At 50.6% G+C, this 68,622-nt stretch overlaps 3 protein-coding genes and 1 long non-coding RNA gene across 8 annotated transcripts in view; 3 read left to right on the top strand and 1 right to left on the bottom strand.

The window, feature by feature from the left end:
• The window catches only part of LOC133101048 (uncharacterized), a 5,760-nt gene extending 5,294 nt beyond the window's left edge, over positions 1-466 (top strand). The window contains exon 3 of the long non-coding RNA XR_009702581.1: positions 300-466. This is a non-coding gene — a long non-coding RNA (uncharacterized LOC133101048). The remainder of the gene's footprint in view (positions 1-299) is intronic.
• Positions 467-10,745: 10,279 nt separating this feature from the next.
• RBP5 (retinol binding protein 5) lies at positions 10,746-14,106 on the bottom strand. Its single transcript, XM_061205979.1, is given in 5 exon segments — positions 10,746-10,799; positions 11,257-11,358; positions 13,602-13,752; positions 13,754-13,778; positions 14,034-14,106. Coding segments are annotated over 5 exon segments (405 nt in total).
• Positions 14,107-15,822: 1,716 nt separating this feature from the next.
• On the top strand, positions 15,823-43,549 carry CLSTN3 (calsyntenin 3). The gene is made up of 18 exons (XM_061204220.1): positions 15,823-16,144; positions 18,544-18,666; positions 19,108-19,303; positions 20,912-21,120; positions 21,383-21,532; positions 21,790-21,975; positions 22,551-22,832; positions 23,658-23,770; positions 26,982-27,144; positions 27,878-27,934; positions 28,653-28,810; positions 28,942-29,090; positions 34,616-34,842; positions 35,144-35,314; positions 36,505-36,650; positions 36,889-37,024; positions 42,418-42,620; positions 42,723-43,549. Exons 1-18 carry the CDS (start codon positions 16,081-16,083, stop codon positions 42,861-42,863), a joined length of 2,874 nt encoding a protein of 957 aa, XP_061060203.1. The 5' UTR covers positions 15,823-16,080; the 3' UTR covers positions 42,864-43,549.
• A 22,713-nt stretch (positions 43,550-66,262) lies between these two features.
• The window catches only part of PEX5 (peroxisomal biogenesis factor 5), a 17,432-nt gene continuing 15,072 nt past the window's right edge, over positions 66,263-68,622 (top strand). For all 5 annotated transcript variants that reach the window (XM_061205599.1, XM_061205598.1, XM_061205596.1 and 2 more), the window contains exons 1-5: positions 66,263-66,366; positions 66,982-67,144; positions 67,468-67,503; positions 67,773-67,905; positions 68,126-68,257. In XM_061205599.1, coding sequence (XP_061061582.1) covers positions 66,998-67,144; positions 67,468-67,503; positions 67,773-67,905; positions 68,126-68,257 — 448 coding nt within the window. In that variant the 5' untranslated portion in view covers positions 66,263-66,366; positions 66,982-66,997. The remainder of the gene's footprint in view (positions 66,367-66,981; positions 67,145-67,467; positions 67,504-67,772; positions 67,906-68,125; positions 68,258-68,622) is intronic.

The raw sequence follows: 68,622 nt of genomic DNA, 5'->3' as shown, positions 1-68,622 counted from the left end.
ATGGATCAAGGGAAATGGTACATTTGTAGGTAAATGTAAGACATATTTTTCTTTTTAATGTCTTTAAAATACATATACGTGTTTAAAGCAAGACATAACGTTGTATAGTGAGGTTGATAACATATGTAGATGTGACATACATGAAAACTATAGCATAAACCCTGGGGGCTGGTTTCTTCATACAGTATTAACTCCAACTGCAAGATGCTGTTCTCTCTAGAGCCGTGGTTTTCTGCCTGTGGTCTGGGAAGCCCCGGGGGTGTCCTTGACATCTTTTTTCTCTCTCTTCCTCTCATGAGGGCACCGTGGGCTTGGTCACCAGAGGCTACATGAGCTGTGACGACATCACCCCAGACAACTAACGGGACGTGTGCTGTGTATCCTGGTGTTTTAAATTCGTCTTGGTTTTAATTTCTAATACAGTGAATATGAATAGATATAACCTACATACACAAAAGCTCTGTGGGGTCCACAATACTTTAAAAAGATTTATTTTATTGAAGTATAGTTGATTTACAATGTTGTGCCACTCTCTGAGGCGTTAAGAAAGGCTATGGACAGAAGAGCGGATTATTGTAAAAAGGATCAAGAAACTATAAGGAGGAGTCAAGAAAAATTAGAAAATTCATTTGCAGAGACGAAAGCTGAGCTAAAGGCACTGAATAGCAGAATGAATAACGCAGGAGAAAGAATAAGTGATCTCAATACTTTCTAAGGGTATAAAGTTTGAGAACAGTTGCCTAGAGCAACCACTAAAAATAAATTAACATAATAAGAAAAGAAAGGCAAAGAGGTAGAGCTAAAAGGCCACTATATGCGTGAAAATGGAATTCTGAACTCTAACCCGGTTTAATTTGGGGGGACTTGCTTCTAGTAGGGTGACCTATTAGAAATCGTCCTGGTTTGTCTGGGACATGGAGCTTTCAATCTTAAAACTGGTTCAGTCCCAGGCAAACTGGGTCAGTTGGTAATTTCTAGCCTTTCAATCATCTATTTTGTCCCCCTTCCCTTAGCCGAATGTGAGCCCCTAAAGAACAAAAGCACATCTGATCTGTGTGCAGGCCCCCAAGATAGGTAAGAGGACTGAATAAAGAAAATAAAGGAAGCAAAATTCTAAGTACACTACGTCCACAAAAACAGAAAACACAGGACCAGTCTAAGATAACTGTCTATTAGAGTATATCACTACGGATGGTTTAAAAAATGTTTCTCTGTTTAGTGAAATTTTTGTAATGTTATTAAATCCTTTTGATAATTGCAAAATAAATGTATTTAAAATGATCACTGTGACCAGACAGCCCTTTCTAAGCCAGACGAGATTAGAAGGATGAGGCCATGGATCCTGAAGATGATGCTAGACCTTGGCTCTGGGGGCATCTTTTTTTTTTTTTTTTTTTAAATTAATAGACTTTTTACTTTTTTTTTTTTTTTTAAGTATTTGTTTATTTATTTATTTATGGCTGTGTTGGGTCTTCGTTTCTGTGCGAGGGCTTTCTCCAGTTGCGGCAAGCGGGGGCCACTCTTCATCGCGGTGCGCGGGCCTCTCACTATCGCGGCCTCTCTTGTTGCAGAGCACAGGCTCCAGACGCGCAGGCTCAGTAGCTGTGGCTCACGGGCCCAGCTGCTCCGCGGCACGTGGGATCCTCCCAGACCAGGGCTCGAACCCGTGTCCCCCTGCATTGGCAGGCAGACCCTCAACCACTGCGCCACCAGGGAAGCCCACTGGGGGCATCTTTAATCCATGTGATTAATGGAGAAGAACTCTTGGTCCTTGGATACGAGCTCAGGCCACACACGGATCCTTTCAACCCTGGGAGCTCATGTCTCAAGACAAATCTGTATCCCTCTGTCTTTACTCTGCCTCTCATCCCCAATCCTCACTCACACCTTCTGAGCTTGCTTCTGGGTTCATTGAGTTGTGTTTGTCATTAACTGAAGAGGGCAAAGGGCAGAGGCGGGGAGGGGGACAGTCTTCAAAGCTGTGATGGGGGAAGGGAGACAAAGCAGGGGGAGAACATGGCCGTGAGCGCACCTAGTACACAGACTCATTTTCAGAGTTTGGATTTTTATTTTTGCTTTTATTTTTGAAATTCCCCTTGGTGCTGCCACCTGCTGTCCTGCATGAGGAAGGACCCAACCGGGCAGGGATGGCGGGGGAGGGGTGTGTGTGTGTGTGGAGGTGTGGGGGAGGGGCGGTGCTGGGTTTTCCAGATCAGGGAGGTTTTTCTGCAGCCTTCATTAGACCCCAGCATTTAGAGAGGAGTTTGCTCTCTCTTGGAATCCAAACAACCTCAGAAGACCCTGGGCTGAGGGGGCAGAGCAGTTTCCCGTCTGGACCAGGTGAGGAGAGATACGGGAGCCAGGTGGAGAGCAGAGGGGGCAGAGCAGTTTCCTGTCTGGACCAGGTGAGGAGAGATACGGGAGCCAGGTGGAGAGCAGAGGGGGCAGAGGAGGCCTGAGTCGGCTGGGCTTCTGTCCTTAGTGGCCAGTAGAGACGTGGGCAGACCAGGGATTTAGGGGTAAGAGTGACTCTGCTGGAGTTAGGTCTGTCCTGCTCACTCCCCTATTCCCAAGTCATCTCTGGTTTCAGGTTGTCTTCCATAGGTTAAGGAGAGTTGGGAGGGGTTGAGTCAACCCCAAAGGCGGGTCAGCCACTAGCCTTGCCTCTCTTGTCCACCTTCCCTACTCTGTCAGCTCTCTGTCTACAGTATCCACCAATCATGCCCCTCCCCAGCTTCAAGCCCTTCAATGACTTTGCCTTCTGATCCTCAGGATGAAGCCCAAGCTCCTTGACTGTCAGGGCACATTCCTCATTCGTTATTGGGGCACAGGGAGGTACCCACCCACCTGTATCTGTGCATGAGCTCACGCTATGGGGCAGAGAGGGAGAGTGTGCACCAGGCAGGTACTGGAGTTTCCAAGGCAGGTGCCCGGGGAGGAAGAGAGCCCATGGTAGACAGGTGCGTCCAGGAGCTGGGGTTGGCCATGGAGCCATATGGTCCAGGAGAGGGTGCCTGAGCCTCCTTCCTGTTCTCCTGAGCCAGTGGGGGGAGGGAGTGAAGTTCACTCCCACCATAGCCCTGCCCCTTTTACTGTTCCCCAGTGAGAGTCCTGGCCACTGTCATGTGACCCTGCCCCTCACTGCTGGGTACCTTGCCTTTTTTCGGAGAGAGCAGCCTTATAAATGGACGGTGTCCTTGAGATAGCTTGGCTGGTCCTCACCTGGGGGCCTGGCTACTACCCCCTCTGGTCTTCATTTGGTGATAGGGCTTCTGGCAGTGGTAGTGGATCTGGCCTGGTGAGCAGTCTGCTTCTCTTGGGTGACAGCAGAAGTTACAGTGTGGCAGGATGGGGGGACGCCCATAGTCTCTGTTGGGGAGAGCACAGCGGAACAGAGAGTCATTAAAACACTTCTTTGTTGGCCTCCTCTTTCCAGTCATCAAATTTGGCTACACCTTCTGGCATCTACACCAAGTCTTCTTCCACCAATGATTCTCCATCTCACCCCCCTTCTTTTCAGCAAAGAAACCTCTGGCTCCGGTATTACTGTGCTGGCCCTGGAGAGTAGGGGAGGACCCCAGAGATTCCTTACTCTGCGAGGTAAAGCCACGTCCGGGTGTGGCTCTCCCCTGCCTTGTACGTCGGGACACCACCTTCCCCTCATTGCTGCTGGTCTTCAGGACCCTGCTGCTCTGTCCTCTGCAGAATTTGTCAATCAGCTTCCCACCAGCAAGGATCTGACTCTAGCTAAGATATCCTCCCTGCCTCTGGATGGACACTCTCTCTAACGACATGAGGCTTATTGAGTCAGACTCTGCTGCACTTGTCCTATTGAAGCCACAGAGTAAGGTCACACGCTGGTGAAAGGGGTGGGGTATCACCCGAAGATGCTGGATGTTCCTTTTAACAATTACCTTGGGAAGAGGTGGGTTCTCAGACAGTAGTCCAGCAGGTAGGCCTCAAAGAGGAGGGACAGGTGACACCTGTCTGTCTCTGAACTCCATTCTCTTTAGACTTCTAGAGGGGCTGACGCTGAGATGTGGGCCCCCGGTGCTGGGTGCTCAGAAGGTGTCTGAGCTTAGAGCTAGGATGGAAGGGCCTATGACACTGGGTGTAGAGCCATATCTTTTTGTGGATGGACAGGTTTTTATCACCCTAAGTCGCTTGCCCCCAACCCTTTTGCCAGTTATTGAGGCTATGGTGATAGGAGGAGGGTCATTTATGGTGAAACTCATATTTGAGCATATGTGTTATCTGTTATATAATAGATCACTTGTATGCTTAGCAGTTTAAAACAACAAACATGTATTATTTCACATAGTTTCTGAGGGTCAGGAATCCAGAAGCAGCTTAGATGTGTGGTTTTGGCTCAGGGTCTCTCACGGTCAAGGTCTTGGCCAGGACTGCAGTTACCTGAAGGTTTGACGGGGCTGGTGGTCCTGCTTCCAAGATGGTCCCCTCACACGGCTGAGGGCTGGGGGCCTCAGTTCCTTGCTGCATGACCCTCTTCCTAAGACACTTGAGTGTCCCCATGACATGGTAGCTGGCTTTCCCCAGAGTGATCTAAGATAGAAAGAGTAAAGTGGAGGCCAAAATGTCTTAAAATTAAAAAAAAATTTTTTATTGTGGTAAGAGCCCTTGACATGAGATCTACCCTCTTAACAAAATTTTAAGTGTACAAGTGTTAACTACAGGCACAATGTCGTACTGAAAATCTCAAATGTCTTTTATAATCTAGCCTTGGAGGTAACGTAGCATCCCCGCTGCCATATTCTATTGGTCACACAGACCAACCCTGATTCAATGTGGGAAGAGACAACACAAGGATGGGAATTCCAGGAAGCAGGGATCCTTGGGGGCTGTCTTGAAGGCTGGCTATCACAGAAGTAGTAGATAGATTATGTTAGTACAGTAAATGCAGAAGATCAGCTAGCAGGACGTTATTTTTGCCAAGTATGGTTGTATCTCAGATGCAGTAACCTGAAGCCAGGCTCTGATCCTCTCCTCCTCATCCCTAACATCTGAAATACTCCTTCACCCACCCCATCAAGTAGCAAGACTGCACAGATCAAAGTATGACCTACACGGGACCAAACACAAGAGAAGGTGGGGATTTAGGAGGACAGCAAAGGGTTAAAAAGGATCAAGAAGCTGTTGAAAAGGAGAGGGATGGGCAGGAAGAGAAGCCCCAGGTGGGATGCCCTTTCCAACCTTGAGAGGGTAGCCATAGCGTGAGTCCCGAGAATCTAGGACTGTGGTCCCCCACCAGCAGATTGTCCAAAGGGACAAGTTCAGAGGCTGGAGATCTCAGTTCCAAAGCTTCCACACCCCAGGGGCTTTGTGTGGACTCTCATGCCTGAAATAAAGTCTTTTAGTAAAGGACCCTTTAAACATACTGTGTATGTGCCTGGCTTGCTAATGGTGAGGCAGTTCTGCGGTGGCCAGCACCGTTCCTTCCTACCACAGTAAGGAGTTTATGGGTGAGGCTGCACTTGGACCTCAGCTGATCGACCTCTATAATACTCTCTTTTAGCTCCCTTTGTTTCCTCCAAGACTTTAACAAACCCTTATTTGAACAGTGTCCCCTTGCCCCATCTGTGATGCTCACAAAGAAAGGAGGGGAGGTGAGTGGCAGCAGAGGACAGGGGAGCCACACTGAGGAGAGGGAGGGCTTTGTGACCCAGCTGCCCCTTCCCGAGCTGGGGTTCTCTCTCCATTGGGTACCTCCCCCTTTAAGAATGACAACAGTTTCCTTACAGCTGGGTCAAGGACCGTGAGCAAGGTTTTTCTGCAAACAGTTGGGAAGGAGAGAGGAAGCCAAGGGGAGGGGTGGGTGTCGAAGGCAGGACAGTAGATCAGTTATAGAGCATTGAGGCCGAACAGACCGGTCCTGTGAAGAGACAAAGGCACAGAAGTGAAATGATTTGCCCAAGATCACACAGCGAGGCAGTGACAGTGACTTTGATAGCAGTGCTTTTAGCTCTGTCTTGCCTGCATGCCTGGGACAACCAATGCACTACAACAGCTCCCGTTCCATGCAGGGAGGAAAGGGAGAAGGGCCGGCTCTCAGCAACAGTCTAGAACGTGGATGAAAGGCCACATGGACAATGCAGGACGTAGAAGAGATGTGCAAGACAGACTCATGAGGGATACACATATTCATGCGGAAGGAAAACTGGGCAGGTGACGGTGAAGCAGCCCTTCGGCCTCCTGGCTCATCTGCAAGGCAGGGAGAGATGGGGAGGCCCAAACTGGGGCATGAATGGAGGGATGGCTGGAGGCTCATGAGGCCTTATCCTTAACTGTAGAAAACAAGGCTTTGTGTCCAGTTAAGAGAATTTCAATCAAGCGAAGAGGTAGGGATAATAAAAGTAATGACAGCTAACGTTCATTAGTGCTTCCTCTATTCCAGGTACTCTGCTGAGTGATTTTATGTAGAAACTTCACAAAATTCCTAGCAGGAAGCGAGTACTCTGGGTATTGCCTTGGGTGACCAGCAAACGTGGCTCATTTACCGAGGGTTAGTGGCTTGTATATATCCACACGGTGAATGAGAGGTAGCTGTTTGACACGGAGCCGGCTCACCTGCCCACTGTGTATTATTCCCTCCCGATTTTGGATGCCATTGTAGGCTCATCTAGAGCCTCTGAGGCAAGTGGTTTATGCGTGAACCCAGTGGCCTAGCTATGCCGGCAACCCTCTGCTTGGGCACTGCCCACGGGGGACAGAGCAGAGGCTCCTAAGGGTTGCACCCTCTCCTGGTGGCCAGAACAAGAGTGAGGGCAGAGGGCGGTGAGACTCGGGCCTGATTGGGTCGGGGGAGGCAGGAGGCTCACCCACAGACAGACGGTGGGCTGGCAAGTGCTCGAGAAGATAGAGGCCCCCTGTTGCTGCTGGAAGGGTGAGTGTGACAGGTCAGCTCCATCTCAGGCCCCTGGAACCTAAATGGCCTCTGGTGAGGGTGGGTGTGCAGCATGGAGCCCAGGTGTCTGCAGAGCTGACCCAGAGCCGTCCTGTTGGCTGAGATCTCGGGGAGGATGAGGAGGGCCTGATGGGTGCTGGTCTGGCCCCTGGTCAAGTCAGGCCACTGCTCACACCCCTGACCTCAGAGGCCTGGGCTACCATCTTTGTTTCTTTCTTTCTGCCCTCCTTGCAAACCCAGGTTGGTTATGTCAGAGTCCTTCACATAACCCTTTGATTTTCCCATCAAGTCTCCTCACCCACTACCCTTTCACCTCCTGCTGGACCTGCAAGGTCTCCCCCATCCTGGCCTGTCCACGATCATGGTCGCAGCTCTGGGACAGCTCCAGGTCAGTCCCTGGGGACCCTGATGGCACAGGTGCTGTTATGGTGGGGGAGGTTGGGGGAGACCTCCCAGAGAGCTGGCTGGGGGTACTGGAGGTGGTCCCCAGGCCGGGCAGGAGCATCCGTCTCCAGAGGAGGAAGAAGCGCCTGAGGAAGGGCAGGGAGAGGTGGGAAGGGAGGGGCAGACACAGTCAGGGGCCTTCACCCAGGTCTTCATCCTCAGCCACATCGGAGACTGCAGGCCTCTCACTGATTTTTGGGTAATTCAGCCTAGCCCAGATGTGGCTCTTGCTCCTTAGGGGATAAGATTTGGGTGTGGGGAGGGGGCCGGGACTCTGCTCTCTCTTGGGGTCCTAGGATTTGCAGTGGCCTCTAAGGGTCCCCTGCTGCAATAGGGGTCCCACTGTGTTACAGGATCAGCTCCTGCCTGGGATGCCTTTGTGCTCTGCAGGTGAGAAATTTCCTGCTCCCTTTTCAACCCGCAGGTCTGGGCACGTGGGGTGGGGGCATGCGGGAGACGGTGGCTGAGGTGAGGGGGCAGTTGCAGGGGGATACGCAGCTAGACTTTGTCACTCCTGCCTCCTCTGGGGCCCCTACCAGGACGTGGGGCCTGAGTCCTCGGGCAGCATGGGGTCCTCTGCCTCAGGGCACGCACCGATCCTGACCTCCGGTCCATGTTGGTCAGTTTCTTCTGCGCAGAGGGCTCTGGACCGACCTAAAGAATCAAGGCTAAGGGATCATTTGGAGTTCAGGCTGGAAGGTTGTTTGTGACCATTCGGTGCTCTCTGGGCCTGGCGGACAGGGAGGGGGCAGGGGCCTGGCATGGAGCTGCGTTAGAAGGGTGCAGTCACTCTATCTCACGTGGAAATAAACATATTTGATTCTTGATCATCTCCCTGGGGTCTAAGACTCTGGTCAGTGAGGTCAAAGACGGTCCTGGGATGCACAGCTTTGTGTGTCCCTACAAGGGCTGGGGTGGGACCACCCATCCGTGGCCGTAGCTCCCCCCTACCCCCCTCACCCCCGCCTTTTCATCACCCACACGTCGGTGCCCTTGGTGACCATCTCTTCCATCTGACAGTGAGTGGTGCAGCTAGATTTGAATGAGGGGTAGGGTCTTCGCAGGGTGAGCATGTGGGCTGGGATTGGTGTATGTGTGTGTGTGTGTCTGTCTAGTGGGGGCAGGGACGAAATATTCAACAGGGTTTTGGAGGAGGGAGGACGGAACTTGGTGGGTCTCTGGCTCCCACTGCAGCGAGCGTTGCCCCCTGCTGCCCACGGGGGAAACAGCAGCCCTGGCTTCCTGCATCTGGGTGGATCCCGCTCCCACCCGCTTGGAGATGCCCAGAAGCAGCTCAGCCCTCCTCTGGTTGCTTGTGTTCCTTTGGGGTCTCCAGGCCTCTTGTTGGATTTTGGCTCCTGGAGGCGAGTGGTCCAGTGGAGGATGTGGACCCGCAGGAGGGAGGGTGTGGGTGCTCATGTCACAGGAGTCTTGGGGGACTGAGGCTGCTTCCGCTTGGGTCCAACAGTCACCATGGAGGCCTATGTGCTCCCGGCAAGATCCCAGCGAGGGGCCGACATGCAGAGCACAGACGGCAGTCCTATGGGGAGAGGCCTGGATATGCACTGTGAACTCGGAGTGGCTGGGACCTGGTGAATACAAACGGAGCATCTTCCTGTGCCTTCGCCGCACCTGGGAATGGAAAAGGGAGGATTCCCCCAGTCCTCTGAGCTTCTGCCGCTCTGCCCTCCCCACTCTACTGGGGACCCTGCGGAGAGGCTGGGCAGGGAAGAAGTTGCTCAGGTCCACTCTGCATTCTTTCTTTCTTTCTTTTTTTTAATTTTTATTTATTTATTTTGGGTTGCATTGGGTCTTCGTTGTTGCAAGCGGGCTTTCTCTAGTTGCGGTGTGCAGGCTTTTCATTGCGGTGGCTTCTCTTGTTGCAGAGCACGGGCTCTAGGCGCACGAGCTTCAGTAGTTGTGGCTCACGAGCTCAGTAGTTGTGGCTCGCGGGCTCTAGAGCGCAGTCTCAGTAGTTGTGGCACATGGGCTTAGTGGCTCTGCGGCATGTGGGATCTTCCCGGCCCAGGGCTCGAACCCGTGTCCCCTGCATTGGCAGGCGGATTCTTAACCACTGCGCCACCAGGGAAGCCCCACTCTGCATTCTTGTCCAAATTCCTTTCCAAATTCATTCCAGGCTTGTGGTGGGTTGAGTGCTGCTATCCTGGTTCTTGGCCGGAGCCCCAGAGACCATCTCGGATGTGCAGGGGCCTGGCCATTGCAGGAAGAAGGGGCAGGGGTGTTCATCTAGTGAGCACAGGCCAGGGACTTTCCAGCATTCCCCTCCTCTCCCCCAGCCAGGCTCTGTCCCCACCCCACCTTGAGCCCTCTTCTCTCTTCTCTTGCCCTACAGGAAGGACTTTTATTCTGAAAGAGCCAAGGTCCCTGGAGGTGGGGAGGTGACCAGAGGCTGGAGCTGGCCCTGACTCTGAACAGGCCCTATCCGTCTGGGCTGTTTTCCAGGGCAGCGATTCTGGGACCCTAAGGGAGGGGCTGTGCTGTCTTCAGTTGTCCCCCTTACCTTCTGTCCCCAGCCTTGCTGGACTGTAGGCAGAGGGTCCTAGAGGCCTGTTGCCTTCACACTTATTGTCACCTTCATGCCCTCATGGCCCTCATCTTTCTAGCCCTTGGCCTTGTATCCTTCATCTGCTTCCCTTTTCAGTCTTTTCTGGTGCTCTTGCCGCCTGTCCTTCCCAAAGCAGACATGGAGGCCAGGTCACTATTTAGAAGCTTCCAGCCTCCCCCAGCACCGGACAGAGGTCTCGCCCTGACCCGTCCCTCTTCCCCAACATGTAGGATGCAAGCATACAATGGCCAGGGCTCATTAGATGTCGGTCAGTGGTCTGTTGAACTCTGTGTGGCTGGGGCCGTGCCGTGGGCCTGGTTCTGTTGAGCCCATGAGGTTTCTCAAGAAGAAGGACAAGGAAATGGACAAGAAACCTCTCCCAGTAGCTCCCGTTTAAATTCTTGAATCCAGTCACACTTTTCCAAAAGGTCCACCAGTATGGTTTCCACTAATGCTCAAATGCTCAAAGCTGAGTTCTTAGATGGAAAATAAGAGGCCAGATGAATGAAAGAAAGTGGGGATCTGCTATTCTCTGGGCTCCTTTCCCCTTTGCCTGTTTCTCTCATCCAGGAGGCCAGATCTTGAACTGGATATGAGGTCGCTATTGGGCAGTGGAGTGTGAGAAAGAAAGGGCTTTGGCCTGGGGGCTGCAAGTTATAGATTAACATGGGGTGCAGGGAGGGGGGATGCAGAGGGAGGGTAAGTGGCCTGAGAAAGGGACTGCTGACCTGGGACCATCTGGGCTTGAAGGGGACACAGGCAAGAGGAGACTGGGGACTGCCGTGGTCCGGGGGTCCCTCAGCTCCCCTCGGGCTACTTGACCTTCCTGAAGACCTGCTCGTGCACTGCATCCCTTGCAGTCATTTCCTGAGGATAGAGTAGGAATAATGAGGACAGAGAAGGTTCTTGCCAGTCGATCCCCTTTCTCAAGGTCCTTGACCTCCATTGAATCCTTCAGGATACATCAGCTAGAGCACTCGATGTATGGGGAGTTGTATCGTTGTTGCAAACCCTCAGCTTTCCACCCCAGAGGAAGGAAGGTAGCTGGGTCAGGGAACTGAAGTGGCTAAGTCTCCATGTCTCCGGTCATGATTTACGGACATGCGTCTGACTTACAACCAGGGCCCACCTTGGCCACTCCACTTCTTCCTCTCTCCACTCTTTCCAGGGCTTCTGTTTTCCCTCCTTAGTTGCCTTCCTTGAAGGGAGGCGAGGCTGGAGTAGGAGACTGACTCGATTTGGGTAAGGGAACGCATCCTAGCTGGAGGCCCCCCTCTCAGACACACCCATTTGCGCCTCCTCTCCCAGCCCTCACCCTGCTCACCAGATACAACGTCTCTCCCTCCAGCCAGTGTCTCCAGCCCCGGTTAGGGACCTCCCCTTTCTCTACACATACCAGCTGCTCCTCTTCCCAGGTGACGATGGTCTATGGGGGAAAGCGGGAATAAAGGAAGACTTGGGGGGCAGGACACCCAAATGCCTCCAGCTCACTCTGGCTGGGCTGCCTGCTTTGCATCCAGCAGACACTGTCTTGCTCCAGTCCCTTGCTTCTGAGTGATTCAGCAGGACTCCCGTCCCCCACTCCTAAAGGCCACTGTTTGTGACAGTGACCATTTGGGCAGAGCAGGGATGAAGCAGGATCATGGGGGGGGGGTGTGAAATTGGGGGTTAGGGGATGAAGAACGGAGAATTTGTCCTCTGCCACTTCTGGTTGACCTGGAGGAGATTTTGGGAAAGAAGGGAGGTTGTTTGGGAGCCAACCAGGGAATCTCTTTTCTCCTTTTTCTCAGTCTCAAGGGCAGCTGCAGTGTCCCTGAGCATGAAGGATCAACCCCCCAGATCACAGCTGGGTGGGCCTGGGCCTTCCAATCATCATTGTTAGGCCCCCCAATAGGACAGGCCCCCCCTAAACAAGGAGCTCAGAATCTTATGGATTTTTTTTTTTGGCTGTGCCATGCAGCTTATGGGATCTTAGTTCCCCCGCCAGGGATCGAACCCAGGCCCCTGGCAGTGAAAGTGTGGAGTCCTAACCACTGGACCACCAGGGAATTCCCAGGGAGCTCAGAATCTTGACCAGATAGAGGAACAGTTGGTAGGTATCTGTGATACCAGGCAAGACTGTTGCTGGTGGGAGTGGGGAGGGAAGAGCTGCGTCTTCAAGGCAGTGAATTAGATTGGAGATGATGGGAACTTTCTAGCAAGGATAGAAACAGTGTAGAGGTAAGAAAGAAGAGTAGGTAGTTGTGAGGGGCTCTAACCCAGTATGTTTGTGTGGAGGCCCTTGGATGCAATGTGGAGTGTATGGACCTTACCTGGAATGTAACAAAATGTCACTGAAAGGGTATAAGTCAGGGAGTGTCGTGGTCACTTTTACATTTTAGATAGATCCTTGTGGCTACAGTAGGCAAGAGTGGATTAGAGGAGGGTCAAGACTGGGCACCAGATGAGAAATGAGGGCCTGAAATAAGGTGGTGACAAAGAGAAAGGTTAGGAAGGAACAGATAAGAGCCATGTAAACAAGTGACGCTCAATAGAAATACAGTAGGTCTTAAATGCAAGCCACATATATCATTTAAAAAATTTCTAGTAACCACATTAGAAAAGCAAAAAGAAACAGGTGAAATTAATTTTAATAATATATATTATTCAACCTAAAATATCCAAAATATTATAATTTCAGCATGTAATCAATATAAAATTTCTGAGATGTTTTACACTCCTTTTTGGTATTGTCTTTAAAATTCAGCGTGTATTTCACACTGATAGCACATCTCAATTTGGACCGGTTACATTTCAAATGTTCAATATCTGTATATGGCTAGTAGTTACCATACTGGACAGCACAGAAAAGTTATACAGGCTTCTTGACCAATTACATGTGGTGCGCGTGTGCATGCGTGTGCGTGCACACGCGCGCACGTGCTGGGAGCATGGCGGTAAGGGAACGCAAGGTAATGACTGTGACTCCCAGGCTTTGGTCCTGCTGGTTGTTGACATTGATGGAGACAGTAAATATAAAAGCAGGAATAGGTTTGTGTAGGAAGATCATGACTTTGGGTTTGACCTTGGGGCATGCAGATGGAAACATTTTGCAGGCAGTTGAAACTTCGCCCTGGAGCTCAGGTGGTGCCTCTGGCGGGAGAATCTGTGTCCAAGGCAGTTTATAGATGGTAACCGAACACATGGGTGTAGATGATTTAGCCCATGGATAGTATACAGACAAGAGAGAGAAGGTCAAGAACAAAATACTGGGGGGAAATCCCAGTTTAAGGGATTAATAGGGGAACTAGGGTCTGCAAAGGAGGCCAAAAGGAACACGTAAGAAGCAGAAAGGACTGCACGAGAGTGGGGTTAAAGAGGCTGAGGGAAAAGAGACTGTGGTGTCCGCAGGGTCACAGGCTAGAGGGTGAGCACGTGTTTGCTCATTGGCCTGAGGGTGACCTGCCCCTTTTGCCCTTTTGGCTGGCGCTAAGAGGGGGCAGGGGAGAAGTTGGAGGGAGTGGGTGCTGGGTGGGTGACAACAGGAGCCTGTTATCCTAGGGACTCCATAGCCTGCTGTGGTCATCACTTCCCCGGCTCTGGATGGGAAAGGTCACTTTATTTTGCCCCACCCTGTTAAGTGCCCCCTGCTCATCCACACCCCCTCCCCGCCAGCCTGAGAAAAGGTACCTGGCACTTCCGTCCATCCGTGATCCTCAAGTCCTCCTTAAACTGCACTCCCACCTCGAATTCCAGAACTTAGTTTCGGAAGGTGCTGAAGGTCTTCACTGTCACGTGGTTGCCCTGATGGTCAATCTCCTTGTCTGGCTCGAGCAGCAGCGATCTTCCGCAGAGCCATGTTGATGTCTACGGGGGCTGTCCTCTTAGGACGAGGGTCCCCTTAGCCAGCTGGCCAGGGGCTCCTCCACCCGCAGCAGGGTCTGGGACTGTAGATTTACTCCTTCCTAGTAATGCCCCTGGCTAGAAAAGGAGCCCAGCCCCCTGACCCCCAGCCTTTCCACGATGTCGAACCCTCGCATCCCCCCTCCTCAGTGGGACTGGAGGCAGGAAGGGAGAGGGGAGAACGGGAGTGAAAGGGTTCGGGAGGGGTGAGGCCATTACATAGAGCTTGCAGGTAGTCCTCCAAGTTCTTCTGCGAGACAAAGCAGTAGTAGCCGGTGAGGCTGGGAGGCATGGTCCAGGCTGGCCAAGGTGGAGGTCAAGATTTCAGGAGAATAGAGGGGACAGAGCAAGGAGGGAGGGGGTGTCATCTGACAGGTGGGGCTGGGAGACTCCTGGCCAGCCTCTGCACACACAGAGGCAGCTTGTGTAAGGTCTGTGCTACCAGGGTTTTTATAGAGCTGAGGCCCTGTTGCAGTAAGAGCTCCTGCCAGACTTGCTCCCCCCCCCCCCCCCCCCCCCCGCAACGCCGTGATGAGTGTGAGGCTGGTGTCTGCAGCTCCAGAGAGGGGCAGGGACTTGGCAAGTTTTTGCCTGACCTCGGCTTCTCCTGAGGAAGGAACCTGGACCAGGATCTGGGGCTGTCAGTCAGGCAACACTTGAGCCGTCCCGAAGGTCAGTTTTGGCTTCCAACCCATTTCTGGCAGGTTTGGGAACCGTCCTGAGACTCCGGGGGCAGCCTCTCCTGGGAGGGAGCCAGTCTTGCTGGGTGGAGAGGGGCGTCCTCTCAGACTCACCCAAGGGTGAGTTCTAACAATATCCTGAGATCTTGGGGCTGAGTCGGGGATCCCGAAAGGTATGAGGGGGAGGAGGTGGGGAAAGAAGGGGGGACAGCCAGGTGGCCGGGAGCCCCAGTGAAGAAAATCCTCCAGCGCTGGTCCCTACAGCTCCCTCGGACAGCTTCGCTGAGCTGGGGCCCCGACACTGGCTTTCCAGACTCTGTCCTATAGGACCATTAGGAGGGGAGCAGAGAAACTGCAGGGGGGGCCATCAGCAGCCTGACAAAGTCTGGCTGGAGCAGGGGAGGGAGGAGTCGGCTGGCTGTTCGGGAGAATTCTACGCGCTTTGCCTTGGGACCCAGAGGTTCCCCTCTCCTTTTGGAGTCACTGATGGTCCCGTCAGGCACCCCCGTCCGCAGCCCTTGGCCAGCCCACGCTTACCAGATGTCCTCCCATTGCGGGGGGCGGTGCGCCTCGATGACTGTGTGCCCCGCCCCGCACTCCCTCCCCGCGACGCGCACTCTTCTTTGCCTCTCCAACCTACCAGCCTCCCTGGCTTCAGAACCAACTGGGCTGGTTCATCAGGGTTTAAGGTGGGAAATTTGGGGCGAGCGGGTGAGGGAGGGTGAGGGAGGGTGAGGGAGGGTGAGCTCTTCCTCCGGTCCCAGAACCGGGTCCACGGGGCCCGGCTGCCCACCCCGTGGCTTCCTCAGAGACCTGGGGCTGGGAAATGAAATGCTAGCGTAGGTCGGGGTCAGGTTGTGAGTTTGACTGCGCGGTTCCCAGGAGGCACCCAGCAGGGACTCGCTGATGGAATGGGCTGTGAAAAGAGGTTAATGCAGAGTTGGTGATGGTGGTGGTGGGGTGACGCGGATACTGTCCCTCCTCGCCTCCCTCAGGTCTCCGTTGACGTCTCCTCTCCCCACCCCCGGGCTTCTCGCGTCTTCATTCTCGCCATGGCCCTCTTTTTTCCCACCCCCTCTACGGCTTTCCAGCTTCCTCCCCAGCCCCCGCAGTTCCCTTGCTCCCCCAGATTGCAGTCAGGGGAAAAAGCCCTAACACGTTCTCCCACCCCTGCTCTCCGGTCCCATTGGTTCCCTCCCCCCACCCCCTGCAGCACCTGGGCCACCCCCCCCCCCCAGTCACCCGATTGGCCAGCGGCCCCATCAATCCTCGCCTGGCCGTGCTGACGTCATCCTGCAGTAGCTGGGATGGGGTGGGCATGAGAGAGAGAGCCAGGACGCCGGGCTCCAGAGCGAAGGAGAAGAAGCCACTGCCAGTCCCCCACCTCAGCCGCCCAGGTTGGGGGGCTGCTCAGGTCTGCTCTATGGACTAGGGTGGGCGGCAGGCTCCTTTCAGTCTCTGCCCTGCTGCCTGCTCTCTTCCCTCCCCTCCTTGGAGAGCCCCTGCATCCCTCCCCCTAGGGGGAATAAGCGGACTTGAGGCTCCCGGGTAGAGCGATCGGGGCCCTGCCCTGCCCGCGCCACACCATGCCCCTCCTGCTCCTGCTCTTCTTGCTCGGCTCCCTGCTCCCCTCCAGCTCCTGCAACAAAGGTGAGTGAGGCGGGGGGCGGGGGCACTGAAGGAGGGGTCTCAGGGAGGGCGGGGGGGGGGTCGGGGTGGGCAGGAGCCCTTAAGGCTCCCTGGCACATGACAGGTGGTTCTTCAGACCATCCCCCTTCCCATCCGTCTTCTCAGACCTGCCCCCTTCTCTTCCCCCTCGCATCCCCCTTCCCACATCCTCCTCTCTGGTCCATCTCTACCCATGTGCTTCTCTTGCTCCCATTTGGTCCCCATTCCCATCCTGGGGTCTCTCTCTCCCCCTCCCCCAATCTCTCCCTCCTGGAGCTATCTCAGGTCTCGGAAGGACTTGCCCCTGAGGGGCGATACACATCTCTGGGCGGGTCTCCGTTTCCACCGGGGTGTGCCGGGGCTGAGGGGCGATACACGTCTCTGGGCGGGTCTCCGTTTCCACCGGGGTGCGCCGGGGCTGAGGGGCGATACACGTCTCTGGGCGGGTCTCCGTTCCCACCGGGGCTGAGGGTGTGTGGCACGTCCATCTGGTTCCTCTCCATCCCATCCTGGGGAGAAACTGTTCCCTGCAGCTCAGCAATTCGGAGCACGTATGTTTTGGCGTGTTCCTCTGCATCCATAACCTTCCGTCTGCATACAGCTGGGCTGAGGGTTACCAGAGCTGCCCTCTCTGCAGACAGCAGATAAATTCAGCTGGGTGAGGCCGTCTGAGGGACCAGGAGGGAGGGAGGGGGTGGGGGCCGAGGGCTCAGGTAGGTGGAGATGGGCAGGGAAGGGCAGAGGTGTGGGAGTGCTAAATGAGTGGTGAGAGGGGAAGGGAGAAGGAGAAGGGAGATGAGGTGTGGGAGGGGCTGAGAGGGGGGTGTACCAGGGTCAAGGTGGAGGCCAAAAAAAAAAAAAAAAAGAGAGAGAGGAATGAAAGGGAAATCAGGAAGAACAGGTGAGGAGAGGGGGAGGGGGCGAGTCCAGGAGGGAAGAGACAGGGAGCCCAGGAGTCAGTGAGAGGAGATGGACACAAGGAGAGAGTCGGGGGCCAAGAGGAAGGCAGCAGAAGGGCAGGGTGGGGCGTGAGCTGTGCGCAGCCCCTCCATCCTCGGCTCAATCTCTGACCTCAGCTGGCTCTGAGCCTCCTGCCACTTCCCGTGCTGCCTTTTGGGCACCATCTTGAGGCTTTCTCCTCCGCCACTAGAGAAGGGGGTTATGGCGGGTCCTCGGCGAGGAAGGGGCCGGCATTCAGATACCAGAAGGCTTTGGGGGTTGTCACTGGAAGAAAGAATGTAAATCAGGATTTCTTGCTCACCATGACATACTGGGGATGAATTTCCTTTTGGAGACTCAGTTTCCCTCTGATGATGTGTCTTCCTCTGCCCAGGTCTCGCTGATGGGCCATCGTGGATGTGCTTTGGGAGCTTAGGTGTTGGCTTGATGGGATTCAATAGAGCAGGCAGTGGAGGTTGGCGTTGGTGAGGGGAAGGGAGCCCCTCACCAGGCTGGTGGGAGATTGGTCCTGGGGAGGAGACGTGATTGAGTTGAGTCTGGTAGCAGATGGGGAGATCTGGAGGCTGAGTGAGTCCCACATCCATCGTGGATTGGCTGGTGGCTGAAGGGAAGAGGGGTGGGGTAGGCGAGAATTAGGACTCAGCCATGAGTCTGTATAAGAGCGGGGTTCAGGGAGTGTGGGGTTTGGTGGCCTTCTGGGGGACGTAGGACTGTGTTGGTTATGACTGTGTTCTCTGGGTGTGAGGGTGAGAAGCAAGGAGAGGATTTGTCGTGTTTCTAGGCCAGTTCGATAATCCCTGAGGATGTCGGCTTTGCTGGGCCCAGTCATTCGGCATTGATTCCTCTGCTCCATCCCTGCCCCTCTCTGTCCTCCTCCCTCTGTCCTATATATTTTCCCTTCTCTCTTTTCTCCTCTTCCCTCTCCTCTGGGAGAATGGCCTTAGGATGGGGCTTGGCCGGGAGAAGAAGGGATCAGGATTGAAATGGGGTGGTGGTGGTGGAGATGATAAACAATCAGGATCTCAGGAAGCTTCTAGTCTGCTTTTCCTAATCTCAACTCTGCCCTTAATCTATCTCTTCCCTTTTCCAGGGCCTTCTGATGGCCCACCACTGCTCCCTGAAGGCCCAGTGTCCACACTGTAGCTCTTGAAATCCCTAAAGAAAGTCTCCACCTTCTGACCAGGTTTCCCAGGGGACATGGCAGTCCGCCTCCCCCCAGGGCAGGCTGTGGCCATGGAAACTGTCTCTCCCGTGACCTCCTGCAGACCCTCTGCCTCCTTTCATGGATGACTTCTTGTCCTCAGTCCTTTCTCCTGCAGGTGTTTCTGCAGGGGCTGGATAGGGTGGTGATGCTGGAGTGTGTTGTCTGGAGGTGGAGGGCCGGCTCACAGGTGCTTCCTCTCCTCTCCCTGGGGGGGCAGCCAACAAGCACAAGCCGTGGATCGAGGCGGAATACCAGGGCATCGTCATGGAGAATGACAACACGGTTCTGCTGAACCCACCACTCTTTGCTTTGGACAAGGATGCCCCCCTGCGCTATGCAGGTCAGTGGGGTTGGGGCAGAGGAGGGCGGGTGGGATAGAGAGAAGTGGGCGGGAGGGCAGGGGCAAGGGAGGAGAGGGGAGGTCCTGGGAGGGAGAGCAATGAGGACGTGGGGGAAGAGGAAGAAGTAGACTCCAGGAGGAAATGGGCCACGGCGAAGAACGGTGGTAAAATAAAGGGGGCCAGAGAGGAGGACGTGGGCAGGTGGGGGTCAACGCAGTCAGATTTTGCCAGATCTCAGACCTGGGGGCTCTGAGAGGTTGCCGCTCAGGGAAGCTGGGGTTGGAGCCGAATGTCTGATAATTAATGCTTTTCCATGTGCAAGAGAAGGGACGGGGGTTTGGAGGGAGAGGTGAAGTGGGAGGCTGAGGGGGGTTGGCGAGTGCGAGAAGGAGACCCTGGAGGTGATGCGGGAGCTGCGTCCTTCCCTCCCCCCCGGCCAGGTGAGATCTGTGGCTTCCGGCTCCATGGGTCTGGGGTGCCCTTTGAGGCCGTGATCCTGGACAAGGCGACAGGAGAAGGGCTGATCCGGGCTAAGGAACCCGTAGACTGCGAGGCCCAGAAGGAGCACACCTTCACCATCCAGGCCTACGACTGCGGCGAGGGCCCCGACGGGGCCAACACCAAGAAGTCCCACAAGTGAGGACGCTCCTGCCCCTGCCCTCTGCTGCAGGCCCCCCCCTCCTCCCAGGCCCCCCACCATCCTCTGTCCTCGCCGTCACTGACTATCGACCCCCTCCCTGCTCTGTTCCTGGGGTTTAGGGACGGGGCCTTGTCCTCCAGGAGCCTTCAGCCAAGGGGACAGAAGCATGTGGTAGAACTCGGTGGGATCTAATCTTGGCTCTGCCTCTTATGACCTTGGGCAACTTCTTAGCCTTTCTGGATTTGCTTTTCCTTGTCTGTAAAATGGGGTGATGATTATGCCTACTTCTTCAGGTTACTGTGAAGATGAAAGGAGATGGTTTGTATAAAAAGCAGGCACTGCAGTGCCTGACACTGAAAGGGGTCAATACACGGAGTCAGGATGCTGAGAGAACGAGGAAGAGGACGGTACATTCAGCACACGCCCAGATTCCTTCCGACTGTCCAGCCGTCTGCAGTGTGTGCCACACTCACACACACACACAACATGCACACGCACAGCAGTGGGTGAGGGTGGGCAGGAGATGGCTACGGCAGGAAGAAGGCTGGGGCTCAGGGCTCCGACATCTGTTCCCAGCTCACTTCTCCTTTGAGAATGGGAGGAAGATGGGCAGTCAGGACTCCTGGGCCACTACGAGGCACTAGAGATAAATCACTCCTTGTGATGACTCAGTTCCCATTTGGAGACAGGACCCTTGACTCTGGGCCCTGGGTGTCAGGATCTGGGCTGGGGGCAGGGCTCAGCATGAAGGGCTTAGCCCCCTCCCCAACCTCTGCTTGCCCCGCGGGGGCCTGGGCGGGGGAGGGGGCACGGCTGGCTTGCTCACTGCACACGTCAGATGACTTGTGACTCTGGTACAAATGCCACTTCCCTGAATATGGTTGCTTTTAATTTGGTTTTTATTCTGCATCTTCCTTTTTTTCTTTAAGAAGGTTTATTTATTATTTTTTTTATTTTTGGCTGCGTTGGGTCTTCGTTGCTGCTTGCAGGCTTTCTCTAATTGCAGCGAGCGTGGTCTACTCTTCGTTGTGGTGCGATGGCTTCTCATCGCGGTGGCTTCTCTTGTTGCGGAACATGGGGCCTAGGCACGTGGGCTTCAGTAGTTGTGGCCCACGGGCTCTAGAGCGCAGGCTCAGTAGTTGTGGCACATGGGCTTAGTTGCTCCGTGGCATGTGGGATCTTCCTGGACCAGGGCTTGAACCCGTGTCCCCTGCATTGGCGGGCGGATTCTTAACCACTGCACCACCAAGGAAGTCCCTGCATCTTCCTTGATTATCCCATTGTATTTGACTCTCAGGAAGGAACAACCTGCTGGACACAGAATCCTCTGTCTCACGTGGCTGTCCCCAACCTATAGCATTCTGTACAGAAGTCATCAAAATCGGCCGCTGGTATCCCCTGGGGTCGTTCCTCACCCAGCACATCAGTCACCCTTTCCCCGGTGCTTCCTGTCCCTGGCTGTGCCTGGTGCCCTGGTTGGGGGGATAAGCGTGCCCACTGCCCCAGGCTCCAGGACCTGCTGGTCCTGCCTGCTCTGCTTCCCTGTCTGGACTCCTACTGGTGGCTGACTCTTCCTCGTCCTCCTCCCGCTCTGGCACCTGCAGGGCCACCGTGCACGTGCGGGTCAATGACGTGAATGAGTTTGCCCCAGTGTTTGTGGAGCGGCTGTACCGCGCGGCCGTGACCGAGGGGAAGCTGTATGACCGCATCCTGCGGGTGGAGGCCATCGATGGCGACTGCTCCCCCCAATACAGCCAGATCTGCTACTACGAGATCCTCACGCCCAACACCCCCTTCCTCATCGACAACGACGGTGAGCCCCTGCCACCCCAGCTGCTCAGCCCTGGGCGCCCGCGTCCCTCAGGACATCTCGGGGCTGTGCCCTCCACTTCTGCCCCTCACATCCTCATTCCTCACCCTCCTTCCCAGATGTGGAGCCTCCTTCCCTAGATTCCTTCCTCCCAGCTTCCCGCTGTCTAATTCACCTGCTGCCCTGTTAGCTCACAAGTCCTCCCTGGCCTCCCCAGACTTTCTCTAGTGCTCCTGACCCTCTCCATCCCCAACCCCCACCCCAGGGAACATTGAGAACACGGAGAAGCTGCAGTACAGTGGCGAGAAGCTCTACAAGTTTACGGTGACGGCTTATGACTGTGGGAAGAAGCGGGCGGTGGATGACGCTGAGGTGGAGATCCAGGTGAAGCCCACCTGTAAACCCAGCTGGCAAGGTGAGGAGCTCCACTCTGGGACCTGTCTTGTAACCCATCTTTCACTTTGGTCTCCCTTTTCATCCCTTCTGACAACCACAGGGGTTAGGCTAGGAGTCAGGGGAGGGATATTTGGGGCAGGCTTGTAGCTGCCTACCCTGGCTGGCTATTTTCGTAGGAGCTTGAGACTGTCCGTGGATGTGGCCAGAGCAGAATGGATAGGAGGGGCTGCCTTACCCATCTCCCTGTCCACTGCCAGCTCCCTCTCACCCCTGCAGGCTGGAACAAAAGGATTGAATATGCACCAGGCGCTGGGAGCTTGGCTTTGTTCCCTGGTATCCGCCTGGAGACCTGCGATGAACCTCTCTGGAACATTCAGGCCACCATAGAGCTGCAGACCAACCATGTGGCCAAGGGCTGTGACCGTGACAACTACTCAGAGCGGGCACTGCGGAAACTCTGTGGTGGGTGTGCCCCCCTTGGCTCCCCGGGCCTGTCCTCTGTGCCCCCTACCCCCAGCCTCTGCCTGAGCCTCCTCTGCCTCTGTCTTAATAATCTGTCTTGGGAATTCCCTGGCGGTCCAGTGGTTAGGACTCTGCGCTCGCATTGCAGAGGGAGCAGGTTCAACCCCTGATCGGGGAGCTAAGATCCTGCAAGCCGCGTGTTATGGCCAAAAACAGAAATAATGAATCTGTCTTACATCTTCCTTTGCCCATCCATAGATGTATATATCCGCCGGCATGTGGTTATCTCTTGTGGTCCAAAGAGCACATAAATATGTGGTTGGCAAAGATGCATGATTGTGGCCCAAGAAAGGCACCAGATACATTATGGGACAATGGCAGGGAGAGATGAAGAGTTGGAGTTGAGGTCACTGGAGAGCTATTCCTAGCCATTCCTTTCTCGTCTCTGAAAGGCCAGAAGAGGCGGTGAAAGTAGCTGTAGGAAATCTTTTCTTGTCCCTCTCTCCCTGCCTGCATCCTGTTCCCCATCTGCTGCCTCTCCGCTCTGACACCTGTGCCTTCTGGGGCTCCGGCAGGCGCGGCCCCTGGGGAGGTGGATCTGCTGCCCATGCCCGGCCCCAATGCCAACTGGACGGCGGGCCTCTCGGTGCACTACAGCCAGGACAGCAGCCTTATCTACTGGTTCAACGGCACCCAAGCTGTGCAGGTGCCACTGGGTGGCACTGCTGGGCTGGGCTCCGGGCCCCAGGACAGCCTCAGTGACCATTTTACCCTGTCCTTCTGGATGAAGCACGGTGTAACTCCCAACAAGGGCAAGAAGGAAGAGGAAACCATCGTGTGTAACACTGTCCCAAATGGTGAGCCTTCCTTAGGGCACCCGTCTGAGTGTGGAGAGACTGGCTTCTTGTCCTGCCTCTGTCGCTGTCCAGCCTGTGACTGTGGACGTGTCACTCCTCTCTCTTCATCTGTAAGATAGCAGTGCTAGGTTTCGTATTGCTGTGATTTACTCCCAACATGACAAGCTGAGACCCTACTGCTCTCAGAGTGATGGAACCGCCCACCGCCCTTCTCATTTGCAGCTGCCTGATCACCCTGCATCCACCGTGTAGTAGACTGCCCCCCAAACCTGCTCCCCTTAAAGCCCCCCATTGCCGTAGAAGAGCCTGAGTAATGCTGTGCCCCATTCTTCCTCTTCCACCACCCCATCCTCCTCCTTTAAGGGCTAGTGGGCTCCAGCCCCCAGGACCCCTCTTCCCTCTATGGCAGTAGCACAGCCCTCTTGGGGGGCTCAGCCTTGACCTGCTCTTTCATTTCTGCCTCTTCTCGGAGCTCATCTCTCTTGACCTGAAAAGGAGTGTTGCCCATGAAGTTTGTATTAACCAAAGGACCGGTAAAGATCTGGGTGGGGGCAGGCTGGCCAGTGTCCCCCCTCAGCCAGTCAGAGTGACCAAGAGAAGCCCGACGCTGGACTCTGTGTGTGTGTGTGTGTGTGTGTGTGTGTGTGTGAGAGAGAGAGAGAGAGAGAGACAGAGAGACAGAGAGAGAGAGAGAGAGAGAACCTGAGAGAGAGAGAGAGAACCTGAAGGGATGAAGAGAATCAGGCATCCCCTCCCTCCTGGTGCTTTGAAGCTGTTCTTGCCCACGCTTTGTGTTTGACCTCTGTCCCCATCCTCTGCCCTCAGAGGACGGCTTCTCTCACTACTCGCTGACCGTCCATGGCTGCAGAATTGCCTTCCTCTACTGGCCTCTGCTGGAGAGTGCCCGGCCAGTCAAGTTCCTCTGGAAGCTGGAGCAGGTGAGGCCGGAGCCAGGCTCCTGGGAAAACTGGGTGGATGTAACTTGCTTTCAGAGGAGGAGGTCCTAGGGCAGGGGTGTGCATTTTCTGGGTTGCCCTGTGTCCCTTCTTTCAATCTCCACTTTCAGTTCCTGACTATTTTTACACCCCCCTGCCCCCCACCCTGGCTCCGTTCTCTTGTTCTCTTTTTTCCAAGCCTTGTCTCTTGCAGAAAGCACTCCTGGATTTAAAGGAAGTAGGGAACAAATTACTACGAACACCAAACCCGACCAACCATCTTTCCCCTCTTGTTTTCTTTCATCTGTTTCTTACCTAGAATCTTACCAGTGCAGATCCTGACTCTCAAGCAGTCAGCATGTTGTAATTGAGGAAATAAGTAATCTGAGGTACATAGATTAGGTTTGAGTCCCGCTAGGGGAACTTCCTAGCCATGAAATCTTGGTAAATATGTTTACAACTCAGTTTTTTTTTACCTATGAGTTGAGGATAATAAGAATTCTATATCCCAGGGTTGTTGTAGGATTAAATGATGTAATAGACCTTTATAGACTAAAAAGCAGTATATATATGTGTGTGTGTGTTTGTATATTTATATATCCATGCACATATATATATATATACACACATATATATGTTTATAAATTCTCACTATTTTCATGGTTATGAGGGATAAATAAAAATGGGCAAAAAAGAAAAAAAAAGAAAAGAAAAATCTCTTGAGCCAACAGTTGCAGCCTCTTCTTTATTCATTCTCCAAGCTGACCACAAGGACCGTGGGGATGAATTGTGTTTCCATCTCCTTCTGTTTTTCTCGTAAGCCCCGGTGGAGTGGCTGAGTAAGCAAGTGGCTGAAAAAAGGCAGGAAATGGAAGAGAGAGAAAGGGGAACGAAAGCCCACAAACTGGATAATTGAGGGCTGTCTACAAAAGCTTCTGCTTTTTGTGGCACTCTTTTTTTATTTTTTAATTTATTTTTTTATCTTTTTAAACATCTTTATTGGAGTATAATTGCTTTACAATGGTGTGTTAGTTGCTGCTGTATAACAAAGTGAACCAGCTATATGTATACATATATCCCCATATCTCCTCCCTCCTACGTCTCCCTCCCACCCTCCCTATCCCACCCCTCTAGGTGGTCACAGAGCACCGAGCTGATCTCCCTGTGCTATGTGACTGCTTCCCACTAGCTGTCTATTTTACATCTGGTAGTGTATATATGTCCATGCCACTCTCTCACTTTGTCCCAGCTTACCCTTCTCCCTCCCCGTGTCCTCAAGTCTCTTCTCTATGGCTGCATCTGTATTCCTGTTCTGTCGTGGCACTCTTTTAAAGAGATATTCTGCCATTTGCTTCTTCTGGATCTTTCCCCCATGTTGCTAATACTGGTAACATTCCTCTTTCTATTTTTCTTTAATTTACCCTTATTTATTCAACAAAGATCTAGTAAATACCAATTCCCTGCCATTCTGCTAGGTTCTGGGGATACAATGGGGTCTAAGATGGAACAAAATCTCTGCCTTCATGGAGCTTACATTTTAGTTGGGGAGATAGATTTTTAAAAAGTAAGCAGACATATACACATGATAAATTGTGATAAATGCTGTGAAAGAAGAAGCAAGGGACTGAGGTAGAGAATAGGAGGCAAGGAGAAGGGAACTCACTTTAGATTGGATGTTCAGGGAAGGCCTGATGGAAGTGAAATGTAAGCTCATCCTGAAGGATGAGACAGAGCTGTGAGGAGAGAGAGTTCCAGGCAGAGGGAAGAGCAGATGCAAAGGCCCTGAGGCAGGAAAGGAATCAGCATGTTGCAAGCATGGAGAGAGGACCAGGGAGTTAGAGCACAGTGGACGAGGGCAGAGACTGGGTTTGAGGTTGGAGAGCTGGATAGTGATCAGGTGTATGGTGGACTTTGTTGGTTGGGGTCATTTGGATTTTGTCCTATGAGAAGTCTTTTGAAGGGTTTACAGCAGGGACGTGACCTGATCAGATTTACATTGTAAGAAGATCCCTTTGTATATGTATATGTATAACTGATTCACTTTGCTGTACACCTGAAACTAACACAACATTGTAAATCAACTACACTCCAATTAAAAAAAAAATCTTAAATTTTGAAGGTGCTGCTCCACCAAATTTGGGATGTATTTCTCAAATTAACTAAAAATTTTTGGGACTTCCCTGGTGGCATGGTGGTTAAGAATCTGCCTGCCAATGCAGGGGACATGGGTTCGATCCCTGGTCCGGGAAGATCCCACATGCCGCAGAGCAATTAAGCCTGTGTGCCACAACTACTGAGCCTGTGCTCTAGAGCCTGTGCTCTAGAGCCTGCGAGCCACACCTACTGAGTCCGCGAGCTGCAACTATTGAAGCCCACGCACCTAGAGCCGGTGCTCCGCAACAAGAGAAGCCACCGCAATAAGTCCGCGCACTGCAACGAAGAGTAGCCCCCGCTCGCCACAACTAGAGAAAGCCCGCACGCAGCAACAAAGACTCAACGCAGCCAAAAAAAAATATTTTTTTTTTGTTGCAAAAATAGGAAGGATTTTTCTAATTTTGCTTCAGAAAAGATTTGTTTACAAGTAATTTATTTAATTTGCAATTAGCTATGATTTTTCAACAATTGTCATTTATATTTGGGAACATTTGTGAAGTGAGGAGAATCCAATCTTTTCAAATGTAATGAGTTGTTAATGAATACTAAGTTTGACAACATTAAATTCAGTAGAGATTTAAAGATTAAAAAAAAAAAAAAGGAGATCCCTTTGGCAACTATGGGAGGAAGGTATCGGAGACACCGAAGAGTGTAAGTGCTCAGACGAGACTGTTGCAACAGGGAGAGACTGGGGACTTGAATGATTGGGTGGCAACGGAGATGGAGAAAACGGCACAGAAACCCACAGCTTTTGGTTCTGTTTGGACTCGGGATGGACAGCACCTGCTGACGGACCGTGTCGTACTCCTCTTAGGAATGTTGATGCTTTTATAGGTTTACCTGCAGAGTGGAATTTTAGGTACGAGGTTGGAGCCTGATAGATTCTGGGCAAGGATATTATTCCTTGAGCTGGGTGGGCAGCAATTCACTAGTAGGACCTGTGGATAGGACAGGGTCTATGAGGGACTGTCCCCTGCCTTCCAGGAGGTGGGGCAGTGCCTTGCGTTCGTTCCCTGGGGATGATGTGACTGACAGGTTCCTGCCCTTCCCCACCCCCCAGGTCTGCGACGATGAGTGGCACCACTATGCTTTGAACCTCGAGTTCCCCACGGTCACACTCTATGCCGATGGCATCTCTTTCGACCCTGCCCTCATCCACGACAATGGTCTCATCCACCCGCCCCGAAGGGAGCCTGCGCTCATGATTGGGGCCTGCTGGACTGGTAAGGCCCGCTGAGCTTCTCCACGGAGGCGCTGATGGTTGGGGCCTCCCGTGGCTGATGGAGGAGCAAGGGCAGCCTGACCTCGTGAGCTCATAGCCCTGCAGTTGGGCAGGGAGGCTGGGAAAGATCTCTTGGGGAGGAGACCACAGCCCCTCAGGTCTCCTTCCTGTTGGACTGGTCATCACCTCTGACTCGGGGGAATTTCCTGCTCAGGCACCACCAGCATCTTTCTCTCTGTAACTTCAGTCACTTCCCACTTTGTTCCATCCCAGTGATGATGATTCCACAGCCCGTTCCCCTGCTGGAGGACGGTAACCCTACAGAGGGTCAGCAACCTTCTAGCTTTTAAGCTGTTTCTTTCATCTTTTCCTTCTGGGAGGGTGTGTGTGTGTGTGTGTGTGTGTGTGTGTGGTGTGTTTGTGTGTGTGTGGTGTATTTGCATATGTGGTGTGTGTATGTATGTGGTGTATGTGGTTTGTGTGTATAGTGTATCTATGTATGTGTGTGTGTGTGTGTGTGTTGTACCAGAGCCCTTGTGTTTCCTCAGCAGCATATTTGGAGTTTGTCTATAACAGAGGCCTGAGATAATCTCAGACATGACAAAAGAAGGGCTGGGATTCAGCAGAGAGGTTCAAGTCCTACACGGGCAGGGGCAATGCCTGGAAGACCTCCCCGTCCTCTCTGTCAGTCTGGCCGCACATCCCTGAGCTCACTGGCACTTTTTCTCCCCCAGAGGAGAAGAACAAAGAGAAGGAAAAGGGAGGCGACAACAGTACAGACGCCACAGCAGGTACTTGCGTGTGAGATCTGGAGGCCGGAGAGCTAGCATCTCAGCTTAGGGCTCCGGCTCCCGCGTCGGCGCGGTCCTACCCGGCCTCACCGTTCACCGCCTCGCCCACCACCAGGGGGCAGAGCCTCCGAGCACCGCAGCCAGGCGGGCTCGCCCGGGAGAGGGCGGCCAGATGGAGCCGGGCTGGGCGCCGGTGTCCTTTCCTGCCCAAGGAGTGAAGTCGAGGGTCCTCGTGCTGGCTTTCCGCGTGGCAGAGCGCAGAGCGCAGGGGGCAGGAGGCAGCCACGCGGCCGGGAGAGCTGGGCATCCCTGAAGCTCACGCGCCTCCTTCCCGGTGCTGCCCGCATGCACCGTGAAGACCCCCTCGCGCACTCTCCTCGTTTTCTGCCTTGAGTCTCCTCTTTCCTCCCTTTGGTCCTGCTTTCCTTCTCTTTTTGCCTCTGCCGGGAGCTTTTCTCATTTCTGTGGCTTCTATTTTTCGCCCTCCGTCTCCGCCCACCCCCGGTTTTATTCTGTCTTCTCGCTCTGCCTTGTCCCATCTTCCCTTAGCCTCCCTTGCCGCTCATCAATCTTTTCTTCTTTTAGCTTCCACCTGGCTCCTTCCCGTCTTCTTTCTCCAGCCTGCTGCTCTTTCTCTCAGCCCCCTCTCCTTGTGCCTCCCCCTGTACTCCCCCTCGCCTCCTCTCACCTCTGGTCCGCCCCTGTGTTCCTGCCCTAGGAGACCCCTTGCCGATCCACCACTACTTCCACGGCTACCTGGCCGGTTTCAGCGTGCGCTCAGGTCGCCTGGAGAGCCGTGAGGTCATCGAGTGCCTCTATGCATGTCGGGAGGGGCTGGACTATAGGGATTTCGAGAGCCTGGGCAAAGGCATGAAGGTATCGCCCCTTCCTCTGGCCCCCTCCCTCCAGGCATGCCCCCTGACCCTGCCCTTCCCCACCCCCACCTCTGCTCCCTTCCTCTCCCGCCTCTGGTCGTGCTCTCAGCCCTGTCTGTGTCTGGGGCCCAGGTCCACGTGAACCCCTCGCAGTCCCTGCTCACCCTGGAGGGGGATGATGTGGAGACCTTCAACCATGCCCTGCAGCATGTGGCTTACATGAACACTCTGCGCTTTGCCACGCCCGGCGTCAGGCCCCTGCGCCTCACCACTGCCGTCAAGTGAGTGTTGGGTGGGCGGGCAAGTCACAGAACAGAGCCAGTGTCAGAACTCCTTGGCCTTAAGCACCGCCAACGGCTAGGTGCACCTCCCTCGTTTTAGGGATGAAAAACTGACCTGCCCAATTGACACAGCAATGCTGGAAGAAGAGCCTGGACCCGACTCAGATTTTCCAATAAAGGGTTCATGACTCTTCCCACTGAAGCACACCTCCAGGATTTGGGGGTTTTAATCTCTGTGTCTCTGTGCTGATACGTAAAGTGGGTACTGGATTGGGAGCCAGGAGACCTGACACTAATTCTGACTCAGTACTAATTCTCTGGATGACCTTGGGCAAAGACCTCTAGTTGCTTGATTCATCAAGCTCTTGCAAGATCAAACAGGATGATCTAAGTCTGGTGATTGGCAGCCTATGGCCCCAGGATCAAATCTGGCCTGCTGCTCATTTGCATATTGTTTATGGAAATGAGCTGCTTTCACCCTGTGATGGCAGGGCTGAGTAGTTGGGACAGAGACTGGTACAAAAAGTCGAAAATATTTACTGTCTGGCCCTTCATAGAAAAAGTTTGCTGACTTTTGAGTTCTAAGTGAAGGATTCTGAATTCTTTCAATGAAAAATTGTGCATTACTTCAAGGTTTAAGTATATTAGGTATTTAAAAATACACATTGATTGAGAGGTCATGAAAGCATAAGAGTTATGGACACAGAGTCGTTTACTTACTAGCTTTTTAAAAATAAATTTATTTATTTAATTTATTTATTTTTGGCTGCATTGGGTCTTCGTTGCTGTGCGTGGGCTTTCTCTAGTTGTGGCGAGCGGAGGCTACTCTTCGTTGCGGTGCGCGGGCTTCTCATTGCAGTAGCTTTTCTTGTTGCGGAGCACGGGCTCTAGGCGTGCGGGCTTCAGTAGTTGTGGCACACGGGCTCAGTAGCTGTAGCTCGTGGGCTCTAGAGCACAGGCTCAGTAGTTGTGGCACACGGGCTTAGTTGTTCCGCGGCATGTGGGATCTTCCCAGACCAGGGCTCGAACCGGTGTCCCCTGCATTGGCAGGCGGATTCTCAACCACTCCGCCACCAGGGAAACCCCTTACTAGCTTTTTAGCACTGAGAAAATGCCATAGAGCAGGGATAACAACAGAATCTAACTCGTGGAAATGTTGTGAGGGTAAATGATAGAATCCAGATCAAATGCCCAGTGAAATGCCTGTTCTGCCAACACTGGCTATTGTTATACAAAGGCATTTTCACCCCGTATTATGTTTACGGGGCAGTTTTTAGGAGCTACTGCCATCTAGTGGGTGGATCACATAATGTAGGGGTCAGGATTCCTGTGTTCCCTTCTCCCCTGCTCTGCCTCAGTTTCTCCAAAAGCTATCTGAAGGGAAACATCTCTGACTTGTCCCTATCCTGGCATGGGTGGGTTTGGAGAGGAGAGGGCTCTGAGCCCTGGACGGTGACCGGGCATGATCGTCAGGCCTCCCAGAGCTTCGGAAGGCAGGGGCAGGGCTTTGGGGAATTGGGCTGCTGGTCCATGGTGTGGTCCTGGCGGGGAGCTGAAGGCCACGGCAGATGAGGTCACGTGGGTGCAGATCTGCGCTGAGGATGCGCCCCACCGTGTTCTCATCAGAACTCTAGCTGTTAGAGGGCTCTCACCCAGCTACGAAGGTATGAAGGGCTTCATCCCTCAGGGACCAAGGAATGGCCTCATCCCCTTCGTAGGCTCAGGAGCCACGTCAGAGGGAGGGCTCTGTCTTCTGGCTTAGGGTGGAGCTCTGCATGGGGCAACCCCACAAGCGGGGAGTTGACACCCTCTTTGTTGACTGGCTTATCTGAATTCCTCCAACCTCTTTCCTGCCCAGGGAAGAGGCTTATCCAAGGACTGGGAACCTGACTTTGGTCCTTCAGTAGAGGGAAGGGGCCTTTTTCCTTTATGAGGTTAAGGAGAGAAGTCTCATTTCTCCATTTTAGGGCTACCATGTGGTTACTGCTACCCTAACACTTCCTTGAGGTTGAAGGAGAAAATATAGAGGGGTGTGTGTGTGTGTGTGTGTGTGTGTGTGTGTGTGTGTGTGGAACAGGGAGAGATACCCAGCAGCACCTTCCTTCCTGTGATGCATATCCTTGCCCTGGTCCATGTGGCTTCCCTACCTTCCAGTGTTCAGTGCTTGGACCTCTGTCCATTTAAAGCCAGATTTATGCAGCCATTCAGTCAATGTAGGTTTCCCCTGAGTTTTTAATTTTTTTTTAAATCACTTGGATTCTTGGAAAGCGCATCTGGCTACCACATCTTTTTCTCTAGCTTTGTTCTCTTTTCCTAGCTCTTGAATTTCTTCCTGCTTGTTGTAACCTCTATCTAGAAGTTCTGCCAGCACCTCAGATAAACGAGCTAAAGCTTAATAATGAACTTCGATGCCTGAACTAGCCCCTCCCCCTGAATTCTCTGCTTCTGTAATGGTGTCTCTGTCCTTGCAGTTACCCCGGCTTGCAGCTTCTGAATCGCCTTTGATTCCTCCGTCTTTATCCTCCACACCCCATCGGTTACTAGGTCACCTAGATCCCGCTCTGCGCCCATGTCTGGCATCTGTCTCCTATTCTTCCATGTCTGCTGTTATGACTCCAGCAGCTCTCATTACCTCTCATCTGGCCTATTGCTCTAGCCTCCTAACTAGTGGACTATCTCTAGTATTCTAACTTCAGTTCGGTTTCTACCCAGAAGCTAGGTTAGTGATCTGAAATGAGAATGTCCATCCTCACACTTCCCTGCTGAAGAAGACATCCATGGTTCCCTCCTGCCCACTGCACAAAAATTGCACTCAAAGCCCATGACCATCTGGCCCAGTGTTTCCTGCCTCATGTTCCTCTACTCCCCTTCGTGTGTTCCTCACCATCCGCTCTAGGGTCAACTTTCTGCCCTCCTCCAAAGGCTAGCTCACTTGCTACCTCTCTTCATTATTCCTACCCTCCCTTGCCAAATGCCCCACTCCCATCCTAGCCAGAAACAACCTCTCCCACTCTGAACTCTCGTGGGTTTGTGTTTGTTCCATTCATGTGATGGTGACCATGTTGGCTCTTGTTTTAAGGTTTGCGTGCCAATTCTAATGTCTTGACCAGTTCATTAGTGTCCTTCGGGTCTGGACCAGCCCCCTAGTACCTTTTGGGTCCCCTTTGGATCACCCATCATAGTGGGAGTGTCTGTTGGAGTCTGTGCTTCCAGAGTTAGCTGGGGTTGTTTTCCAAGAGGCTTTGATCCGGGTCTCGCTGGACGACTGTGCAGACTGTCTCAGGCCCTGCTCCTTATGGCACAGGAGCTCAGCAAACTGTGGGTTTGGTACCTTCAGGGGCTCTGCGTTCATGGTATCCGCTGAGGTTACACCTTCTCCCTCTGGCTACAGTAGTCAAGCTGGGCCTGCTCGGTAATACGTGTGATAGTCCTCTCAACAAAATCATTTCTGTTAGCCCAGGTGTATGGACCACAGGCCCTGCTCTGGAATTACCACCTCCCCTGTGAAGACTGCTTGTTCAAGGGGCACTTCCTTTTTTTTTGGCCGTGCTGTGCACCTTGCAGGATCTTAGTTCCTTGACCAGGGATTGAACCTGGGTCCAGGGCAGTGAAAGCACCACGTCCTAACCACTGGACCACCAGGGACTTCCAAGGGGGCACTTGTTTACAAATAAATTTGACTAATGCAAACCCACATGGTGGCTGTGGTTTAGTGGAAGAATCGTGGACTTGGAATGAGAAGAATGGGTTCAAGCCTGGCCTGGGACACATATTTCTTATGTGACCAAGATGCTTGACTTGAGAGCTTTGGTTTCTTATCCCTATTGCAACAGCAGCCAAAGAAGGTTAAATGAAAGAATGTGGACAAAATGCTTCACAAAGCAGCAAGTGCTCTGAGAATTATTGATTGGTTGGAGGCAATCCTGGGAGCGTGTTCCCGAGCTGCCGTGCTATTGTTGGTTTGGGCTGGCTCAGTCCTCTAGGGAGGGTTTGTCTGGCACCAGGATCAGTGAGGCTTCATGGGATGGTGGATGCAGGTCCAAGATGGTCAGATTAGCTCACCTACTGAAATGTGTTTCTCTGATACTGGAGGGGATGAATTGAAGACACTCCAAGCAGGAGGACATCCTTTTTTTTTTTTTAATTCACGTATAGTTGGTTTACAGTGCTGTTGTAATTTCTGCTGTACAGCATGATTCAGTTATACATATATATATGTTCTTTTTAAATATTCTTTTCCATTATGATTTATCATAGGACATTGAATATAGTTCCCTGTGCTATACAGTAGGACCTGTAGTTTATCCATTCTATATATAAAAGCTTACATCTGCTAACCCAGCCTCCCACTCCATCCCTCCCCCAACCCCTTCCCCCTTGGCAACCACCAGTCTGTGCTCTACGTCCATGATTCTGTTTCTGTTTCATAGATAGGTTCGTGTTGTATTTTATATTCCACATATAAGTGATGTCATATGGTATTTGTCTTTCTCTTTCTGATTTATTTCACTTAGTAGGATAATCTCTAGTTGCATCCATGTTGCTGCAAATGGCATTATTTCGTTCTTTTTGATGGCTGAGTAATATTCCATTGTATATATGTACCACATCTTCTTTATCCATTCATCTGTCAATGGACAGTTAGGTTGTTTCCATGTCTTGGCTATTGTGAATAGTGCTGCTATGAACATAGGGATGCATGTATCTTTTTTTTTTTTTTTTTTTAAAGATTTATTGATTGATTGATTGATTGATTGCTGTGTTGGGTCTTTGTTTCTGTGCGAGGGCTTTCTCTAGTTGCGGCGAGCGGGGGCCACTCTTCATCGTGGTGCGCGGGCCTCTCACTATCGCGGCCTCTCTTGTTGCGGAGCACAGGCTCCAGACGCGCAGGCTCAGTAGTTGTGGCTCACGGGCCCAGTCGCTCCGCGGCATGTGGGATCTTCCCAGACCAGGGCTCGAACCCGTGTCCCCTGCATTAGCAGGCAGACTCCCAACCACTGCGCCACCAGGGAAGCCCACATGTATCTTTTTGAGTTATAGTTTTGAGGACATCCTTTGATATGCTCCCCACCCCCACCCCACTTTTGTTGTTGAATATTTTTTGACACGTATCTACCAGATATTGTACTGAACACACTTTTTTTTTTTTTTTAACATCTTGGGTGAAGAACTATGTATGTATATATATTTCTGTAAGTTCAGTTTGTAAAATACTGTTTGATAGATGTTCCATGGTCTTGGGGTAGGGCATTGGTGATGTCATCATCCCCATAGGTCAGGATTGCCTGACCTTCTGCCCCTGACCCCTCCCTGCAGTGGTATCCTCCCTGGAAAGGGTATCTCCCCCTCCAGCTTTGCTATGGGGGTGATGGTCGTGCAGAGACACTATCCCCCTTTCCTCCCCTTTCCCTCCCTGACGTGGGTGCTCTCTGTAGAGGTGGAGGCCCAGAGTGGTGGTCAGAATATAGATTATAAGGGAGGGGGTGATGGGGTCACAGGCTGCCTCTCTCCCTCTTCTCATATAGATGCTTCAGCGAAGAATCCTGTGTCTCCATCCCCGAAGTGGAGGGCTACGTGGTGGTGCTCCAGCCTGATGCCCCTCAGATCCTGCTGAGTGGCACTGCTCATTTTGCCCTCCCAGCTGTGGACTTCGAGGGACCCGAGGGTGTCCCTTTGTTCCCTGATCTTCAAATCACTTGCTCCATTTCTCACCAGGTGGAGGCCAAAAAGGATGAGAGTTGGCAGGGCACAGGTAAGGATGACCTCAAGGAGTGATAGTGTCCAGAGAAGGGGTCCGTGTCTGGAACCAGAGTGAAGGAAAAAATCTGGGGCTGGACGTGAGAGCGACGTCATCCCTCATTCACTTTTCTAGAACCCCTGACGTTAGGAACGAGAGCCAGCGGGAGACCCCCGGGTGTCAGAAGGTTGATGGGTAGTGACGTTTTTGACGATGATGCTGGCAGCTCTCAGGGGATGACCCCGGAAGGGGAGGAAGCATGGCCATGAGGTGGGCCCTTCAGCTCTGACCCAGATCCTGACTGCCTCCTGTCCAGTGACAGACACACGCATGTCGGAAGAGATCGTGCACAACCTGGATGGCTGTGAGATTTCTCTGGTGGGGGATGACCTGGACCCCGAGCGGGAAAGCCTGCTCTTGGACATGGCGTCCTTGCAGCAGCGAGGCTTGGAGCTCACCAACACGTCTGCCTACCTCACCATTGCCGGTCAGTGGGGCCCGAGAACCTGTCCTCTTTCCTTGGGTGAGCCCCTCCCCATGGTCAAGTCTCTGGGAAACTCAGAGGGTCCTCCTTCCAGGCTCAGGGGTGTGGCCAAGTGCCCCCTTGCACCTTCCCTGCCTGGAATGTCCTCTGGCTTCCAGATTGTCCCTAGAGGTGGTGGCTGGGGTTTAGGCTCCTGGTGGTTCTTTCCCAGCTTCTCTCTCCAGCCCAGCTCACCTCCACTTTGGTCTCCACTCTTCTTTGGCTCAGTCTCTGAGTAGCTTTCTTTTTTTTTTAAATTTATTTATTTACTTTTGGCTGCATTGGGTCTTCGTTGTTGCTGTGCGCGGGCTTTCTCTAGTTGTGGTGAGGGGGGGCTACTCTTCGTTGCGGTGTGCAGGCGGTGGCACTGCAATACTCTCATTGCGGTGGCTTCTCTTGTTGTGGAGCACGGGCTCTAGGCACGCGGGCTTTGGTAGTTGTGGCACACAGGCTCAGTAGCTGTGGCTCGCGGGCTCTAGAGCGCAGGCTCAGTAGTTGTGGCGCACAGGCTTAGTTCCGCGGCATGTGGGATCTTCCTGAACCAGGGCTCGAACCCGTGTCCCCTGCATTGGCAGGTGGATTCTTAACCACTGTGCCACCAGGGAAGTCCTCTGAGTAGCTTTCTAATCCTCTAGCCATTTGGTACTCGCCCTCTTCTCTGTCTTGCGTCTCACTAATCTCATGGACACAGCATAGCTTTAAGTCAAGTGCTCATCTCTTAACGTCTGGTGGTAATGATTTTTTGGTAGCTTCCCGGGGAAGCCTCCTCTCTGAAGGACCCTCCATCAGGGAGAATAGGAGAAGATGAGGCGGTCAGTTCCTTCCTGTTTCCGTTCCCTTCCAGAGCCTCACTGAGAACTTCTGTGTTATCCTCTCTCCGTTTCCCCCTGCTGCCACCTCCCTCTGTCCTGCAGGGTGTTCCTATTTCCTTCTCTCCATCCCTCCTCCCAGCTCTCAGAGGAGGGCGGAGGCAGAAATGGAGCCTCGCTTACTCTATCCCAGTCAGTCGGAGCTGGTGGGGACGCAGGGGAGCGTCTCTCCATCGGAGAACTCGGGTCGCACCCCTGTTGAGGGGTGGCAGCTGGTGGGAGTCTGGGAGAGAGACTCCAGGCCTCTTCGCTGGCTCCTGCCCTGAGCTGCCTCCTGGTCGCCAGGGGTGGAGGGCATCACTGTGTATGAAGAGATCCTGAGGCTGGCTCGTTACCGGCTGCGACGCGGGGCTGCCCTCTATGCCAGGAAGTTCCGGCTTTCCTGCTCAGAAATGAATGGGCGTTACTCCAGCAATGAATTCGTCGTGGAGGTACCCAGAGTCCCCTTCCTTCCACAGCCAACCCCGCTGGCGAGGAGCCGGGGTGGGGTGGACTGAACCCGCTGGTGCGTGGGGATGGAAATTGCAGCCCAGGGGACGCCTGGCCCCGGCGGTGGGTGGAGAAGAACGGGAAGCTGGGGGGCAGGGGGGGAAGAGCTGGGACCTCGGGGGGGGGTGGAGGAGGGGCAGGGAGAAGCGAGCGTGCCCACTGAGCCCACTCTCGCCCCAGGTCAGCGTCCTGCACAGCGTGAACCGGGTCACTCACCCCAGCCACATGCTCAGCTCTCAGCAGTTCCTGCACCGAGGTCACCAGCCCCCGCCTGAGATGGCTGGACACAGTCTGGCCAGCTCCCACCGGAACTCCAGTACGTAAGGCTGTGTGGGTCCAGCCGGGTGGGTGGGTGGAGGGAGTGGGTGGGCACGAGCATCCTTCCCTCCACCACTGGGCCTTGGGGGCGGGGTGGGGGGAGGAAGGAGGCGGAGCCATGGATTCTGTTCCCTGTGGAACTTGACTTAGTTGACGGCTGTGATCCAATCCCTTTATCCCCCAGATCATTCACTTTGCCTAGTGGAGAGTACGAGCCTTGGGTCATCACAGGGGCACTCATGCCTGGGATCATGGTCAGTGTGGGTTTAGCCTTTGTTGTTCCTGCTGCCCTCCCCCAGCAATATCAAGTTAGCCCTGGACCTAGGGATCCTCAACAGTGAAGCTATCAAGTATGTATTAAGCACCTACTGTGTACTAGCACTGTCCACAATACAATTAAGAATACAAAATTTATAGGATAGATACAGTTCCTATCCTCAAGGAGAAAGTTGGTGCTATTGCATGTGTAATTATGTGCTATCTATGAAGTCGTAAGACTGTTTCTAAAACAAAATATGCAAACACGCCAAGTATTACATCCAGCTAGAGCGCTGCCCTTCAAAGCAATCTCGTTCCCTGGCCATGATTGTTTACTAGTGATGCAATTTTTAATTCACAATTTAAGAGTTACTTAATTATAGAAAAACTAGAAACTATAAGTATAAAGAAGAAAAGTCAGCCATAATTCCACCACAGTTGACCATTGTTAATATGGTGTTATTATGTGCCAGCTTTTGTCTGTGCCTGTTTTTTTTTTTTTTCTTTTAACAAACTTGGGATCAAACTATTTTGTAACCTAATATTATAAAATGAGTCTTCTCCCACATTGTTAAAAACTGCAATGATTCTGATGTTGCTGGAAGTGATTTTTGGAATCCCTTTTTAGAATTGCTTTCAAAATCAATTTATGAGATGCATTTATTTTTGTTCCTTTTGGGACACACCTTGCTTTTGGCCCAGTTCAGTATTACCCAACTTCAGCATCCACTTTTGTCAGAGTTGGCTCTGGATAGCACTCTGTGTTTGTAAACATAAAACCAACTCTCAAAGGGCAGAGATTTGTCACTTTTTAAAAAAGTCAAAAGGCGTTTTGCAGGCTCTGAAGGCAATTCCCTAAAGAGTTCCAAAAATGCTTTTTTGGAAGGTCATGGTCACTGAACCCTACCCTGAAAGGACAGCTCGCACGTCAGCCGTGTAATCGTAAGAATAATGAAAACATCGGTGTGCCAGGCACCCTGCCTGTGGACTTTACACTTATTAACCCAGTGAATCATTACAGACAACAGATGGAATAGGTACTAGAATTATCCCCTCTAAAGGCAAGGAAATGGAGGCCCAGAGAGGTTAAGTACCTTATCCAAGGTCACACAGCTAAAACATGGTGGAGCCAGGATTCGAATCCAGGCAGCAGGATTCCAGAGCCCATGCTTTAACCATCACCCTCTATACCCTGTCCATTTATGTTTGATGCTTTAAAAAAAAAGTCTCGTTACTTTATAGTTGCACCTAATTTGGGGGAGCTCCTTAGGGCTTCCCAGTATGTCTTTGACCGAGGCTAGCTCCCTGGTACCCCTGGAATTCAGTCTGTTTTCCTCTCCTTGGGCAGTGGCCACCACTGCACTGTCTCTTGTGTTTCCTTTTCCCTGGGACTGGCTCCCTTCATCCTTGCTCTCTCTGAAAACAACTGCAGACGCCTTTTTAAGTGTTCTTCCTGTGATTCCTACAGCAAAGCAGATGGAAGTAGGTGTGAGGAGGGAGTATAAGGCGTAACCAAGTTGCAAAGGTTCTAGGAAGCTTCACACAATCTTTAGAGATGTGTGAGTGAACAAAACCTGTTTTTGTTAAACAGACTTTTGGGGCCATAACTCCCTAACTCTTCCTCCAGTTCTTTCCTTGGGAATCATCCCACTCAGCCTCTTCGGGGTTGGATACTGGGTTCTGCCACTCAGATTAGGCTCAAGGTGCGTCCAGGTTGGCATTGCTGCTGGGCTTGGTAAGACTGTCATCCTTGTTTTCTCTGCTTGCTCTGAGATCCCAACTGAGAGCGGCAGCCTGCTTTTGCCTTTTTCCCTGATTTTGGCCTGAGTAGGACACAGAGTTCATAGTTCACCTGAGGGCCTTGGTGACTGACATCTCTTGAGCTTGTCAGGAGATCCATTTCATCAAACCTGTTCTATGTGCCCTTCCTGACTCTTCAAGGTGTTCTCTCCCTTTCCCCTCCCTCCCAGCCCCAAGAGTGGAGTTACAGGATTGTGGTTTTGCAATTTCAAATTACTCTGACCATGCAAAAGAGTAAGAGATAGAATTCCCTCCAACGAGACAGGGGCTTCATTTCTCTGAAGCTCCTAAGTGCACGAGGAAAGAGAGATCAGTGTGAATCAGGACAGTCAGCCAGGGAAGGTCCGGTGGTGCATTCAGACCTTGAGCTTGGACCTTGAAGGGTAGAAGCGTAGATGGACGTGAGGGAGAACGAGAGTTTGAGAACTGAGGGTGGTTGGGTGGTATGGGGGAGTTGTGTTTAGGGAGAATGAGGCTGTCTGACAAGGGTAAGATGAGCGATGAAGACAACATTTATCCAGTCTTCCCAAACGTTGATGCACGTCACAATCGCCTGGGGAGCAGTAAAAACGCTTGGTGCCTAGGCCATACCCAACCAGTTCAATCAGAAGGTCTGGGGTCGGGAGCCTGGTATCAGGGGTTTTTAAAGATCCGCAGGTGATTCCAACGTGCAGCCAAGTTTGGAACCATTTCCCGGTTTGTTACCTACATGTATCTGAGACTTTGCGGAAAGACCTACAGTGCAATAGGATACAAATAGAAAATGAAATTGGAAGTGAGGAGGAAAGGACAATGAGGAAAGAAGACGATGAAGCCAAGGAATAAGTCAGTTCATAAAATACCTGCCGTGAGATGCTGCGACGTTGCTAGAATGGCCAGAATTTGGACTCTGAGCTTCCTTGTAGCTGAAGCAGAAGGAAAGCTGAGCAGTTAGGAAAGTCCTATGATGGGACCAACCAGTGCTTCAGGAGAAGCCCGGGGACCCAGAGCAGACGGACGTTTCTCTCTAGGCTCTTCAGCAAGGGGGCTCCACGTGGGGCTGTGGACAGGGCTTCGACCCTGTCTCACAATCACACGGAACCAGGAGTTTCACACGGGCCACTGGCTAAAACTAAAACACCCCTTCGTGTTGTCCTTGGAGGCCATTCAAGGCCAGAATCAACTGCTTGGGTCTAATGTAGAAAGAAAGGTTGATGGTACTTCCTAAACTCTTGATTTTTGTCTGTAGCTAATTTAAAGATTCTCCCATCTCCCTGGCCTCCTGGCTGATTAGAAACTAATTAACCATACTTGTCTGCCTGCAGATAGAGGGTCTGCATTTTGTCTTTCTTGTGGTCATTTTCTTATTCCTGGCAGTCAACTTGTCACTTCCTTCACCAGGCCAGGGGCTCAGAGGAACAAATGCATTTGATTAAGGCACAAAACAGAAGCTTTGGCTTGTCGTCATCGTGCCCCTAGAGCAAGTTCACCTGCTATGGCCTCCACTCTGGGGAGGGGTTTCTACTCCTTCTAGAGCCTGGGCTTAGCCACAGGGGCATTCTGCTGTGGGGGGGGGTCACTGCCCTCGGATCTTGCCCACTGACACGGAGACCCGGGAGGGGCTGTTGCCTGCAGAGGAGCAGAAAGGGCAACTCTGCCTCCCCCGTCTCCTCCCCCGTCTCCTCCCCCGTCCCCAGACAGTTGAGAAATTCTCATCCAGCCAGGCCTGTCTCTCCCCGGAACCGGTGCCCGGGAGCCCACCTGGCCTGCTCAGCAGAGTCAGCTCTCGTTGGCCCCAGGAGGGCTATGGGTCGGGTCAGGCTGGGGACCGGCCTGGCAGAGCGCCGTCAGGGCGGCCTCAGGGAGGTGTGAGGCTAGTATGGCTGCTCGGGCAGGGGCTGCTCCCGCACCTGGTTGGCTCTGGAGCGCGTGGCAGCGTGTGTGTGCTGCCGGAGGATGGGTGTGCCACAGGGGTGGGGAGCTCCCGTGCTGTGTGCTTCTCTGCGCTCTGCTCTGTCTTTCAACATGTGAGTCTCAGAGGCTGTGGGTAAATTCGTGTGCGTGTGTGTGTGTGTGTGTGTGTGTGTGTGTGTGTGTGTGACGCATGCATTAATATGCCCTCAGTAACGGGACTGCCCAGGGTCCCGTGAGGCTGTGGGCCTCATGCAGCCTCTGTGGTCAGTGAGCTGCTGTGCCCACACGGCAGGCAGGGGTGCGCACCCATGTGCCGTGCAGTGGCCCAGCTGCCCCTGGCGGCCGTGTGTGTGTGTGTGTACAGGAGGTGGCAAGGCTGTGCTCACGGCTGTTGGCTCTGTGGCCCTCAGGGCCCAGGTCTGTGGCGTTTACACCTTCCTGCAGGGGGTCTCCTGGTCTGCCCAGCTGGCGGGGAGCTGGGTGGCCCTGCACGTGTGGCTCTCCTGTGCCTTGGTGGAGACCCTCAGGCACGTCCTTTCGATGCTGCCGTGCGAGCAGGTCTCCAGGTGGCTGGTGTGGGCAGTTGTGCAGGCCGGCAGAGGCCCGGCGTGGGTGCGGGGCACAGGGAGCCCGGTCCAGCTGGGCGCCCACACGCTCTTCCCGGGCGCGTACCTGCGCCTGCACGTCTGCTTTACTGCCATCAGCTCTAAGGTCCGAGTGAGGGTCCACGTGCCCTCGCCCTTCTGGGTCTCACTGCCCTTCAGAGTCCACGCCCCCCTGAGCCCGGGCTTCCAAGTGAGGCTGCGGGCCCAGAGGCTTGACAGGGCCAAGGGGGAGGTGGGTGTACCCCGAGGGGAGCAGAGGCCTCAGGGGTCCAGGAGGCTCGCGCCCACAGGGAGATGGGAGGCTCTGTCCAGGTGGGTGCGTGAAGGGGCTGCTCTCTGTCCCCTGGACCTGTCCCCAGCTTGGGTGCCAGGCCACACTTGGACCTTGCTCCTCCTCTTACGATGCAGGAGACCATTCTCTCCTCTTGCACTGTCAAGCCTGTGTGGCCGCCTCTCTCCTTTCCCCGCTGGGCTCTGGGCACCTCCTTCCTGGACTACGTGGTCCCTGGGGAAGGCACAGGCAGAAGGACCCGGCAGGGTCCAGGCCTTGCCCTCTGTGCGCTGAGAACACGGCTGCTCAGGGCAGCGTTGGGCTGGGAGCCCTTCTCCTCCGTCGCCCTTGCCTCCTTTGCAGATCTCCCTCCCTCGGGCTCTCTGTCCCTCCCGTCTCTGCCCTTCCCCGGGTGGAGCTCTACTTTTCCTCCAGCTTCTGCAGGGCAGACCCCTCTTCTGGGCCATCACGGACCCTGCCTTCTGCTCGGGGACCCCCTCTGCCCAGGCCCCCGACTCTCCCCCTGAGTGGAGTCGGCTCAGGTGCGCCTGGCTCTCCCCGCAGTGGTCCCGAGCGCGGCGACCCTCATCATCGTGGTGTGCGTGGGCTTCCTGGTGCTCATGGTCGTCCTGGGCCTCGTGCGCATCCACTCGCTGCACCGCCGCGTCTCGGGGGCCGGCGGGCCCCCGGGGGCCTCCAGTGACCCCAAGGATCCCGACCTCTTCTGGGATGACTCAGCTCTCACCATTATCGTGAACCCCATGGAGGTGAGCGGGGGGAGGGGGGTGTCGGCAGAGTCGGGGCGCAGCTGGGGCGCACTCCCAGCATGCGGACTCCCGCTGAGCTCCGCCTCTCCCTGCCTTCCCCAGTCCTACCAGAGCCGGCAGGCCTCCATGGCGGGCACTGCGGGCAGCCAGCAGGAGGACGAGGACAGCAGCGACTCCGAGGCAGCCGACTCGCCCAGCAGCGACGAGAGACGCATCATCGAGACCCCTCCTCACCGCTACTAAGGCCTCCACCCCTCCCCCAGACAGAGAGAGGATTCCGCCCTGGTGAGACAGACACCCCCGCAAAGAGAGAGGAGGACATGCTGAGAGAAGAGACACCCAGAGGGAGCAGCTCTTGGAAGAGTCATCCTTTAATCTCAGAAACCCGTGGCCCTACGGAGCCCGCCCCCTCCCCCTCTCCCCCAGCCCACCCACCTCCAAGCCTCTGGGCTCCTCCTCCCCCGGGGTGGGAGACTTTGGCTGGCAGCCGGCCCCTTCGCTCACCCCTGTCTGTCTCTCCCCATGCCGGCCACGCGCTGTATGGGTTGTAGGCGGGACTGAAGGAAACCCTGTACCCTGCCCTTGCCTACTCTCCTGTCCACGGAGCCCCCACCAGACCCCCAGCCGGGCCTTCCCTGCTTCTCTTATGAGCCCGCCTCTCTCCATTTCCTTCTGGGGATCCCTGCTTCTCCTCCCGGCCCCCTTCCCTCCTCTCCTTGCCTGAGGTCCTACAGCCCCTGCCCTTCCTACAGGACCCGGCTGTGGCTGGGTTGTAGGGGCCCCGGGTGTATTATATATAATGCATATTTTTTCATGTCGTCGTGAGCGCAGCCCCTGTGTTCCGTGTGCAGCTCACAGCCTCGTGTGCGTGTGGCATCGTCACGTCTTGGGGTTAGGGTAGGGATGGGTGTGCTGAGGAAGGGGACACACCCTAGGGTTTTCAAATAAAACAACCAGAAAAAAGCTCGGTGAGCTGCCTCTGGCCTGGCTGATCCCCGGTGGGCGCTGTGCGGGTGGCAGCTCCAGGGTTTCAGGCCCCTTGGGTCTCTGAGCTGAAGTAAGGGGCAGGGCTGGTTGTTTCCCACTGTCTCCTTCCCTCAGCACCTGTGGGAAGAGTACAGACAACTGAGGGGATGCCGCAGACGCTGGGGCTTTGTGGGCGACATTGGCAGCCCCTCCCCATCTCTTGGAAGTTTCTGCCTGGGGTGCCGGGGCGCCCTGCCCGGGGAGTCTAGGGAGAGAGTGCAGGCAGCCCTGCTATTTGTTTTTTTTTAATATAAATTTATTTATTTATTTTTGGCTGCATTGGGTCTTCGTTGCTGCACGCGGGCTTTCTCTAGTTGCGGTGAGCGGGGGCTACTCTTCGTTGCGGTGCGCGAGCTTCTCACTGCGGTGGCTTCTCTTGTTGCGGAGCACGGGCTCTAGGCGTGCGGGCTTCAGTAGTTGTGGCGCGCGGGCTCAGTAGTTGTGGTGCGCGGGCTCAGTAGTTGTGGCTCGCGGGCTCTAGAGCGCAGGCTCAGTAGTTGTGGCGCACAGGCTTCATTGCTCCGCGGCATGTGGGATCTTCCCGGACTAGGGCTCGAACCCGCGTCCCCTGCATTGGTAGGTGGTTTCTTAACCACTGCGCCACCAGGGAAGCCCAACCCTGCTGTTTGTAATAAGAGAGAACGGGCTCTGAGACATGTCCCCCAGGCTGTAAGGGGCGGGAACCAGATGGGGTTATTTCAGAAGAGTGCGCTGTAGGGGGAGCATCCTTCTTCTGCTGTCCCGGCCCCAGGAAAGACTAGGGATCCAGGTCTTAATTCCTTTCTGTGGGATGGGGGGGTTTGAGTATCAGTAATGTTTCCCCTACTTCTCTGTGGTTCTCACGGACACAGTGGGGTGGAAGTGGAGCTTACTGGCCCGCTGCGTGCACCACCTGTGCCTGGTCTTACTTCTGCCAGGCGCCCATTCTTGCCCCTGGCTTCAGCCACCAGCCATGTATTGATGTCCGTACTTAATCTCCCACCCAGACCTCCCACCCAACTACTATTGGCAGTTCCCTTAGGACATCCTGTGCCTAAACGCAACCTTGTCCCAGATTCTGCTCTCTTCTGTTACCTGTCCCTTTCACCTTCCTCCCAGTTACCTAAGCAGAAACCTGGGAGCCAGTCTGGATTTCTCCCTCTCCCTTAACCTCATGTCCAAATGATGACTAAACCTTCTCATTTTTACCCCTTAAAATCTCTCAAATGTGTCTTTTCTTTCTCTTCCCCTACTGCTGCCGTTGCCTTTATCATACTGTCTTCGATGCATGCCTGGTCTATTGCAAGAGCCTCCCACCTGCCTGCTACCTCTTCTCCTTGCCTCCCGTGTTTTGCTCCACTCCACCCGCCTCTGGGTCCTAGTGACTTTTATAAAGTGCAACTCTCCTTGTAGAACCTTCCCTACTTCCATATCATTGCCAGGGTCAAGTCCTGACACCTTGAGAGGCCCCTCAACCCCCCTCCCCACCTCCCTGCCCCTCTCTGCCACCACCCCTGCACACCTGGGCGTCAGTCACACAAACCACTAGCCCTTCACCAAACTCATCCTGCTCCTTCTCGCCTCTGTCTTCGCACGTCCTGTTCCCTCTGTCTAGCGTGGCCTTTCCCCCGGTGTGCCTAGCAATCTTCTCCTTATCACTGAAGACCTGGTTCCAGCATTGCCTCTTCCAGGAAGTCTTCTGTGCTCTGGCACTTCTTGTTCACGCCTCCATCACAGCACTCCTTACTACATGGTGGTGCACGTCTGTCTCCACCACCAGATATGCTGTATTCTCAGAACTCACACGGGGCCTGGCGTGCAGTAGGGGCTCCATAAATGATGAATGAGGTGATGTGTGTGGCTCTCAGACTGATTATAAGAGAAAAGACGTATTGATAGGAGGGGAGAATGGCGCTGCCCTGATGGCCCTCTGGCCCGGGGGGCCAGTGCACAGAGGACAGGGGTGGCCTAGCAGGTGCCTGCAGCAGCCTCTCCTGGAGGGGCCCCCACAGATGCCAAGGTCATGTTTTCATGTCTGTGGCAATAACACCTTGGGGGCAGCCCTGCCTGTTCTACCTGGAGTTGCTCAGAGGCTCAGAGTGATGGCTCAACGGGCAGAACCTTCAGATATCCGGAGCCTCAGCACTAATGAGGTGTGAGAGAGAGCTTTTAATTTATGGTCTTAAATTTCAGGGTGCTCACCACCCCCCCCACCCTTACCGTCCCCTCTAGTTCTCACGCACCCCTGGCCTCAGGGACCACAGCTTCCCATGAAGAAGAGCCAAAGCTAAGTGTTTGCCCTTGGAGCCCCTACACTGTGGCTGAGACTCGGGAGCTGGGGTCTTCATTCAAGTTCAAGCCCCAGCTCTCTGGTGGGGGAGAGGGCGAGCTTGCAGGGCCCTCTGTCTCTCTCTTGAGTACACACATATCGGCAACACAGAGTCCATCTCTTAGCATCTGCCCAGCTCCCAGCCTTCCTGGATCATCTGTCTCTGGGACCAAGCGGGGGTTTCTTCTGAAATGCGCCGTTCTGCATTCATTTTCCAGACACTCTCCAGGGTCAGAACCACCGAGCATTGACTGTGTCTTATAGGTGTAACGTTTCCTGTCCCTCCCCTTTTTTTTGGCTGAAGCGTGAGGCATGCAGAACTTCCCTGACCGGGGATCGAACCCATGCCTCCTGCAGTGGAAGCACAGAGTCTTTACCACTGGACCACCAGGGAAGTCCCTCCTGTCCGTCCTTTTCACCGTCAGTGTTGACAGCCCAGATGCCAGCCCATGGTTGCCAGCCCCTCCCTACATGACAGCTGGGTGGTTGTGTCGTGATGGGGTCAGTGTCAGCAGGAGTGTGGGTGCCTGGAGGAGACTTTGAAGCCCTTGTGCCCTCGCAGCCACACATGCCCCAAATTACTGCTCTGGCTTGTGGGCCCACCCTCCTCTCTCACTGTCTCTGTCTCACACACACACACACACACACACACCACACACTGGAAATAGGCATCAGGAATGAGGCAAGATGCCAACCCCCATCGTGCAGAGAAAGGGCAGCAGGCAGGAGTCCAAATGGGTTTTTATTTTGTTGCTCAAGATCTCCTGGAAAGTTCTTCCCCAACCTCCCTCACAGAAGATGCCAAAGCCCCAGGATGCCAGGCCTTGGGCAGGGTTTCCAATTTCCCTATTCCCATTTAATTTGAAACAGCAAACATCTCCTTTGGCCTCACTCAAGTCTTTTCTTTTGCACTGAAAGGCTGTTTTCCTCTGCAGTCCACTCTCTGCAGTGAAAATTAACGAGCTTCCTGAAAAGTGCATGATGGAGAAACTAGGCCTTGGGAGAAGCCGGGCTGTAGAGGCGGAGATGGTAACCAAGTGCTGAAGAACCAAATGCGTTCTGCTTCCTGTTACCAGACCGGAGACCTGAAAGCTCACCTTTGTGTCTTCCGGGCGGGTGGGCGGACACACACACACAGGCACACTCACACACTACAGCTCTGCCCACTTCAGGAGTCCACCACCCTGCAACCTTTGGGCTGATGTGCCGTCAGCAACAATCCTGAAACCCGCATTTCCCCAGCCGCCAGCCCCCGCCTTGGGGGCTTTGCTGGGGCAGGTCAAGAATGACGTCTGCTCCCAGTCTGCTAGGAGCCGGGGAAGATCTCGTATTCCCCTTAGATTTTAATCTCCACGTTGGGCCAAAGTATGTCCCCTGGGCCCCCTCAGGGCTCCTCTGGACTGCGTTGAACTCCCCAGGCCCAGGGATGTTCCCGGGTGTCTGTAGAATGAACTGAGATTGCATCCACAGTGTTCCTCGGTGCGCTGTGGGTTCTGGGGTCCTGGGCTCCGTCTCCCTGCGAGTCCTCTCCTCGCCCAGCGTCCTGCCGAGACTTCCCTCACAGGGCGCCCCCTCCCGGAGAGACGAGGAACAGGAGGAAGGGAGACGGTGCGGAAGGAGATCTGCGAGCCCGGGGCGGGAGGGCGGGCGGGCGCCTCTGACCCACGGGGGCAGCTGGCACGCTTATTTTCACAGCGCTGGTGTCACGGCATCTCCTGCGGCACCACGCTGTCGCTCCCTAAAATACCCCCGTCCTACAGGAAAAGGACAGATGAGGGTTTAAATTTAGCAACAGTGGGTGGGAGGGGGTGGGGCATGGGGACTCTGGGATGTGATGGAGCTGGCTTTGTCAGAAACGGAATTGGAACCCCATGATGCCTCTGTTGACTTAAAAAAAGGCACAACGTGAGACTTGCGCGTTAAGTTTTATTTGGGGCAAAATGAGGACTGCAGCTGGGAGACAGCGTTTCAGGTAACTCTGAAAAACTGCTCCGGGGAGGCGAGGGGGGAGCCAGGATATATAGGAGTTTTGCAACAAAGAACAGGTAATTGGGAACGTCAAAAGATTATTGTTAAATAAAGAAAACCAGATATCTCAAGTTAAGGAATTTAGCGCTTTTCTATGTATGGGAAGATGCAAGAGTCTGGGCTCACTGAAATCATTTCTTTGATAGGCACCTTAGCTCTCTGGGGCCCGTATTTTCACACCCTGAGTTTCCTCAGGGCTCACCAGCTCACGCTGGAGAGCTGCAATCATTGGTGACTGACATCCTTTGTTTGTTGATATGGCAGGAAATATTCCATTTATACATATTCCGTTCCACTTATAAATATTCCATTTATCACCTCGACGAGGATTCTAATCCACTGGATAAAGGAACGTCCACCCCGAATATCCATTCTCAAAGACCTGACCCAAATGTCTGAAGTTCTCATCCCCACTCTGCAGCCCCTCCCCTATCCCCATGAGATGTGGTCTTTTCCCTTAAACGGGTGAGTTGGGATTATCCTGCCCTTTCTCCATTGGCTGCGGAGAGGCTGTTAAAGGGCAAAAGCAGGAGTTGAGAAAACCCGTGATTTTCAGTTAGGCTGCTGAAGGGAGAGGAGTCTCTCTGCGCTCCAGGGCGCCACAGAGAGGGAGAATAAGTCCAAAGGGCACAGAGCGGTGAAGAGAGGGTGATACAATTTGCAGATGACCACAGAGCGAAGCCCCAGGGTACCAGGCCCAGGTGACTCAGCTGCTCTGCTGCCTTGTCCTCCCACAGGCCACCAGGCCACCTCAGGGCCCTACTCTTCCTACACCATCTTGCTGCTTTGAGGAAATCCCAAAGCACAGAGGGCACCTCCTACTGTGAGGTGGTGGGGAGGAGGGAGGAGGGGTTGAGGTGGCCTTTGCTCTCAGTTCCGCCTGTGTTCAAATCCCAGCCACTTAGTGTTCGGCCTTGGTCTTTAGCTTCTCTAAGTGTTGGCTCACCAGGTATCAAAAGGAATTGTTTACTCCAGGGGTTGAGTGAGGCTTCTATAAGATCACTTTTTCTGAAGCAACTCAGAATCGGCTTATTACACGTGAGCTATCATTATCATTAATTCTTGGGAGATGGACAGAGCCATCCCTAGCCTGGTGACAATGGGGTCTTGAAAAGCATGGAGTCTCGGGGATCGCAGGATCCCTAAAGCTCCTTCCCCCTGAAGCCCAGGCAGCACGGGCTTGTGGTTTTGAACACATGCTTTGGAGCCAGATATGCCTGGGTTTTTCTTTACCTTGGCAGCTTACAGAAGCTTATTGTGGCTGATGCCCACAGGAGATTGGCTATTTTTATAGTTACCAGGCTGATTTAGACAAGCACAGGTTATTTTTTTAAGTGGGGGCCTTACCAACAGGAGCTGCTAGGGTCTGTCGTGCTCTGAACGTGGGTTGGAAAAGAATTTCCAGATATAAGGCAGAACGTAAAGAAGATAGAATTTATTAGAGGAAAGGGTCGCTGCCAGAACAGCAGGCCGACTTCCTAGTAGTCTGGGAGAGTCGAGCCCGAAAATGTGCAATTGATCAGTTTTTATAGCCAGAAAACAAAGGAATGGTCCGAGGTGAAAATTTCATTTACTGATTGGTCGAGGCACATATACCTTCCTTCTATAGGGTTGGAGTGGGACAGGGCAGATGCTTTTCCTTACTTGGGACAGGTCCTGTTGCCCAGGTCAGCGTCGCCCAGGTGGGCTCAGGAATTTCGTAACCATTGCAACGTGGTGGGAGGGCGAGTAAGAGTCCGGTAGGGGGTGTAACGCTGAAACATTTTCAGGCAGGGTTGTCCTTTGTCCTTGGAGCACCACAGCGTCTTGGTGACAAGAGCTCACAGGCTGTCGGGTGCCGATTTCATGGGCAAAGGTGACCTGGCGCTACAGGTAAGGCAAAAATAGAGGTTAGTTCACCAAATAGATGGTCTTTTGGTCTTACCTCAAAATGGGTAGAATATTAGCTACAAAGGCTTTCCAGGTAAGGCCCTGGTGGATGGAATAACCTTTTGTTCTGCCATGTTTTTCAGCCAGATTTTTCAGCTGACCCTCAATCCTCAAAAGGAGCTGAGTTTCACTCCTGAGCATGTGTCCGTGAACTTTGTGTAGGCCCAGGTAGGCCATGTGTGACCAGCCTCTACCTGTCCTTGTGAACTGTGTCAGGGACAAGGGGATGAAGTGTGGAAGGGCCAGCCTCTCAGATCCTTAGGCTTAGCCACAAGCTCCCAAGAGTTACCAACAACCATCTCAAGGTGGCTCTGGAATTGTAACCTTTATAATCCTTTAGTCAATTATACAATCCTTGGCCAAGAATTTGAATTTTGGACTGTGGTTTTAGCTACCAAGGGTGGTATATTTTTTCCAGTGAAGAGATCAAAAGGAGTGATGATCCCTTATTTAATAGGGGATGTATCATTTTCCTGTGAAGATAGAGAAAAAATTGAACTTACTGCAAACCCAAGGGCTCAACAGGGCAATTCAGAAAGCCAGTGTCTGGAACACTGTGATTCTAACAAGCATGTTTGTTCAAGGAGTCAAGAAAGAACTGTTTAAAAACAACAACAACAACAAAATAACAACATAACGTTTGGTCTTTCTTCTGGAATAAAAGAGGTGAAAATTGAAGGAAAAATACAAGGCTGATTAAGCTGGAGGAAGAGGTAGATTTCACTGGAAGAAAGGTCTATGGTCTTTGAAGACAGGCTAGATACATGTGGAAGGAGTGAAAGGTCTGGGAGGCCAGGCAGATATGAAAGGGAAAAGCAGGTTTATGTGGGTCTGATGACACTTAATTAGAGGCTTAGAAAAGAGAGGCCATCGACAGGGCTAGAGGATCAGGTAAGAAAGAAAAATACAAAAGGACTTAATAAGTGAAGGAAATTTGCTGACATCTAGGTGGGGATACAGTAGCAGATCATCTCCCCAAGGTGGGATAAGGTACAGTGCAAAAGATGCCCTGCTCATGTGAACCGTGAGCCGGTCCAGCTGAAAACCCGCCCTGCGGTCAGCAGAGGTAACTCCACCTGGGGAGCGCTCAGTGAGTTCACAGGAGGATTACTTTGCAGCATGCAGCCCTGAAGCCCTGAGCTCTCCCGTTCTGCCCTTCAATCTGACACCTAACTGGTCTACGGCACTAATTTTTTGACCTAATAACCTCAGCCTTCCTGATGGTCAAACTGACTCTCCTGGGAAAGGGTAGAATTTAGAAGAGAGACAGTGAAGTAAATCATAATATTTTGATGTTAACTTTAAGATAAGTTTAAAAATCTGTATGGGGTTTCTCTGGTGGCGCAGTGGTTGAGAATCCACCTGCCAATGCAGGGGACACGTGGTTCGAGCCCTGGTCCGGGAAGATCCCACATGCTGCAGAGCAACTAAGCCCGGCGCCACAACTACTGAGCCCACGTGCTGCAACTACTGAAGCCCGCATGCCTAGAGCCCGTGCTCCGCAGCAAGAGAAGCCACGGCAAAGAGAAGCCCGCGCACCGCAACGAAGAGTAGCCCCCGCTCGCCACAACTAGAGAAAGCCCACGCGAAGCAACGAAGACCCAGCACAGCCAAAAATAAATAAATAAAATAAATAAATTTATTTTAAAAAACTGTATGAATTTAAGTTAAACTTTGTGGTTTCCAACTTGAAATGTCTGTTGATTTTAGAGTTATTATTTTTAGTCGAAAGCTTATAAACAGTATTAGAACATTCAAGAGAAATCAAACGGCAGAACATGGTAAATTAAGTAATTAGATTTACAAGAGTTACTTATGTTATAAGAAAGATTTTGTGAGTATTTTAAATACTACCTTGTCAGGCAACTGAAGTACATGAGGGGGAAAAAATCAGATATATTACGTGTATGAATATGGTGTAAAACAGTTATGGAAATTTTACCAACTTTGTAGATGAGACTAATTGCTAAGGAAATTTAAATCTGTTCAAGCTGATTTAAACATCCATCAAAGAACAAGTGGAAGCAATTTTTAAAAATGTAGTACATTTATAAGTAGAATTTCAGGATTTGTAAGTTGAATTTCAAGGTTTAAGCAAAACCATGTTTTATACTTACAATTTTAATAAATTAAATATTAAGTTAAACCCCAGGTAACTGGAAATAGTCTTTTCTACGCACATTAGACATCGCGAATATTCACAATGATGGGGTGTTTGTGGAGCTGGTATCAGTTGTTGGATCTGAAAGAGTGACAGGATCTAAAGAAATCTGAGATGGAGAAGGCATGGCCCAGACAAGACAGGGGATGCCAAGAGGAAGCTCCTGTCCAGGACACAACCGAGATGAATAGAGAGATCTCCCAAAGAGAATTTAACAGGTAAGACAGGTCCAACATGTTTTTCTAGAGTAGTTTTTCATTTACAGGTTAAGGAAGATTTCAATGGCTCCAAGTAGTCAAGTAATTTTAACAAAAATCTCATCAATCTCAATGCTTATAGTAGTGATGATTTTTCCCCTGAATTATCAAAAATGACTGATGCCCATGTTGCAGCAAAAATAGAAATGAGACTTTTCTGATAAACAAGGAAAATAAGGAAACAATGAACAGTCTGGGGAAACAATGTAAACAGGCCTGAAAGAGTTAATTAATCTTGGTTATTCTTTAGCTGTTACTACTAACAAACACTTGTAGCTAGACTTGTCCTTCACCAAGCTGATTACTCTCTGACTCCCTACAAATTACCCTTTGCACCTGGCATTTCTTCTCCCCCTACACTCCCTTGTAGCACTCTTCATTTCAGAAAGAAGGTCACGGGCCGATAACTTCAGGGACACCAGACCGGGTTGCTGAGCCACCTGATGCCAGCTTTGGCCATGAGTTTGCAGAAGAAAAGAAATGCAAGACCTTCACCACTTTTGATCCTTATCACATACCCCGGACTGAGAGCCCCATGTATAAATTCTTCCCTGATCCCCCTAGGAGGGTGGCACAGTTCTTGAGGCATTAGCCTACTGTGTCTTCCCTTTGCCTGGCAAAGAAAATAAAAAGCCTCTGTATTTCTTATCTTCCAGTTCTCTGTCTCCGTGTTTTTATTCGGCATCGATGCATAGGGAGCCAGATTTGGCAACACCCATACATTATAACAGAAGTCTCTCTGTGATAAGAGATAGCACTTAAATCTAAGGTTTGTACAAAAAGCTGAGTTTCAGTCTGGTGGCGGGTCTTTATTACAGCTCAGATTTTTCCAACTGGGGCAATTCCACAGAGAGGATTCTCAATGATAGTGTAATGATTCTAAGTATGGAGCCTGGAGTCAGCTGCAGTAGAGTCCATGAGGGAACAACTAAAAACTGGAAGATTGAAACAGCTACACCAACTTCTGTGTTGGAAAATCCTTTCTATGGAGTTTAATATCATAGTCTCTGGTATAGCCTGACACTGGTGACCAGAAGGGTGGACTGTTGTAGAGATCGCCAGCGGCTCACCAAACCTTAGTCCAGCCCATTCTGGGCATTAGTCTAAACTACATTTCTCAGGTTCCTTCTCTATTAAGGTGGCCGAAAGGCTGAGCCAATGGAACGTGAGCATTACACCACATCAGCCTCCTGATTGGAGAATCCCTTCAACAGAGTTCAATTTCATAGTCACTGGCATAGCCTGACCCTGAAACCAATATTTCTCCTATTATTCATTTTCTCTAGTTACTTCTAAGTCTTTACTTTGGGCTTTGGCTGCATAGTCACACAATCTCTCACCAGCCATCCTGAAGTCCACAAAACTTTGAAAACCAAAAGTGTTTTTAATTAGTCTGATGCCAAAATTCATCCTGCCCTGAACAGGTGAAACTGTTTATAGACTTTATCTCAAAGTAAATATTCTTATTTTTTCAGAAGAAGTATTAATGTGCTTGATTCTAGGGGGCTGCCCCAGACCTGGCTGGGGAAGGTACGTAATCCATATACACTGCTGTAATGCATATACTATATTTACCTCAGTAAAATCCCGAGAGTTCTGGATACTGAAACATAACTGGTCCCAAAAGTTTAAGATGAGGGAATACGGACCTGAGCAAATATGGGTTTGGATTGTATAATGCGTTGTTCCAGATTCTGGGAACACTAGTTTGCTTGGGACAATCACTTTTGAATTAGAGACCCAGGCTCTGTCCATCTAGTGCCTCTGCTATTTTCAACACAGAATTCCCAGGGTCACTGTGTATGGCTGGCTGCACCAAGCTGGAAAGAGCAAGAATCAGAAGATGGCACATGGGGGGCTTTCACAGGCCAGACCTGGAAGGAGTGATTATCATTCTGCTCAGGTTCCATTAGCTAATATCCAGTCATTTGGCCACCTTAACAGCTGGGGAGGCTGGGAAATGTAGTTTAGCTGTGTGCCCCAGATGAGGAGGAATGAGGTTTAGTAATCAGCTGGCAGTCTCTGCAACAGTCCGTCCTTCTGGTATTTTTGGTGCAATATCCATTTCACCCTTCTTCCCACACGGAGAATACCCTCCCTGCCACCTTCCTGAGAGACACATCCAAGTCCCATCCAGGATTTGTGGGTGATGTATAGTCTTCCCTACATGACTCCTCCTCATCTGGTGACCTATGAGCTAAAGACACAAGTTATCTGAACATTGTCTCCTCCCCACAACCTTTGCTATGACTACATTGGATTTCAACTTTTTTTTTTTTTAGGTTTCCAGTTTGGGAATATTATAGGCAATGCTGCTGTGGACATTCTTGTACCTGTGCACCAGCAGACGCTTATGAGTTTTCCTAGGTAAGAATGATAGAGGTTTGGTCATGTACACCTTTACTATGTAATGACAAACTGATTTCTGCTCAATAAATCAATTTATCTATTTGTCAATACATCAATTTATCTATTCTTGTACCAAATACCATATTGTTTCTAAGTCTTGGTATCCGGTAAAGCAAATACTCTCACCTTGTTCTTCCTCATGTGTGTGTTTATTATTGGCTCCTTGCTCTAGCAAGTGAATTTTAGAATCAACTTGTTTAATAAATTACAAGTTCTTACTAAGGATCAACAATCAATCTGGGGAATTTCCAATCCACGAATATTTTTTCTATATTTACTAGATTTTCTTTAATGTCTTCTAATAAAGTTTTAATTTTCTCTATAAAAGTCTTGCCAATCTTCTGTTGGGATTAATTTTAGCATTTTATATTTTTTGGTTGCTATTATAACTGTTCCTTTTTTTTTAAACTATAGTTTTTGATTTTTGCTGGTGTATAGAAATACAACTGATTTTTATTTATTGATTTTTCCCCCCCAAACTCGTTAAACTCTTGTTATTTCTACTAATTTACCTATATATTCTTTGAGGAGGTGGAAGGGGGCATAGGGCACATAGACAGTAACTCATCCATGAATATGAGTTTTTTCTTTTTGAATTTTTGTGAAGTTTAATTCTTTTTTTTTTGGCCGTACCATGTGGCATGCGGGATATTAGTTCCCCGACCAGGGACTGAACCCATGCCCCCTGCATTGGGACCGCAGAGTCTTAACCATTGGACCTCCAGGGAAGTCCCTGTGAAGTTTAATTCTTGAGTTCAAATTCTTTCTTTGCCTAATCTTGCTTTCTTTGTTCTCCCCAGTTGTGGATTCTGAAGGCACTCCCTGATAAACGTGCATGCAAATTTCCGTATCAGTGTCTGCTTCCCAGGGAACCCAACCTGTGACAAGAGTTATGTGAAGTAGTCTCACAATTTTTTCAAAAGAGTTTTGTTTTTATGATTATTTCTTCCTTGTTATTATTTTTTGTGTTCATATTTTCCCCCTTGACTAGGTTTGATAGTAGTTTATTTATTTTCTTAAGTTTTCAAAGAACAACATTTTTGATATATTTGTTTGTTTTGCTATTTACTAATTTTTTAAAATTAAAAGACTTTTTAAAAAAGAGTAGTTTGGGGTTTACAGAAAAATAAGCAGAAACTACAGAGTTTTCATATACCCCTCCCCTCTCCCCATTTCCCCTATTATTTACATCTTGTTTTAGTGTGGTACATTTGGCGCAGTTGTTAATCAATACTGATACATTATTATTAACAAAAGTCCATAGCTTACATTAGGGTTCACTCTTGATGTTGTCCATTCTATAGGTTTTGAAAAATGTATAATGACATGTATCCATCATTACAGTATCGTATAGAATAGTTTAACTGCCCTAAAAATCCCCTATGCTCCACCTCTTCATCCCCCTCCCCATCCTCCCAACTACTGATGTTTTTACTGTCTCCATAGTTTTGCCTTTTCCAGAATGTCATATGGTTGGAATCATAGAGTTTGTCACCTTTTCAGACTGGCTTTCTCTTAGCAATATTCATTTTGAGTTTCCTCCATTTTTTTTCATAGCTTGATAGCTTTTCTTTCCTTCTTTCTTTCCTCCCTCCCTCCCTCCCTCTTTCTTTCTTTCTTTTTCTTTCTTTCTTTCTTTCTTTCTTTTTCTTTCTTTCTTTCTTTCTTTTCTTTCTTTCTTCTCTTTTTCTTTCTTTCTTTCTCTTCCTTCCTTCCTTCCTTCTTTCCTTCCTTCCTTCTTTCCTTCCTCCCTCCCTCTCTCTCTCTCCCTCTCTTTCTTTCTTTCCCTTTCTTTCTTTCTCCTCATTTCTTTTTATTATTGAACAATATTCCATTGTATGAATGTATCACAATTTGTTTATCCATTCACCTAATGAAAGACATCTTGGTTGCTTCCAAGTTTTGGCAATTATGAATGAGGCTGCTGTAAACATTTATGTGCAGGGTTGCGTGTGGACAAATTTTTCAAATCCTTTGGGTAAATACTAAGGAGCATGATTGCTGAATCGTATGGTTAGAGTATGCTTAGTTTTGTCTTCCAAAGTGGCTGTACCATTTTGCATTCCCACCAGCAGTGACTGAGAGTTCTTTTTGCTCCACATCCTCACCAGCATTTGGTGTTCTCATAATTTTAGATTTTGACCATTCTAATCGATGTGTAGTAGTGTATCATTGTTGTTTCAATTTGCATTTCCCTAATGACATACGACCTCGAGCATCTTTTCATATGCTTATTTGCAATCTGTATATGGTCTTTGGCTAGGTGTTTGTTCAGATCTTTTGCCCGTTTTAAAATTGGGTTTTTTTTCTCATTGAGTTTTAACTGTTCTCTTATATTTTGGATACCAGTCCTTTGAGAGACATGTGTTTTCCAAATTTTTTGTTCCAGTCTGTGGCTTGTCTTCTCATTTTCTTGAAGCAATACTTTTTAGAATCAATAAATGCAGTAGGGGTCTCAGTGGAAGTCAGATTGGGAAGGTGGGTGGGAGCAGCCTTTTTTAGAATGCTTCTAAGGGCAGGAAGTGTATGTGTGTGGTGCTGGTGGAGGGATATGAGGTTAAGCCCTGGGAGGGGGATTTAAAGGTTATGTTAGTATGGGGTAAGTGCCTATTACCAGTGTAAATAATAAGGAACTAGGCAGTTAGCATAGAGGCTTGTGTTCAATACATACTTGCTGAATTACTGAATTAAAATGGATTATCACACTGGCTTTTATACATGGCATTTGACATTATTCTCTGCATGGCAGTCACAGCCTAACATCACAGATTTTATAAATGGAGGCCTTTTAGAGATCTACTGAGTTCTGTCCCCCAGGTTGTAAACGAGAAAATGAGGTGTCAGGCCAAAGTTACTGCAGCTCATAGACAGTGAATATAACTGACCAGTGGGAGAATTGTGATTCAGATCCAGGTTTCATGCCTTTAGCTACTGTTTATTCCAAACAACGGTGGGTATAATTTTGTTTCAACTGGCAAACATATTTCAGAAAACTCAAGCCTATTGTACTGATCCATAATTTTGCTTACCGTATTCTTTCTTCTTTTATGATGTTCCAAGAGTTTTTCTAAAAGAACTCCCTTTAGCAATTCATTTAAGTTCAGTCTGCTGGTGACAGATTCTCTTTAGTTTTCCTTTATTGAGATTGTCTTGATTTTCCCTTCAATTCTGAAGGGTATTTTCATTAAGTGTGGTGCAGAGTAATGTCCCCTGAAAGATGTCCATATCATAATCCCTAGAACCTGTGAATATTTTAGGCAAAGGGGAATTAAGTTTGCAGATGAATTAAGGTTGCTAATCAGCCGACCCTAATATGGGGAGATTATCCTGGATTATTCAAGTGGGGCCAGTGTAATAACAAAGGTCTTTATAATGAGAAGAAAGAGGCAGAAAGGAGAGAACCAGAGGGATGGTAGTGTGAGAAGAACTTGGCCCGACCTTGCTGACTGAATGGAGGATGGAAGGAGGAGGCCATGAGCCAAAGAATATGGGTAGCCTCTAGAATCTCGAAAGACAAGGAAATAGATTTTCCCCTAGAGACTCCAGGAGGAATATAGCTCTGCTGATCACCTTAATTTTAGCCTAGAGAGACCCATTTCAGACTTCTGAACTCCAGGATTGTAGCTAATAAATCTGTGTTGTTTTAAGCCTAAATTTGTGTTAATTTGTTACAGCAGCAATAGAAAACTAGTATTACAGGGTTAATGTATCCTAATAACATAGGATTCTGGGTTAATGGTTCTTTTCTTTGAACACTTGATAAACACTGTGCCACTTCTTTCTGGTCTCCATGGTTTCTTTTTCTTTCTCTTTTTTTAAAAAAAATAGATTTATTTATTTATTTTTGGCTGCATTGAGTCTTTGTTGCTGTGCGTGGGCTTTCTCTAGTTGAGGAGAGCGGTGGCTACTCTTCGTTGCGGTGCACGAGCTTCTCATTGAGGTGGCTTCAGTAGTTGTGGCATGCGGGCTCTAGAGCACAGGCTCAGTAGTTGTGGCACATGGGCTTAGTGGCTTCTCGCCATGTGGGATCTTCCTGGACCAGGGCTTGAACCCGCGTCCCCTGCATTGGCAGGCAGATTCTTAATCACTGCGCCACCAGGGAAGCCTCTCTCCATGGTTTCTGATGAGAAATCTGCTGCTGTTTGAACTGGTTTTTGCCCTATAGGCAAGGTGTCATTTTCCTCTGGTTGCTTTCAAGAATTTTTGTCTTTGGTTTTCAGAAGTTTAATTATGATATATCTTGTTATGTGTTCCTTTGGGTTAATCCTGTTTGGGCTTTGCTCAGTTTCTTGAGTCTGTAGGATTATGTACTGTATCTTGCCAAATCTGAGAAGTTTTCAGCCATTGTTGCTTTGACTTTTTTTTTCAGCCCTGCCCTCTTTATCCTCTCCTTCTGGGACTGTTATGATACAAATGTTACATTTTTTGTTACAGGCCCACAGATCCCTGAGACTCTGGGTTTTTTTGTTTTTGTTTTTTGTTTTTTCCTTCTGTCTTCTTCTTCTTCGTCTTCTTTTTTTTTTTTGGTCTAATTTTTCTCCGTTGTTCAGATTGAGTAATTTCTATTGTCCTATCTTCCAGTTCACAGATTTTTTTCCCCCTCTGTCCTATCCATTCTACCTTTGAGCTCATCCACTGAGCTTTTAATTTGGTTATTGCATTTTTCAGTTCTAGAGTTTTCATTTGGTTCTTCTTGATAGCTTCTATCTGTTTGCTGAGGTTCTCTATGTCATTTGTTTCAGTGGGTTTGTAATTGCTTCTTGAAGCATATTTATCATGGCTACCTGAAAATAATTCTAATATCTCTATCATCTTGGTGTTGGTTGACATTTAAAAAATATTTTTATTTTATATTGGAGTATAGTTGATTAAAAATGTTGTGTTAGTTTCAGGTGTACAGCAAAGTGATTCAGTTACACATATACATGTATCTATTCTTTTTAAAATTCTTTTCCCGTTTGGGTTATTACAGAATATTGAGCAGAGTTCCCTGTGCTATACAGTAGGTCCTTGTGGGTTCTCTATTTTAAATATAGCCGTGTGTACGTGTCAATCCCAAACTCCTAGTTTATCCCCCCCCCACAACCTTTTCCCTTTGGTAACCATAATGTTTTTTTCTAAGTCTTTTGCGATGGTCCAGCCACCGCAGGGGGTCTTCCAGGTCCCGACGGAGAGGGGTAAGGGACTGAATAGCACCGGGAATATGGGGTCAGAAGGACCAAGACAACTGATGGTTGCAAGGTGCTTTATTTAGAATCTACTGAATCTTATATAGACAGAAGAGGAACTCATTATTGGACAATGAACCCATAGAATTGCTTATCGTCTCAGTTCAGTCACCACCATGGACGTCAACAAGTTTACAACGACCATCCTTGAACATTATCTTCCCTTAACCAGGCACACACACAGCCCCCAGCCATAAGGAACAACCAGGACTCTCAGTTCCCTGAGGTCTCCTGGCTTGAGATAGCTTTGCTAATCTCTTTTACATTCCTCAGGCCTGGGACAAAGAGTGCATTTCAAGTCAAGGGTAAGGGCTTTGCTTTTTGTGAGAGACATACTGTTTCCTCCAGGAGTTACCTCAGGCTAAGACTGCATGCCTCCCACAGTCTTTGAGTTTGTTTTATAAATAAGTTCATGGGTATCATTTTTTAAAAACTTCCACATATAAGCAATATCATATGATATTTGTCTTTCTCTGTCTGATTTACTTCACTTAGTATGATAATCTCCAGGTTCATCCCTGTTGCTGCAAATGGCATTATTTCATTCTTTTTAATGGCTGAGTAATATTCCATTGTACATATGTACCACGTCTTCTTTATCCATTCATCTGTCGATGGACATTTAGGTGCTTCCATTTCTTGGTTATTGTAAACAGTGCTGCAATGAACATGTATCCTTTCGAACCAAGGTTTTCTCCTGATATATGCCCAGGAGTGGGATTGCTGGATAATATGGTAGCTCCATTTTTAGTTTTTTTAAGGAACCTCCATACTGTTCTCCCTAGTGACTGTACCAATTTACATTCCCACCAACAGTGAAGGAGGATTCCCTTTTCTACACACCCTCTCCGGCATTTATTGTTTGTGGACTTTTTGATGATGGCCATTCTGACTGTGTGAGGTGATACCTCATTGTAGTTTTGATTTGCATTTCTCTAATAATTAGTGTTGAGCATCTTTTCATGTGCCTCTTGGCCATCTGTATGTCTTCTTTGGAGAGATGTCTATTTAGGTCTTCTGCCCATTCTTTGATTGGGTTGTTTGTTTTTTTGATATTGAGCTGCATGAACTGTTTGTAAATTTTGGAGATTATTGGTTGACATTTTTTTATTCAGTTTGAGATCTTCCTGGTTCTGGGTATGATGAGTGATTTCCTATTGAAACCTGGACATTTTTGCATTTTGTTATAGACTCTGGCTCTTATTTAAGCCTTCCATTTTGAATGGCTTATTTTGTACACCAGTCCTGCAGGGAAAGAAGGGGCACTACCTCATTACCACCATGTGGAGGTAGAAGTCCAGGTTCCCCATTTGGCCTCCACTGACACTTGAGGGGCTGGGACTTCTCCTTACTGCTGGGCTGGGCAGGGGGATTAGTTTCAGCATCCCACATGGTCTCCACTAACACTGCCAGGAATGGGGGAGAGCCTCATTACTGGTCTGTGGGGATGGGCTCCTTACCTGGCCTTCTCTGACACTACCCCAGGGTGGGGTGTCTCATTACAGCTTCATGAGGTTGGTAGTCTAGGCTCCCTTCTTGGCCTTTGCTGGTGGGGGGCCACAGTTTTTTAGTTGGTGTTTGGCTGGAGAAGAGTGGTTATTGTCTGGAAGTTTCTGTTTTTGTAGGCTACCCCTTTCCTGGTCTTTTGGCTAGAGAGCAGACTTTTTAAAAAAATAAATTTATTTATTTATTATTTATTTTTGGTTGCATTGCGTCTTCGTTGCTGTGCGCGGGCTTTCTCTAGTTGCGGTGAGTGGGGGCTACTCTTCGTTGTGGTGCGCGAGCTTCTCATTGCGGTGGCTTCTCTTGCTGTGGAGCACGGGCTCTAGGCGCGCAGGCTTCAGTAGTTGTGGCACGCAGGCTCAGTAGTTGTGGCTCGTGAGCTCTAGAGCACAGGCTTAGTAGTTGTGGTGCACGGGCTTAGTTGTTCTGTGGCATGTGGGATCTTCCCAGACCAGGGCTCGAACCGGTGTCCCCTGCATTGGCAGGTGGATTTTTAACCACTGCACCATCAGGGAAGTCCCTAGAGAGCCGACTTTTATTGGAGCTTTATTTTGGTCTGTGCATGCTGGTATTTCCAGGTTGCTGACCTCTCTAGCATCCAGTCTGGGATGTATGAGGGAAAAAGAAACCCACAGAACTCACTACCATGTTGTGTCCTGGGTCCTAAGGTCCTAGCCAGTCTGCTTTCTTTTTTCCACTTTTCAGAATCTTCATATGTTTGTTTTACATATAATGTCCAGGGTTTTCAGTTGTATTTAATGGGAGCAATAGAGAAAAGCAAGTCTACGCCATCTTTCCCAAAGCAGAAGTCTTCCCCCAACAAACAAATCAACATACAAACACATTGTATATCTGTGTATGCTATAGATGTTTTGTGAAAAATCCTGAAAAGGGAGCAAAACCATTCATTGGGGGAAATACTCCCAAGTCAAAAAACTTGATTTCTTTTTTCCTTCCTTCCGTCCATCCTTTGGGGGGAGAAAGGATCAAAGGTTTCCCGGTTGGATTTTGGTAAAGGTGACATAGACTGAATCTTCCTTGTATTGCTAAAAGTGGTAAGATTCTGCTCCAAGCAGGGATAAAGGGAATATGCATGATGGTCCTTGTTGCTATCTGGGGGGGAATTCCCTGCTATGTGTCCAGGGGATGGAGTTAGGTACCCAAACCTATGTTGGGTTTTACCCAAACCTACATTGGTAGCTCTGGATACACCTGGGTAAATCTAGATTTCACTACTCTGAACACTTTTAAAGCAAAGTGAGTTTTGTCCGTGTGTATTTAGATGAGCCTAGCTTTGGGATTTGCTGCGTCTCACTTCACGTACAGCTTTCCTCCCCTGTCAAGCTGTCTCTGCCACCGATGTCAACTGAGGGTGAAAGGAGAATGGGCAATCATAACCAACAAGCCCCTCTAAGTGTACATGTGTGAAGACTGTACCTTGATTTGCAATTTCCAGAGCATGGATACTTCCATTACACTGCATCTTAACGTCATCAAAAAACCCTAAAGAATCAAATCAGATGAGGCGATTCCTCATTTCCAACTTTCCTTCCAACAAAAAGCTACAAAGTAACTTAACACTTAGGAAGTAAAGACATTCATTTACCCAAGTGAAGCTGTGAAAGAAATTAGTTGCACCTAAATGAGACAATAAAAACTAGACAAGATTGTAACCTGTGAGTTGTGTATCATTATCAGTTGAAGGAGATGGCCTTGGGGATTCATGACACAGGAGACAGAACTCATCTCTAAAAGTGGGTTGAGAGTGTTCACTTGTGATTCAGACAGCATCGTCTTGGGAGTATGTAGGTCCTAGGTGTTGTGTCTTGGTCTCAAATCTCTGACCTTTAAGTACCTGTACTGTGGTTAAAAATTTAACCCAGTAATTTTGACCTACCTGAGCCAGTAAATTTGCTATCCAGATCTGTGTAAGGGACGTTATGAATTAAAACGTTTGATCTTTAAGAGAATCTATTGTATGAGCCTTCAATTTGGGAAGTAAAGTTTTAGACTTGAGATTTTAAGAGGACTAAGATAATTTCATAAATGTTTATAAGTTTGATTTATTAGACCTATAGGGTTGAATAAGGGTTTAGAAAGATTTTGCCTGATGGGGTGGTGTGCCCTGTCAGGCATTTAAAGTATTTAAAAATATGTATATTAAATGCCATGTAGTTTAAAATATTTCAGGAGATCTTTAAATTTTATTTTTCAAAAGGGTAAGTCTAGCATAATGCTTAAGAGCAGGGACTCTGGGAGCAGGTTGTGTAGGTTAGGCATCATCAAACTATGTCCAGCTGCCTGTTTTTGTACAGTCCGTGAGCTGAGAATGGTTTTGACATTTTTAAATGTTTGAAAAAAATCAAAAGAAGTAAAATATTTTGTGACATGAAAAAAAGATATAAAATTCAAACTTCAGTGTCCATAAAAAGTTTTATTGAATCACAGACATAGTCATTCCTTTACGTACCATCCATGGTTGCTTTCATGCTACAATGGCAGAGTTGAGTAGTTGTGACAGAGATGTATGCCTGCAAAGACAAAAATATTTTCTGCTTGGCCCTTTACAGATAAAATTTGATACCCCTGGTGTAGGTTCAAGTCACAGCTTTGCAACTTACTAGTATAAGCTTGGGCAAGTCACTTAATCGCTCTGTGCCTCAGTTTCCCCATCCATAAAATGGGGATGATAATAGTTGTTATTAAGTTATTGTGAGAATTAATCAGTATTTGAAAAATGCTTTAGAACAGTGCCTGGCACATAGTAAATACAGTAAAAGTGTTTAAAAATTGGAGGAATTTAACTTATTAAACTTGAATTTATCAAACATTAATTAAAGAATAAGTAAAATAAAATATTAATTAAAGAATAGGTAAAAAATAATTATATTCATTTAATAAAAATATTTGTTATGAATAGAATAAGACTTTAAAGTTGAATCTGGAATAACAAAATCTAAGGTTTTAAATCTGGAACTTCAATAAATATTAAATACCCAAGTAAATCTAGTAGTCCTTTCCCAGTGCCAGAGTCCCTCTTGGGCTTGTGAGCCAGGTTCTGGGAAGAGCTATGGCCTAGGAGACCAAAGCTCTCCAGGGCTTATAAGCAAGACTGGGAGGCAGTGTTGTATAATGGATAGGTATTTGGAGTTATGTCTGGATTGAACTTTGACTTCCTAGCTGTGTGACTTTTGGCTAAGTCTTAATTGTGAAGTGGGATTAGTAATACCTATTTCACAGGGGTATTATGAAGATTAAAAGTGTTAATGCACATAAAAGGTTTAGTACAATGCCTGGATTTAAGTAAGCATTCAATAAACATCTGTTATTATCATTGTTACGATTCTCCTACAAGCGGCATACATAGTGAGTTATTGTTAATCAGTTACTAAACGCCTAGCAGAGCTGAAAGTTATGTGTGTGTTATGGTTTGAATGGTACTGGGATCTGGTTGCCTTGATTTTCTGACATTCTACTGTATCATATGCTTTCAGTTAAACATTGCTCTCTCCAGGGATCCTCTTTTTTAAAGTATGCACTTTCCAGAGGGCATCCCTTCCTCACTGGCATGGTTTAGTTTATTAGGTACTAGGTATTTGCTTTACAATGTCAGCCTGAGACCAGAAAACAGGCAAGGGCTGGGATCCATGGTGAAAAGGTAAGGAAAAAGAGAAATTTTGCACAGTCTCAGGTTTTCCCTGCTGTTCTGTTCCCCTGAGGTGTCAGAACAGCTTCTCTACCATCTCAGGGACGAGTTTACACAGCCATGCCCCTCTGGTCCCCTGGGGCCTCCACCTGTGAAATCTGCAGGACAGCCAGGAAGCCAGCCTGGCCCTGGGTGCCACCTGCTGACTACCTGCCTCCTCTCCTGTACCCTAGGCTGGGACGGTACTTTTGTCCTTTTGGCACGGACCTGTCCTTGCCCATCTACCAGCAGCCCTGAGCACCTCCTGCCCTTCCTTCTTCATGACATCGGGACACCCTTGGACTTGGAGGCAGGTGAGATTTCAGGGTTTGTTTCCCAGTGTCCTTGAGGTTTGACACCAGAGCCAATTCTGTGGCAGATGGTGGGGCCTGAGGCTTATTTCGTGATTAAAGATCACTTCTTGCATCATATTTGTGCATTCCCTGTCTGGGGCAGTGGGAATAAGGCCACCACGGTGACCTTGACCAGCGGTGAGGGAGGAAGGAGGGGAGAGGAGTGACTCACTGTGCACCTTCCCAGTAGGTTATCGGCTTGAGGTCTCAGGATGCGTTGACCCTACTTTAGTCACCGGAATTTGTCGTCATCCAGTGCTATTTCCCCCAATACGCAGATATGGCAGAGGGATTGGGGGCAGGCCTCTGTCACCATGGAGACTGTGACGCTGTCCTGCTAGGGGCAGTTTGGAAGGGGGCAGGCCTAGAAGGCTGGGGAAGGCCCCGGATTTGACACCCACCACTCCCGCATTAGGGCCTTTCTCTAAAACCGAGGCCCAGAAAGGGAGGGAATCCCCTTGGGTCACCATACGCCCCCGGGAAGAGGCAGAATGATCTGAGTCCAGGATCTGCATGCTCGGCTTTCCCCCAAAGGTCAGGAAGCCCCTCCTAGCTCCATTCTTCTTTGAGCTTTCCATCAAACAAGTCCTAGCGTCCGCGATCCTTTCGAGTACTCGGAGTCGAGGCTCCAAGACTTCTCCTTTAAGACCCACGGCTCCTCCCATCACGCTGCGTCGCAGACTTAAGGCCCCGCCCCTCCAAACAGCTTCCGCAGGTCCGCGACCGTCGCGCGGCGGTCACGGCCCCTTTAAGCCCGAATTCCCCCCCCCCCCCCCCCCGGCTCCCCAACCCGTTCTCTCCCTTACCCCTCCAGCCCGCACCAGGTACCCCGGCTGGTCGTGCGGCTTCGCGCGCAGTGGTGAGTGCGGGGCCCCGAGGGGGCGCGAGGACACCTTCCTGGTCTTCCCGCAGCCCTCGCGGTGTCCTCGCGGGTCGCGGGGGGCGGAGCTTGAGCAGCGACCCGGGTCGGGGAGACTGGGTGCTCTGAGCGCGGGAGGGGTGGGCCGGGACCGGCCGAGCAGCGGGAGGGGCTCAGGTGACTTACGGAGAGGGAATGGCCCCCAGCAGGGCTCGCCCGGTGACTGCGGGTGTAGGGGACTGGGCTTACGGTCCCGCGGCGTGTCCCCTCTCCCTTGCCCGGCCAATGCCCCTGTACAGCTCAGTTGCGGAATTGTCCTCCCGGTCCCCTGGGGTTCAGGCCCTTCTGTGGGGGGCGGCTGCCGCCTGTCCCGCCGCCTGAGACCGCAGTCGCGGAGGCCGCTGGAGAGGCCCAGGCGGAGAACGGTGGCCTTTGAGGGGGGCGGCAGGAGGGCACCGACCCCCCGACTCCTGGCAGAGGTGGGGGCCGTAGCAGAAGGCGCAGGGGTGGAGAGTGGCCAGCGGCCAACAACCGCCTCCCCCAGATCCGGGCTGAGTTGTGGGTTGGGGAAAGGTTTGGCTCCGGGAACCTCAGTTCCAAACCTCTGCCCATCAGAGAGCCGGCGGTCACCATGGCGATGCGGGAGCTGGTGGAGGCGGAATGCGGGGGTGCGAACCCGCTCATGAAGCTGGCCGGGCACTTCACCCAGGACAAGGCCTTTCGGCAGGAGGGGTTGAGGCCTGGCCCCTGGCCCCCAGGAGCCGCAGCCTCGGAGGCGGTGAGTGTTCTTCAGGCAGAAAGCCCGAGTTGTGACCTGGGATGGAGGGTCGAGGGTCCGGATGCACACTTTGGGATAACTGCTGTCTCTATTGTGTTGCAAATGATAATAGTTGCCAGGCAATGGGTGTTTACTATGTTAAACATTGAACGTCTTTATATAGACGAAGGCAACCATGTTATAGATGAGGAAACCGAGGCTTTGAGAAGTTTTGTGACTTGCCTTATGAATGGAAGAGCTGGAATTTTAACCCAGGGTTAACTGAGTTGTGTGGCTGTGGTCTTCACCACTGTACCATATTGTCTCCCTTTCTTTTGTCTTAGGTCTCTAAGCCTTTGGGGGTAGCCTCTGAAGACGAGGTAAATATGCCAGTCTTTTCTGTCGCATTTTTCGTTCGCCCATTGTATTTTTACTTTAAACTTGGGTCATCCATATTTCAATCTGTGGACTTCCCTGATCAAATGAGATTTGCCTCAGCTCGCCTGCTTGTTTTTGTTTTAAGTATTCTTCGAGTGTTTCCAAATCTATAGTTTCTGTGTTGCCCTTTCCTTGTGTTTGATGTTAGTATCCCGCATCCAATGGGCCCCTGTCTCTTGCTGGGTTCATTTCACCATCTCTCTTCTGACAGTTGGTGGCCGAATTCCTCCAGGACCAGAATGCACCACTTGTATCCCGTGCCCCTCAGACGTTCAAGATGGATGACCTCCTGGCCGAGATGCAGGAGATTGAACAGTCAAACTTCCGCCAGGCACCCCAGAGAGGTGGGTCCAGCGTCTGGTTCTGGGTGTGGGGGGGCGGGGGTCACTATTTTCTGTGCAGGTAGGGACAAGGGGATTCCGTATTTAGATGCTGCTGGTATTGAGGAACTGAGATGCAGAAGGAGACAAAAGGAACAGAGTGTTTTCATGTGCACTCAGGGTTCCTTAGGCATGATAGAATGATAGGTATTTTCCTTAGTTCTCTCTCTATCTCTCTCTTAAGCCCCTGGTGTGGCAGACTTGGCCTTGTCGGAGAACTGGGCCCAGGAGTTTCTTGCAGCTGGAGATGCTGTGGATGTAACTCAGGATTACAATGAGACTGACTGGTCCCAAGAGTTCATCTCTGAAGTTACAGGTGAGGCTTCTTATGGGAAGATCTACAATGGTTCCTGTGATGCAAAGTTCTACACTGTTACCCTCATTCATTTTAGGATATAGAGTGATTTTAGCTGCTTATGACCTTTCTGGACTCTTGACTTTTTCCTATAGGGCACTGAACCTGATTTCTCTTAGGTGGTAACAGGGAATTGAAACTTATATTAAACAGAGGCGTGAGTTTGAACTGGATAAGAGATTTTGAAGAGAGAGAGAACACGAGGAGTTAGGTTTTCTTCTTTGTTATCTGGAACTTTAGTACTGTAGTTTGGTGGAGAGGATCCGCAGATTGGATGGATGGCAGTGTTGCCCAGGAAGAGAGAAATGTTTAACACATCCCTTGGG

Source organism: Eubalaena glacialis, chromosome 11 (genome assembly GCF_028564815.1).
Source record: "Eubalaena glacialis isolate mEubGla1 chromosome 11, mEubGla1.1.hap2.+ XY, whole genome shotgun sequence".
NCBI classification, from domain to species: Eukaryota; Metazoa; Chordata; class Mammalia; order Artiodactyla; family Balaenidae; genus Eubalaena; species Eubalaena glacialis.
This window is presented reverse-complemented; position numbering and strand designations above follow the sequence as displayed.

Excerpts from the sequence above, each read along its gene's own strand:
- CLSTN3 (XM_061204220.1), top strand. The coding sequence starts at position 16,081 with ATGCCCCTCCTGCTCCTGCTCTTCTTGCTCGGCTCCCTGCTCCCCTCC. Across the intron at positions 16,145-18,543 it reads CTCCAGCTCCTGCAACAAAG|CCAACAAGCACAAGCCGTGG; the intron begins GTGAGTGAGGCG and ends CTGGGGGGGCAG. Across the intron at positions 21,533-21,789 it reads CTGTAAACCCAGCTGGCAAG|GCTGGAACAAAAGGATTGAA; the intron begins GTGAGGAGCTCC and ends TCACCCCTGCAG.